This window comes from Calypte anna, chromosome 6, assembly GCF_003957555.1.
Source record: "Calypte anna isolate BGI_N300 chromosome 6, bCalAnn1_v1.p, whole genome shotgun sequence".
Taxonomy (NCBI): Eukaryota; Metazoa; Chordata; class Aves; order Apodiformes; family Trochilidae; genus Calypte; species Calypte anna.
Window position 1 is genome coordinate 34,733,377 of NC_044252.1, and position 71,597 is coordinate 34,804,973.

General features: G+C 47.3%; 1 protein-coding gene across 1 annotated transcript; it reads right to left on the reverse strand.

The window, feature by feature from the left end:
- Positions 1 to 16,900: 16,900 nt before the first annotated feature.
- On the reverse strand, positions 16,901 to 57,625 carry TCERG1L (transcription elongation regulator 1 like). The gene is made up of 13 exons (XM_030453464.1): positions 57,377 to 57,625; positions 55,920 to 56,066; positions 54,986 to 55,166; positions 49,285 to 49,464; positions 34,234 to 34,359; positions 31,677 to 31,771; positions 30,676 to 30,764; positions 30,086 to 30,240; positions 26,453 to 26,522; positions 24,153 to 24,288; positions 21,104 to 21,193; positions 18,686 to 18,804; positions 16,901 to 17,057 (listed from the first exon to the last, which is right to left on the reverse strand). The coding sequence occupies exons 1-13, from the start codon at positions 57,623 to 57,625 to the stop codon at positions 16,901 to 16,903; spliced, it is 1,794 nt and encodes a 597-aa protein (XP_030309324.1).
- Between the last annotated feature and the right edge of the window lie 13,972 nt (positions 57,626 to 71,597).

Below are 71,597 nucleotides of genomic sequence, written 5' to 3' on the forward strand. Positions count from 1 at the left end.
CAGGGAAATAGAGAGGCAAGTGGAGGATGGAAAGGGGTTTGAACTGTGAGAAAGGAAACTCCAACCACCTGAGCCTGGCTAAAGGGGGGAGGCAGCACCTCATGCAGTCCCATTTTACAGAAGTCAGACTCCAAATTCCTCTTCCTCAGCAACCTAATGTCACCTAAATGCTGGAGTGACAAGTGTAATAAAAACAACACTACAAAATGCATGAAGAATTTTCTTTCCCAAATATCAGATTTTAAAAGCAAAATAAACATTAATTCTCTGCTGTCCTGCCAGTGACACTGATGTGATTCATGGCTATTCAGCTGCACAAGGCTATGTTCTTTCCTTTGAGAAAAAGAATATACATCTTCAGATGAGCTATCAAATGGCTTTATTATTAATTCTGTGTTATCCTTGAATTTAATGCCAATGGGTGGGAGGAAAAGAGGAATATCCCACAGAAGAGGAATAGTTCATCAGACAAACTCAGAAGCTCCCCAAGGTCAATCTGAATGAGTTTCTTTCCCATCCCTCCTGCAAACGTGCTGCTCCTCCCCCAGTGCCCTGGGGATCTGGAAAGCACTGGAACATGGGGCTGGCAGCTGCTCCCTTTTTGCTTCCCTCCATCCTCTGCAGAAATCTAGGGCTTCCTAATACTGAGTTTTTCAATTTCAACAGTCATGGAAAAGTTGTTTTTGTTTGGTGTGAGTTCAAAATTAAAGAGTCTATGAGGCTGATCCAAGCACGGAATTTTAACAGAAAGCAGTAAAAGATTTTATATCCTATTTGCACAGACCTCAGCCTCAGGAGGTTCCCCTGCTCTGATCCCTTGGTTGTGCCCTGTTAGGAAGCATCAGGCCAAACCAAATGGATCAATAGCACTGACAATATGGGAGGCCTTGGGAAAATTTACCTTTTTTTTTTTAAGTCCCTGTTCTTATGAAAAAGGCCCTGACCAGAGGGGGAAGTTGTGTTTACAGGAACAACAGGGCCAAGGGCAGCTCTGTCCCCTTGCCCTGCACCCAAGGGACCTCAGGTGGGGACCCCCAGCTTCCAGCCTGGGAGGTGTCACCCACTGAGAGAGCCAGGGCAGGATCAGTTCCTGTGAGGATGGGGATTTGGTTTTCCATGTTGTCACCTGTGTGTTAGCAGCTGGATGGAGGCTGCCAACCCCTCCACCAAGCCCAGGAGCTGTCGCATCAGGTTAAGGCTCACTGAATGCTGCTGACAGCCTGGGAATGAATATTCATGGCCATCATTCTGCAGCCTGCACCCCATAGAGGCATTAGCTAAAAATAAATAAAGAAAACTACAAAAAAGAATCTAACCTGATCCCTCAAGCCTGAGTCACAAATTGCTGTCGAAATGAAGTGTTGGAAATAGCCAAGGTGCTAGGCAGGGTGTCAGGCAGGGTGTGTGGGTGTCAGGCAGGGTGTTTGGGTGTCAGGGAGGGTGTTTGGGTGTCAGGCAGGGTGTGTGGGTGTCAGGGAGGGTGTTTGGGTGTCAGGGAGGGTGTTTGGGTGTCAGGGAGGGTGTGTGGGTGTCAGGCAGGGTGTTTGGGTGTCAGGCAGGGTGTTTGGGTGTCAGGCAGGGTGTTTGGGTGTCAGGCAGGGTGTTTGGGTGTCAGGCAGGGTGTGTGGGTGTCAGGGAGGGTGTTTGGGTGTCAGGGAGGGTGTGTGGGTGTCAGGCAGGGTGTTTGGGTGTCAGGGAGGGTGTGTGGGTGTCAGGCAGGGTGTTTGGGTGTCAGGCAGGGTGTGTGGGTGTCAGGCAGGGTGTGTGGGTGTCAGGCAGGGTGTTATCCTGGGTGTCCTTGGGACACTTTGCTGCTGGCCCAGGGCTGTGAGGAGGCAGAGCTGGTGCAGCATTTTCCACCTTCCTAGGGGTACAGAGGAAAGAGCAGAGGTGCTGGGGGCCACTCTGACCCCAGCCAGCTCCTAAGAAACTTCTGAGAATTTCCTCAGAAAGTTGAGGCTTTCTACTTGACATGACTCAGGATCCAGCAGAAGTCAAGGTCAAAGCAGGAATGGTCAGGACTTTCTGCTCTTTAAATTGGCTTCTGCTGCTGCCTTGCTCCGGGGGAGAGGCTGAGCAGCCAGGGGAAAGTCTGCTTGAGGGCACAAATGACCCAAACCCAGGAAAAGTCAAAGCCCCGAGTATGTAAGAAGTGCAGGACAATTGGCAGGATGACAGCGGAGGCATCAGCATCCTACCAAAGACATTCCTGTGAATTCTGGAAGATTTCCTGCACTGATCCTGCAGGGATTCAGCCTGGGAAGGCTGTGTCAGGACAGACTGGGCTGCTCAGTACCTCCCATTGCTCATTGCAAGGGGATTCCTGGGCAGGGTGAAACCAGAGGGGAAATCTAAGGGTGTGAAGGAGACCTCAGTGTCCCACCGGGTGTAAAATCACTGTCCCAACAGTGCCTGTACTTGGAAAATTCACTGAGTGTTCCTCACTGCCACAGAAGAACTGAGGAAACAAAGGAAGTTGTCTGTGTCAGTAATGAAAAATCAAAAAGATGGGATGGTTGAATTCAAGAGGAAATAAATAACAGGGTACCTGTAGACATGGAATTGGAAAGAGAAGAGTAAGAGACACGAAATCTGACACTGTATCTGTCTCACTGTATGTAGAGCATTAGCTATTTCTAACACAAAATTAGTTTTACTTTTGACTTGTTTTGATTTGCTCAAAAAAAGCCCACCTCTCATAGAATAAAAGATGTCAATTCAGTGACAGCATTGAGACATGCATGGAGAAGAACCTGCCAGAAGTAATCAAGCCATTCCTTTGAAAGTCATTTGCTTTTGGGAAAAAAACCCCAACAAGTGAAATAGAAATTAGTGGTCATGCTACAAATTGCTAACACATGAATTAGAATTACATAAAACACCTCTAATTTAAGTTATGTTTATTCCATTTTGCTTATGATATAATTATTCTATATCTTCCAGCCCCAGAAAGAAATGATTTAATTTCTCCAGCCTGCACTCCAGATAAAGCAATGAGTTAGGAAGCTATGGAATATGTATGTTAATCAGCTCGGCTGCTGCCCAGGCCATTACCAGCTCCATTCTCTTGTTTCCTGGTGTCATACTTGATTACACACTTTTAGAACAGATTACTGCAATAATGGGGGGCAGGCAGGCAGATCCCCTGCTGCCAGTGCCCTTGGATCAATCTCCTGCCTGCAGGGGGAATATATTTTGCTAATAAATTGCCAGGCAGCTTTATGTTGTCTGTAACTTTTGGAAATCATTTAATACCAGTGACCCCGAAGAGAGGAAGGTGGAGCTTTGAGAACAACCTAGAGAAATGCCATTGAGAGGGCAGATGGAATCCAGGATGGGTTTTACTTGAGACAGCAACCTGAGGAGTTTAATGATTTTTTTCTTAATTCAGTACCCTTTGAAAGGAAAACTCAGCCTGGCCTCAGTGCCAGAATCTCCAGGGATGTGCTGGTGGCTCCAGCCTTGCCCTGGGACTCTCTGCTAGGGTTGCAGCTTGCTGATGATTCTTTTGTGGTTTAAAACCATCCCAAGCAAAGCCTCCTGATGAGCAGGGCTGCACAGAGTACCAGGACAGTGGTGCTGAGAGGGCTGCTCCTTCTGGCCTCTTCAGCAACAGGAAAAAAAATAATTTAAAAACCCAAACAAACAAACAAACAAACCACAAAAAACTCCCCACCAAACAAACTAACAAAAACCCCAAACAAAGCCACCAGATGCTGCAAGCCATCCCATGAACTCCACCTGTGTGCACAGAGCACATGTGCAGTGAGGAGCTTCACTTCAATTAGTGCCCTTCTCTCAGTAATTACTGCACTTGTTCTGAATTAGGAGCTGTGCATCAGCTGACAAGGTGACTGATTGGAAGGATTTATTCCCACTCCAGCTTCTGCTGTCTGGCTCTGTGTGCAGCAGCCTGTCCTGGGGGTGTTCAGCCCTGGGGTGCCCCTGGGTGGGACACTCCAAAAATGCTCTCTGTGTGCCCAGGTCATGGCCAGGTGTGTTTTACAGACACAGGGATAATTATTAACATCTAATTAATTTAGATAGTCATCTAACTTTGGCTCAGGTTGCCCAGAGATGCCCCAAGCCTGGACACATTCCAGGCCAGGTTGGACAGGGGCTGAAGGTGTCCCTGGGCAGTGCAGGGGGTGGGCTGGGTGGCCTTGAAAGGTCCCTTCAGCACAACCCATCCTCTGATCCCATGAACTTCCAAACCCATCTCCCCCTTGCAGATCATTCTGCCAGATGTCCCAGAGCTGCCTCATCCTCTGCCAGCTGCTGGGGTTGCTGGAGGTGTCTGTCAGTGCTTCCACTGCAGATTCCACCATCATTATCTAATTCCCTTTTCAAGTGCAATTTTTGGAAACGAACTTCTGGGTGACCCCTATTTGCCTCACTGCTTTTGCTCTGCTTCTCTCTGCTCTGGCCCAGGTTTACCAAGGAGCAGAGCAAAGTGCTGTGTGTTTGGTCCCTCCTGAGCAGCACTCTGAGTGTCACATCAGCAGGGCTGATCTCCAGTAAAGCAGCTTCACCCCTCTCAGATGTTTCTTGCTGCATTAAGGACACGTTACACCACACAAGTGGTGTGCACAGCCACGCTTGTGCACGCCAGGGAGCTTTTGGAAAATCTCTTTTTCCAGCTTTTCCCAGTTCCTACGTTGTGCCCAGCCATGCCTGGTCTGCCTCTTTGCATTCCCCTTCCTCCCCAGGGGACTTGGCAGCGATGTGGGTTCAGGTCAGGGTAACAAGATGCTGTCACACACCAGTTTCCACGGCAGGAGGAATAAAATCCCAACACAGAACCTTTTCACTGAAGCTTTTTTCCAGGTGAAATGTGAGCAGATTCGGTGGGGAGGAGCCAATCCCTTCAGGGTGCATTGAGCTGCATCCCCAGGGAGAGGATCGAGCTGTGTGTATTGCAGAGCTCACCAACTGCATTAAATCACCTTTCCTGGGCTGCACATCTCCGGAGTGGCTCCCTGAGCCAAACAGGAGCCTCAGCAGGAATTTCAGGCACTTTCCCCCTCCTCATGGGGATCTGGGTGACCCCAGCCCAGGAGACTCACCCGATGGGGCAGAGCACAGGGTGAGGTGCCTGAAACCCCTTCTGCCCCCAAGCCCTGGAGCAGCACAGCCCCATCCTGCCAGCACAGCCCCATCCTGCCTGGCAGCCTCAGCCCCATCCCTCCTGTGAGCAATCCACCCATCTGCTGAGCCAGCAGCAGGAAAAGCCTTGCAGACATCCCAAACATCCCTCTCCTGCTCCCAGCCAGGCTGCTGCTGCCCAGCTGCTCACAGGGGCTCTGGCTCCATGTACCTTTTACACTGTGTTGTAATTTCTCATTTCCCCCAGGAGCTGGGAGGTGACCCAGGGCTCTTCTCTTCAATGTTCACTTTCATTCAACCAAAACTCAACATCACAATCCAGCAGCTGAACCCGTGCCCCTGAGCAGGGTCCCACTGCTGCCCAGCACTCAGCATCTCCTCTCTCCAGGAGCTGAACTGGGGTTTTCTCACCATTAAACACCCTGGAAAGCTGCTGGGGCTCCATGGGTGGCAAGGAGAGACAGAGCAGAGTAAGGACCTAGTGAGCATCTGCACTCAGGTGATGCTCTGGAGGACTTTGCTGGCCAGCAAGTGGGAAGGGCAAACAAATTGCTCCCAAATCCAGTATTCTGGTACCACAAAAAAAGCCTGGTCCTGCTCTCTTGTCTCACTGAACCCCATTAAAGGATTAACAAGGAAGAGGTGATTTTCAGGAAAAAGGCACCCAGGGTTTCTCTTAAGCCTATAAGCCTAACCAGATCAGCAACACCAGTGGTAATAAAATATCTTCCTGGGAGCCTCACAACCAAGATTAAAGCCATTAAGCAGCCACAAGATTAAGGAAATTACTTCCACAAAGCATAATCTGTTGTCCTTTCCGGACTTGGCTTAGCCACACAGTCAGTCTGGGAAACTTATTTTCTCCTACCAAGAAAAAAAAATGTTGACAGCGATGGTTTTTTGCACAAATGAGAATTTTCAGTGATAACAAAATCCAGTTCTCTCTGCCCTGGCCCCTGCAGGACAGTGACCACCAGCTGGATGTGACCCCACCAAGCCTGGGGTCCCTGCCTTCTGCTGCAGCGTGGGGGAGCCTGGACACCCCCTCCTGCTCCATTGCACTGCCCTGAGCACCTGGGGATCACAGACCTGCACTTCATAACCAGCTACAGAGAAATAACACGTTTCTGGAATGAAAAAAACTCCATTTGGATTTGACTGAAAGAGCAACACATCTACACAGAGATACCCAAACCAGATGGGGCCCTCTCCAAGGCAGTGTGCTTTACCCAGCTCTGCTCAAAGATTAAATATTTATTCCCTGAAGTTTATCAGATCAATGGCCATGCACAAATTTGTGGAATTAATATGGAAGTAATCGTACAATTTCAATATATACAGCTTTATACCTATAGAGATATACCAGAAATATTCTATTCCTGAACAGCAAACTCACTGCTTGCAAATGTAAAATGCCATTAAAAAAGCACATTTTGGTTAAGCTGCTGGCCTGGCTGTGCTGCTGTGGCACCTGCATCCCCACTGCCATGGGGGAGCTGTCAGAAGCTGCATTTCCCAGCAGCATCCCAGGTGTCTTCCCAGGGCAATTCCCTCAGGGTGGGAAGTTTTGCCCCCCAGCCCCAGTTTGCAGCTGTCTGAGGAGGACATTGGAGGTACAAAGCAAATTACATTTAGCTTTTGAACTCCTGTTGGAGCTGTTTTGTTTGGACAAGATGATTTTAAAGGTCCTTTCAGCCCTAAGTGATTCTGTGACTTTTTTTCCTGCTGCTGCTGGAAGGGTGAGCACCACACAGCTCCCTCCACCCTGCTGGCCCAGAGAAGTGACCCCTGATTTACTGCAGCCAAGGAGCAGGCTCTGCCACGATCAGTTAACCAGGGAGAGGATGTGGGAGAAGATTCCCCATGGGCCAGCAAGGGTTTTCCATCACTTTGGTGGTTGAAATTTGCATTGCTCTCCTTCCCAGCCCATTTTTATTGGTCTTGTGTCCCTTTGGGAAGCGAAGGCTCCATCACCATCTGCATGGCTCCTACCAGACTTGTTCTTTCCAGCTGAGCTGCCCTGCATGGCTCCTCCATAACCTTCTGTTGGAAATCCTGCTGAGGAAGCTTGTGGGATGCTCATGAAAGCACAGATGAGATTCCTGGCTGGAGCAGCAGAGAGGGCAACAGGCACTGCAGTCCTTTTCTAAAGACACCAAGCTCTTTCACTGCTAAAAATATTTTGAATGCAAATGCAATCCACTGCCTGTGTTTCTGGAAATTATTTTTAGTAGGAAAACCAACCCAGACATCCTGGAATAAGGAGCCATATCTGGGATAGCAGCAATGGAGAGTGACCTGCAGGCTTGGACATCCCCTTTGCACCACTATCACCATGCTGCAGAGCTCCTAAAGCAAGCCCAGATAAATTACAAACCATTATTCCTTTTATAAGGAAGGATGCCCCACATCCAGGCTGCAGCTACCAACCCAGCCAAGGGATGTCTGCAGGATCTGCAGAAGATTTACCATCAGTGGAGAGCACTTTGGAAGGAGCTGGCTTTGCTAAACAGCTTGGCAGTTTGGGAACAGAGTATCCTTTTTTATATCCCCCAAGCATAAATTACCAGCTATAACACACAATTGCTGCCAGAGAGGGGAAAACAAAAGTCAAATGAGTTAAACTGTAAACACAAACACTTTTGGAAAAAGATAAGTGTGAAGTAAGTGAACCAAAACTGCCTTAAACACAGGGGAGAGTGGATAATCGAGTTCAGGAATTAAAGTGGAGACAAAGCTGAGAAGGACATCTCCTGAGCAGCATACCAAAAGATCAGGAAAGTCAAGTCAAGGATAATCCAGCCCCAGCAGGATTTGTGCAAAGTGCTGTTCTCTGACTACAAACTCCCTGCCCAGCCCTGTTTCTGCCTCTCTCTGTTGGTTTTGCCTGGCTGATCCCTGCAGTCTCACTCTCCTGCACAGAGACTTCTTCAGGATGAGCTGAAAGAAGGGGAATTTGGGTTGGGCTGTGGTGGACCCACCAGATGGTTTTGCAGGGCAAGATCCTGCCCTGAGCACATGCAGGGAACCAGCAGCTTCCAGCCAACAGCTCATCCAACTCCAAGGAAAAACTCAGCTTTGGTCATGGGATTTAATCACACATTTACTGGAGGGGCTCTGGCTTTGCCAGAGGTGGGGGAAGAGGTGACCTCAGGGGAAGAGGTGACCAAAGGACAGGACCAAGACGATGTAAGAGCTGCCTGTCCTTCAGCCTTCCCATCCTCTCCAGCCCTCCCTCTCCCTCCCAGTGTCCATTTCACTGATTTTCTGTGGCTGGATGGAAAAGAAAAGCACCCTCTGTTTCACCAAAACCTGGGAGCATTCCTCTGAATTGCTGGGAAGATGCAGGGATGCAGTGTTAGAGTACACTCTATATTTTCTTATTAAAAGCATCTCAGAAGAAGAGGGAAGACCCAGAGCTATAGCATGGCTCATCTTAGAACTGCCCTTAGCAGCCCCAGAGACAGCCATGAAGATTGCTTTAGAAATTATTCTTGCTGTGGAGCATCAACTAAAGGTGGCTCAATTTATTATTATTTTTTAAAACTACAGGGTGATGCCACTAATCCATATATCCAATATATATATGTATCATATATTCCTTTGCTGTAAAGGAGGTGTCAGACCTCAGCTCTAAACCCAACACATGGGCTGGGTAATTATTGTCACTCACAGCAGTGGCTCAGCCCATTTAATATAGTAGATATATTTAGCATAGCAGACACAATAAATGTTTGTTTATAGAAATAGAAATAAAATCCATGTGGAAAACCATCTGTTTCTGTCATCACTGTCAGAAGGCACTGAGTTAACCACCAGCCACCAAACCATCAGCTTTGCCATGGCTTTGCATCTGTGCCATTAAAATCATTGAGGACATCAGCCCCAACAGCCTCTCCAGTTGGTTTTGCTTAGCTTGGCTCTTTTCTATTTAACTGGGAATCAGATTGGAGCTGGCCAGACAAAAAACCCAACATTTCTGGTTCCCATGGACCAAAATCAGCTTTTTGCTGGGCTTTCTGCAGGAGATTCCCCCCGCAGCCCTTGGTGATGTTCTCAGGAGAGCAGGGATCTCTGTGCCCCTCTGTCTGCCCATCCACTCAGGGAATGGTCCCCCAGATGTCCCAGGAGAGGAATATATTGATTTTCTGCCTTAGGGTACAGGTCCCAGCTGTGCCAGCCACCCTTACAGCTTGCTGGTGGCCATTGCACATCCCTCCTTCTGTCCACACAGCAGCTCCAGCATCTGCAGCCACCTCCAGCACAAGGGGGAAGGAAGATCCTTAATTTGTGGTTTAGTTACTCTACTACGGGGGCTTTGCTTAAACTTTAAAAAAAACAACAACAAAAAAAGAGAAATTGACAGAAAACACTTCATTCATGCAGTTCAGGGGAACTGTGAGCAGAATACTCATGCTCTTAATTTCAGTATTTGAATTAGTAGCTTGCATTTTGTTTTAAGTTAAAGCATCAAAACAGATTATTTTTTTACATGCCTAAAGCAAATACTTTCATGTGAAAGCTGCACACTGCTCTGCTTTTTCCAAGGCTACCTGGGGCAAGGGAGATTTTGGTGCAACAGCTTCAAAAAGTTGTCATGCAAGAAAACTCTTTGTTCACTGCAGCTGCAGAGACTTCAGCCACAGACAGAGGTGGTGAAGATTTGAAAGATTTCCTCATTTTTACTCAGCCCATGGGGGTGTCAGTGGGCAGGGACAGCAGGAAAGAACCCCTGGGGATTGCCAGAGCTGAGAACAAGGTCTGCTTGGGACCACAGAATCCCTTTGGCTGGAGGAGACCTTTGAGAGCATCGAGTCCAAGTGTCACCCCAGCACTGCCTGGGCCACCACCCCCCCATGTCCCTCAGCACCACATCTCCAGGGCTTTGAAATCTCTCCAGGGATGGGGACCCCACCCGTGCCCTGGCAGCCTTTTCCAGGATGAAATTGTTCCCAATATCCAATCTAAACCTCCCCTTGCACAGCAGCAGAGAGGGAGGGATTGGTCTTTAAGAATGAGGCTGTTTCAGTGCTGAGAATGATTTCATCTTTTCTGCAAGGCAGCTGAACACTCAGGAAACCTGTGGCTTCTCCAAGAGAAGAAAGAGGGGAATTTATAACTTGCAGGAGTTAAAGAGCAGGAGGGTGTCCCACAGGACATGCTCCCACCCCAGGATGCTGCAGATGACAAGTGGGATCAGTACAGACCAAACCACCTCAGCAGTGGAGTTTTTCAGGGTTGTTTGATGGGTTTGGTTGGGGTTTTTTCCCACCTCTGCCACTTCTCAGCAGGGGATGAAGGGATGGACAGGTTTCAAAGCTGCAGTAATACACTCAAAAAAGAAGAATAAGATCCAGGAGAAGCAGGCAGCAAACATAACCCTCAAACCTACCCTTCAGCTTCATCCTGCCCTGGGGAGGGAGAGGAGGGAGAGGAGGGAGAGGAGGGAGAGGAGGGAGAGGAGGGAGAGGAGGGAGAGGAGGGAGAGGAGGGAGAGGAGGGAGAGGAGGGAGAGGAGGGAGAGGAGGGAGAGGAGGGAGAGGAGGGAGAGGAGGGAGAGGAGGGAGAGGAGGGAGAGGAGGGAGAGGAGGGAGAGGAGGGACTCTTCCCAGGAGGGCTCTGACCAAGCTGGGAGGGTTCTGACAGCTCCAGGAGTCCCAGGCAAGGGAGGAACAGAGATGCTTTCCTCCTGGATCCTGCTCATCACCACCACACCTTGGGCCCCTTCCTGGGGCTGAGCAGGACCAGGATTTCAGCCAAAGAGATGTTCCCCTCCAGCAGGATTCAGCGAGGAAAGGGAAGAGCAGAGAAAGCTCTCCCATGGTCTGTACATAACAGGATTTAATTAAGGTCTGAATTTCACCTTCGGCCTCCTACAAAAACTTATGAATGGATTAAACACCTTTAATCTCCTTTAGGCTTAGGAGGATGAAATGGCAACAGAGTGGAAAGCAGCAGCCTCACAGGTCGTGTCCCCACAGCCAGGTCCTGAGCAGGGGTCCCAGGCTCCCCCTCAGCTGCTCCTTCAGCCCCCAGGTCCCCTGTGCTGCAGGGAGGGGACTTCCCCCTCTTGGTGACATTGCAGCTGCTCTGATCATTCCTGGCAAAATATTTGCAGTTTTTCTTTAAAAACATAAACATTTTGTTGCCGTTTGTAAGATCTGTGCAGGTTAGACACTCCAGGCTCTTGCTGGTAATGTTTGAATTATTAAATTTAGGTCTTATTCTTTTAGGAGGAAAAACCCAAAAAACAAAACAACACATCTTAGGGAAAATTATTTCTTATACAAACAAAACAGAGGCCTTGAAAGCCTCAGCCTACCCTGCCTGCAATCACAGCCCTTTCAGATGGAGACACTCGTTATTAAAAATGCTCTTTAAAGTCAAATTTATTTTTGTTTTTCATGCAGTGCTTGTTGCAGGCAGGAACGCTGCCTTCCTGAGATGCCAGGGAAAGGCTTTCCTCTGCAGCCTAGGAAAAGGAGGAATACATATTAACAAGACATTTTGCTTCCCCAGGTGGAGCCTGGAGGTGATGAAGAATGAAGCCTCCAAGCCGTGCCCCTTGAAGCCCTTTTATTTTGTTGTGTTTGAGGAGGAGACACTGCAGCAGCCCGAGGAGGGGGGAGTGGAGGTTCTCCTGTCAGGAAGAAGGGTGTTGGAATCTAAACCTCCCCCCAGCTGCCTGCTGCCATGAAAGCACCAGCAGAAGGGATGTAACAGGGGAGCTGCTCTGGCTGAACACAGAATATAAAATTCCTGACAGAAGATGGGGATAAGAACAGGGCTGATAAACACTGGGAACTGCACAAAAGCTCTACTAATATAGGAGGAAAACCCCATTTGGTTGGGGAATTCTGAAGGGGGTTGTTTCCCAGCTGATGATAGCTGAAGACAAACAGATTCCAATGGGTAAATGTGAAAAAAAATTAATGTAGAGAGATGGAGTCTGGTCCTTACAGCACAGCAGCTCCTGTGGAAGCAGCTGGAGTAGAGACTCTTCAACTCAGCCACAAGATGTTTGAAATTTGTGTCTCAAGCCAGAATGAGAACTCCCAAGGACAGATATTTCTTCTCTCTAGAGAAATAACAAGCTCAGAGCCAGCCTATGAAACACAGGCTGAATCAGCAAAGCAAGCCCATACCTTTTTTTATCAGAAGCCAACTCAGAAAAGATCAACTAGAGAAGACACTGTGATATATCTTGACAAATTATTCAGTCTTATAAACAGAAAGAGAAGAAAAGGGGGATGTGCTGTGATCTTCAGTGGAGAACAGCTGTCTAACTGCAGTCTAAAAAAAATAAATAAAATAAATCAAAAATCCTTCATTTTGTTCCCCAAAGACAAACCCTGCTGAATACCCGAGCATGGAAATACAATAGATCAGAAATGAGTTGTAAGCAACCCCACAGGCTTTTGATAGGAACAGAATCCAGAGAGCCTTAAGGAGCAGAAGCAGCAGGAGGCTCAGAAGGATGGAGAACAAAGCCAGGGGAGCAGCTCCCAGCTCCAGAGCTGGACTGGGGCAGAGCACTGAGGGGTTTAAATTTTTATTTTTATTTTTATTTTTTTTAGCAATTTGCAGGCATGAGCCTGGGCTGCAGAAGATGAGGAGGATTGAGTCCATGTTGGGAAGGGTGCAGAGGTGGAGGGGCTGGTGCAGGAGTGGTGGGAAGAACCAGAAGAACCAGGGAGATCCGGGGCAGAACAAGGGAGATGGGCAGGAGGTGGAAGTCCAGGCTCCATGGCAGGGTTTACATGGCCTCCCCCAGCCCTGGTTAAAAGGCAGAAAGTGATAACCTGGCAGGTGGGATGAATAGCCCTGGGAAAGCTTTAACAATAAAAACTGAGATCAGGCACCTGGGGATTAATTGGTGCTGAAACTAAGGTGACCATCAAGCAGAAACATGAAAAGCTTCATTTTACCTCCTGTCTGTACCTGCATATGATTGTGCTGTGATCACTGCAAAAACCTCCACGGATAAGAAGTGGTGCAAGGAAAAGCCTGGAGAGAACTGCAAAGCTGGGAGTTTGACCAGCACAGCCTGGGGGAGGGATGGGGCACTGGAGCACCTCCTGCCAGCACACAAAGGGCCCCTAAAGGAGGGGAAGAACCATTGTTGGGTGTTTTCTATGGCTGTGTTTGGACTGGAAATCAGAAAAAAATAAATACTGTCAGCACAAAAGGGAGTAGAGCCTGGGAAGGAACCAGGCTCTCTGCAGGAGGTGAGATGTAGAAGAAAGAAGTGAAGCCACAGTCCCTGATGTCTTTGCCATTTTCCAGATCTGAGCAGCTACAAACCAAGAGGCAAAGTCTGACTCTGATGTTGGCAGGAACATCACAAAGCTCTGTACCTGCACGTTCATTTCAGGTTATCAGGAAAATTTAACCCCCCAGCTCTCAATGTCCTGTGTCCACAGCCCAGCCAGCATCCCATGGCCTCTTGCCCACACTCCAGACCTGGGTTCCCATCCAGCAGCCCCTTGCATTTACACAGCCACATGTTTTACCTTGTCCCCTGAAAACCAGGCCAACACCCACCAGAACCACCAAAACCCCAGACACCTGCAGGGCTCAGCACTCACATCTCCCCCCATGCCCACTATAGAATGCTTAAGGACAAAAAAAAAGTCCAGTTTATTGCAATTTTGATAAACTCTGAGGCACTCAGGCAGGAGCAGACTGATACCCAGTTTATGATCTCAGGGAAACTCCACAAACTCTACAGCAGCCTCGGACCCTCTGCAGAAACTCACTCCCACTTGGTTTGTGTTTCCTGCCCTGTTTCCTTCCCAGCACAGAGATTATTAAACGTAACAACTTCAGGACAAGCAAATGGAAGAAAACCTTGAAAACCTGTCTGGTTCCACAACCACCCTGCCACAAGCAAACTTGCCAGAAGTGTTCATTATGAAAAGCATGTGGAGAGACAAGAGTCTGGGGTGTCACAGCCACTGCTGCAGAAATACAATATATAGATATTTCATTGACGGCTGGGAGGATAAATCAAGTTAAATTGCTCACAGAAGCAAACCCAAAGCATCTTGCTGTGAATCTAGAAAAGTAAATTCACGGTCTCTTGGGAACATTGCCATCATTTGTTTTCATTTCTCTGACTTCTCTTCATTTATGCTAGAGATTAGCTCTCCCAACAATGATCACAGCAATATAGAAACGTGTTCCCCGAGGAATGGGATGAAAGCAATATTTACCAAAGTAAAGCCAAGTGAAGAAAATCAAAATAGGAAGACTCAAAAAACCCACAAAAAAACAAACAAACCACAAACTACTTTGAGAAGGGAAACAAAGTTACTTGAACCACTGTTGCACCACTAAGCTCCTACCCCACAAGAAGCTAAGACTTGCTAGGAGGTCAAAAAGCAGAGAACAACCCCAAGCAAACCCTACAGAACTTGCCAGCAACAGTCTTTTGGATATTTTCTTGTTGCACAAATTGCTGAGAATTTATTCATAAAGCACTTCTCATTTTTTGTAAAGAAAAAAAAAAAAAAAAAACCTGTAAAGTTTATCACATTTGTTTTTTCCTCCTATTTGTCTCACTTTTAGCCAAATCCAATCCTGCCAAGGATATAAAAAAACCAAATTACTCCTGAAAGAGCATAAATCAAGCCAAGTGATTATTAGTATTTTATTGGCATGTGAAGCCAACGTGCAGCAAGCTCCAGCCTTTGGCAGCCCCTTTCCCTCCAGCCTGGCTCTAAATCCCAGCTTCAGGACTTCCAACCCAGAGCCCCCGGGCACCCACCTGGGCAGCAGAGGAGGGAGAAACCAGGGAGCATCCCAGGAGAACAAGGGAGAGTCCAGCTGGAGGCAGGGAAGGCTCCACGGAGGAAGGGCAGGAAAGGCACAGGGAATTCCAGGGAAATGGAGCCCAAGCACAGCCCCGGGAGCTCCCAGAGCAGCTCTGAACTCTGATTCTGCAGGTTGAGGGCATCAAACCAGCCAAGCAGGGGGATCACAGGCACCTGAGACCTCAGCTGGGAACAATCCCTCCTGCCAGGCTGGGGATGCCTTAGGGCTGCTGGGGACTCCTTCTAATCCTCTAAATGTTCCCAGTTTAATCTGCACAACTCTTTGAACAGAGAGCAGGATCTGGTTCAGTGCAGAACAGCAGTAAAAAGGGTGCAGAGGCAAAAGCTTTCTGCTTTGATAACAGATTTTCTGGTCCTAAGAAATCCAATTTTCAGCAGTGCTGGAGGTTGTTGCTGGGGGGGTTTCACCTCAGCCCTGCTGCCCACATCCCAGACTCATTTCCAGCCCTGTCCCTTGCTGCTGATTCCATTGCCTTTCCTTGGTACTCTAAAACCTTCCAAAGATTTTCTTCATCCTATAAGGATAAAGCAGACCACACTTATTCAAAGTCTTGTTGAAGATTCTGCTTTGGCATATTTGTTTGTTTGTTTAGTTTTTGTTTCTGAAGCACACTTTAAGTGCTCTTCTTTGGATTATTCTGTATTACTTTTTCGTTTTCCCCAAGCATCAGAAAACGCCTTTCATCTCCTTGATTATAAAAAATATCCAGCACACAAATGAAGACAAATCACCATTAAGGTGGGGAAAAAACAACATGACTCCTACCAAATAGAAATCTATAAATCTAATGAGTAATACCTTAAAAATTAGGTCAGCTGAGAAGATGATGATGATCCCAGACAGAGGGGAGTGTGTCTTTCCTGCAGCATGAAGGAAGGAGCATCCTGATGTTCAGCAGAGCTGTGCTGCTTCTCTCCAGCTCTGGTATCCTCCTGCCTTTGAAGCCACAGCAGTGATTTTGCCCTTGGTATGCTCAGAACTCCAGTTGGTGTTAGTGGAATTTGCACACAAATCAGGAGCTCTCTCTGCTTTTGTACCTCTCAAGTAAAACCCACAGGACCTGCACTATTTTAACCCAGTGTTTCAAAAAGTTGAGAAATGTAAAAAAAAAAAAAAAACCCCAACCCTGGGAATTTGGCTTAAAATATTTATTAATTAAAAAAATTAAATATTTATTTATACAAATATGATGAGAAAAATCTCATGCAGACTTTTCACGTACAGGAACGTAACTGGAATCACACTGTGATGGTTTTAGAGGAGAACTTCTCTCAGGAACTGGGAGGGAGGAGTGGAGCTGTGGCCCCAAAGCACCATCCACGGCGAGGAGAAAGCCACTTCTGAAACGCTGAGTTTTCCTATGGAACAAATGCCAAGATTTCCACACTCTTCACTGGATTAACGATTAATACCTTATTACTACTACTCAGAGAACTGGACAGAGATGTATGAGCAGGGGTTATGGGTTCCTGCCACCAGACTCCAAACACTTCATGTTAATGCATAAAGTTGCCCAAAGATTGTTTTAGATAATTCCCCTAAATGATGAAAATATCTTGAGATTGTTATGGATGGCATCTGCTTCTGCTTAATTACAAATCTGCACTGGATTCATAATTTGTGTATATTACAAGTGATTTGCATAATTAAAACAATTAAGGGATTGACATATCATGGAAATTAGAAATGCATCAAACTCTGGATGTTGTACAAAAGAGAGCTTCAATATGAAACATTAATTCTTTGAGAACAAAATATCCTTCAGATTCCTGCAGAACAACCTCCACAAATTCAACACATGGTCAATAAACTCCATTTAGATAAAGTTTTTCCCAGGATTTCCACTTCCTCCTCAAGCTGTGGGAAGTTTAAAACCCCACAGGCTTCAGCCTTCGCTTCAGCTCCTGACCGCAGTCACGGCACAGACCTGGGGACTTATTGCCAGTTCCAGGAGGTCTTATCTCATCTTCCGTAGCCTTATCCTGTTTTCCTTGTCCCTCTTTTTAAGAACAAGTATGAACTGATTGAAGAAATGCTCTTGGTCCTTCTTCTTCTGCACCAGGCGGAACCGCTGGTCCCGTCCGTATTTCTCTGCGAATTCCTTGAACGTGGTTCTGCAGAAAGGAGAGAGGTGACAAAGCTGTGCCAGGACACACCTGGGCTCTCTCTTCCCCCTGGATTGCACTTGGCTGCTCCCAGAGGCACTAAAAACGGGTGTGGGGGGGAATGAATGTCCGACAGGAGGATGAGGGCAGCCCAGGAGAGCCAAACCCTCCCTGTTCTGAGTGAGAACTCAGGGTGGAGGCTGCCAGGACAGCTGTGAACGAGTCACTGACATAGTTCCTGATGGGCTTTTACTCTGTGCCCTCTGGGACTGATGGACAAAGCTTCAATAATGAGCCTAGAATTGAGCAGAAACCCAGAACTGTGGCTAATTGCAAATTAATGCCTTTTGACTGTCACACTAATAACTGTACTTACTAATGTACTGCTAAAACTGCTATTAGTTGTACTGCCAACAGTGCTACTAACAGTGCTACTATCCATACTACTAACAGTACTACTAACCACACAACTAACAGTGCTAATAACTGTACTAGTAACCATGCTACTAACCACACAACTAACAGTGCTACTAACCATACTAACAGTACTACTAACCACACAACTACCCCTGTACTACTACCCCTTGAGCACACAGCCCCTGATGGGTGACCACCCTGGTTTCATCTTTCCTAAAAGGAGCCACAAATGAATTACAGCTGCAGGTGATGGGCACAGGGCTGCTGCCCCCCAGGGTCTCTCCTGGGACCTCAGCCTGGGGTCCAGCCCTTCCCAGCACCAGGGTGGTGCCTGCTGGGGGAGGTGATGCTGATTCTCTGCCCTCACATCACTCAACGTGAGTTTTCCCTCACAGGCTTGAACACAGCCCTGCTGGGACCTGCATCAAGCTGCTACTTTATCCATGAATATTCAATCTATATGAATATTTATTTAAAAAAAAAAAAAAAAAACCTCTTTGTAATTACCACTTCCCTGGAGGCTGATGTGCTGTTTGTTCCTCTGTGTCTAGACAGGTATGTATTACCTGCACAGTTTAGTGGAGAAAACTGTAATTTCTTAGTTCCAACAACTTAACCAGTCTTAAAATGTGTACATCTCTTTGTTTTCATATAAAATATAAATGAGCAAGTGCCAACCTAAGCACTGCATTCACCACTATGCAGCTTTGAATCCATTGCTTAAAAATCAATGTGGAAAAATAAATTATAGCATTACATGCTTTATTTTAATTTAGTGATGTGGCAGCAATACTAACTTTGTTAAATTATATTTCTTTTCTACCAAAGCCCAAACCTAGACACATTCTTTTCACTAGTTACACCTCTGTGCCTGATATAAATGAGATTTACCATCCAGGTACTGATTTTACACACCTGGTATATACGAGTGTCTGTGTCCTATGGTCTGACTTCACAGTTGTCCTTATAAATCAGATGTGCTATGCAAAATATTACACTTGATGACAGAGAGAGAGAGAGATGGGAACAAGGATAAAGATGGCATGTCCCCTTTCCCAGTAATACAACAAAATATTGCAAAAGCTTTGGGAAGAAGCCCGGGGGCAGCACTGGTGCACAAGCTGCTGCAAGGAGCTCAGTGTTACAGCATCCCTGGGCTGATAAGCAGAGGCTGAATGGCAAATCTTATCAGAACCAATCTCCAGGAGGTAAAGCCATACCTGGGCGATAACTTGGATTCTTCAAGGAGCTTTTTGAATTCTTCTTTGGCTAACAACAACTTATTTTTCTTTTCTTTGTATTCTTCTCTGATCCTGGTCTTGACAAACTGTTCAAATATCTTTCCAAGAAAGGGAAACAAGATACTGCATTTATTAACAAAGCCTTTATGGTATTTATGCTTGATCAAAGGGCTGTCAATCTTCCAGCCCACAGGTCTTATCTGCCCTCAGTGCTGGCTGCCTGGCACCCAGCTCAGCAGCTTCCCCTGGCACTGATGGATGTTCTCACACAATAAGGAGCTGGAAGAAGGGGTAAGTTGGACAGATAGCATCTTCATTCAAACATCAAGTGCAACATAAATCCAGATTTCCTGACTTCAGTGTCTCCCTCCTATTTCTGTGGCTTAAGTTATGAGTTTCACTTTGTCACAAAATTCTGCCAGCTGCTTTAATCACATTTCCAGTACCAAAAATCTGGCCCTGCTTGTTTCATGCTCCAAAAAGTGTGGCACACGAAGTCACTGAACAAAAGGAGCTGCTCCTCCAAATGCTATTACCTCCTCACATTCCCCACCCTTTCCACCACAAATTACACACATTAAATATGATTACTAGAGCTGCTTTCTCATCAGCCAGGAGGATGTGCAGGTGCAACTCTCATGAAAGTAACCAGATCACAACTGGTATTTAGGGTGGTATGGGGAAGTAGCACTGGAAAAATGCTACCAAAAAATGGCCATGAGAGAAGCAGCATCAAAAATCTGGTAAATCTGAATATATTATTCTGTTTTCAACTGCATAAAGTGGGTGTCAGAGGAGATGGAACAAAGGGAACAAGCAAAGTAGGTGACACTGTTATTGCTCTCCTTCCTGGTACCAGTGAAGTGACTATGGAGGTAATAAATCAAAATTAGCAGATACCTCATTATTTTCATACAGTTGCTCCTTTACCCTTCACTGGTCCTTGCTTAAACATAGCAGCCCCTTCCAGCCTTCAATAACTCCTTGGGAAATAGCAGTGAGTGAGGGGGCAAACCTCACCTCCAGAGCAGGTCCTGGGGTTCCTGGGCAGGGTGAGGACACCCAGCAGCAGCAGAGCTGCACTTCCAGAACCTGTTTCACCAAATCAGGCACCTGGTATAAGTTTAGCTTCCTTCTTCAACAGCTTCTTGGGAGGAAAATGGGGTCTGACTGACTGGCACTGCTCCCTGACCAACAGCCCCAAGTTTTACCTCCAAGTGTAGCATCTAAATTCCATTACACCCTTGGCATCTGCTCCCAGGCTTACTGGGTCTTAACTCTGATGTGCAGAGAAAACCTTTAGGAGCAAGTCTTCCCCTCCAGCTCTTACTCTGAGTTCCCACCATCTGCAGAGCCAACCTCTCCATGACTACAGGACAGCCAGTGACTTGTTCCTCATCACCCTTTCACTGAGCATTAAATAAACCCCACAGATGAAGTTCACCACAGCAGTGCTGCAAACACATTATGTGTGTTCCTGATGTAGTCATGATAAAATGAAAGAATACATCATTTTGATTGACTCATCAAGGTCTGGGTTTCATCCTTACTGATTCCCTGAAATAAACACAAAACTCCCTGCTTAGTCCCTTGACTAGAAGTATTTCCCATTCCAGCAGTTTCTCTTACATTTCCCTTCCCATATTTCATTATTATTGTATTTCGCTTTTTTTCTTAGGAGAGAGAATATTGGAAAGGGAGTAAATGAAGATGTATGTGCTCTGTCCCTCAGTAAATACCTCCAGGAAGCTCTCTGGAGAGCCACAAGATAATATGGGCCCCAGTGCAATGGAATAGGAATAAGGACATTTTTCATCATGTTTATTTAAAAAAATGGACAATTTCATATTCAAAATCTTTCCTTCTCCAGCATGGCAGAAGACTGGCAAGGAGGAGAAGTAACTACAGAATCATCCTGAGGTCCTTTTAGATCCTTAGTGCTAATTAATGCCCCCCAAAAATGAGGCAGCAAAAATCCCCCTTCCCCTTGCAACTTGCCAGGACAAGGGACCCCTTTCCAACAGCCACCCTGCCCCAGCCATGTGTGCCCAATACAGCAGCAAATGCCACCAAACTCCTAAAATATATTTTAAGTCATAAAAATGAAGCAGTCCCCACAATATTTAAATAATTGAGAGTGAAAACGTTTACCCTGTGGCCATTTCCCTCCCTGCCCCAGCTCCCCAGGCTGGGCAGGAGCTGTTCCTACAACCCCAGACTCTTCACGGCTCCTTTTTTAAAGGAGGCAGCACCTTCTCCCCAGCAGAACCTACACCAGGAGCCTCCCTGACAAACTTTAAAAAGGAATTTTAATTTTATGCCATTCTCTTTACCCCATCAAGGTAATGGCTCTGCTGTCAGGGGGAGCTGGGGGCTGCCAGCTGGGGTTCCCCTCACCTGCTTGCGTTCCTCGGAGTTCAGCAGAAGGTAGCGTGGATCAAACACTATTTTGTGCAGCTCTTTCTCCCACGTAGAAAATGCTGAAACCTGCGAAGTACACAAACACAGTTGCATTAAGGAATTTTAATAAGGATGTGAAGGAAGAAAATGTTCCAAGGTGAAGCGAAGGAGTAGTTCAGAAAGCTAATGAGCCCTCTGAAGGATGCCTCGGAGTGGCTGGAAGCTGAATTTCAATCTCTTTCTGGCAATGTTCTCTGGTCTCCCCCACACCGTTAGGATTGCATTGCTCTAGGACATTTCAGCAAGGGTCTGGGAGGTGCTCGTTCAGTGGTTTGGATGGGAAGAATGTGTAGCAGAGAGAAAAGTGTCAGTTTATTACCCCCTTTGCACAACAGAAGCATCCATTTCCATTCAAGTAATTATCTCAGCTTTAACTCCCCTTCCCTCCAGAACTTAAATTATACCACAAACAAGGGTGTCAGTGGGTGTGCACGCTGAACAACTGACAGTGAACACCTCCAAAAAGATCAGGTGTTTGGGTGTTAGCAGGAAAGGTGCAGTTTTCCCCCAGGAGCACAGCTGCCACATCTCCATCCCCAGGCTCCCCTTTTCCCCACTGTCCCCAGCTCTCCAGAGAGCCCAGCCCAGCCCCAAAGCCACTCCATGGGAGAATGTCCTGTTCTTCAGCCTGCCCTGGAACCTCTGCACAGCCGGGGGGCTGTAGGGACCACCACAAACCTCAGCAGGTCCCTTTGCCCAGGACAGTCCAGGAGCACAGGGCTGAACTCCCCAGCCTGATCCTGCTCCAGCATCATCGTTAATTACTTTGTCACAGAAAACTCCAGAGTGACATAAAACATTCTAATCACACCATCTAATTACAAAGAAGAGTAAATTCACTAAAAAAAAAAAAAAAAAAAAAGTATGTGAAGTATAATTAAAAAAGAGTAATTAAAAATCAAAGGGGAAAGCTCTGCTGATGCAAAGTGGGTTGGGACTGGATGATCTTCAATGTCCCTTCCAATCCAAACCAGTCCGGGCTGATTCTGTGACTGGGTTTCCTTTTAGAGTGGTTTGCACTGGAAGCTCAGGGATGTCTCTGTGTGTCTATTTCTAAAATGTTACAATAAATATTCTTATACTGATATAATTTGGGCAGGAAGGTTCAGATCTATGCTGAAAAACTCCATCTAGTTCAAGCTCTTTCTAATGCCACCAAGTAACTGCTTGGGAAATAACAACATTATGACACGATGGCAGGAGATGTTAATTAAGTCATCAGTTTAAAGTCCCCCTAATGGCCTCCCTGCTCTTCAAGCAATGCCAACCAGAGGCTCGTCTGGACATTTAAACAATGCTCAGGGAGAAAGCAAAGCACCCTATTATCTCTACATTTTTAACCAACAGCACAACCAAACAGTAAATTTCCTGAATTCCTTATTTTTATGAGCAGGTCTGACTCCTGCACTGAGAACACTTGAGGAATCCTATTATAGAACATCCCCAATACTTTCAGATTTTGACTTATTGCCCCCTGGCTTAGACTACGCCAGCAAAAGTCTTCAACTAGGATTCATTTATGGCACTTCTGCATTTGTTAAGCATAAATAACAAAAAGTATTAATAAAGGAGGTCTGGCACAGAGATAATTTACTGTTGAGCTCTGAAGCTCTAATTATCTACCTTTAAAGCTTGCTGATTACTTGTGATAAATTTTCTAGGCTTTACTGCCTAACAACAGACACCTTGTTGTTTTTTTTTCTTCACAGAAATTACAGGAACTTCTGCAGAATACATATTTGCAGAGCCTGGGAAGGAGGTATGAAACCTGCATAGACTGCTCCAGTGTAGCCCCAGTTATACTGGCAGGATTAGGACCTGGAGCTGGCGTGCTTATTGACCACCAGTCCTCTGGAAGAGGGGACAGTGGGAGGAGAGCTTTTGGGGAGGTGATTTTCTGTGGATAAATAATGGTATCCCAAATTCCTCATATTGATGGTAGCCTCTGCATGATCAACCCAGCTCAGGTTTCAAAACAAAACCAAAAATGAGTGTGCAGAACCAGTCACTGGATGCTCTCATGTGATCTGTAGCTCGTTTGTCACCGTTGGCCTGGAGGCTCACAGTGCTGATGGGTTTTATCTGGTAATTGAATTTATGCTCCATTTGTAGACCCATTCCCTTGCTGAGCTCATGGCAAGATGGCCACAACAGCTCTGAGCCCTCCCCTAACCAGTACCAGCTCTGCACCAGCAGCTCTGTGCTGGCCTGGGGATGGGGTGCTCTGGATGCTCTCTCAGCCTGATTATGGTCACCTCTTCTTGTCCCCATCCAGCCCAAAGCTCCTGCCCCACAGTCTCTGGGGCTCTTCTCAAGGGAGGCCAAGGACATCTGGGAAGGTCCAGGTTTTCTAAACCCTCCTGAGACACCCAAACATCCTCTCCCAGCAGGGTGGTTGGATTGGGATGGTCAGTGGTCAGTGAACTGGCTGCCACTGCTGGGAGCACTGGGGTTTGCCTGCTGAGACCTCTGCCATGCCAAAAGCAAAGCAAGATCCTGCCAGGGCTCTCTGTGAGCCTGGCCCTGGAGGACACAACTTCCACCCTTTGCTCAGTGTTCCATGAAGAGCCCTGGGCTCTGGGCAGCACCAGAGCTGGTTGCTGTCCCCAGGCTCTGGGCAGCAGTGCTGGAGGAGCCACCACCTCTGGTTATATCTGGGGCTGTCCATGGGGACTTTCTTTGGATCTGCACCTGCAAAGGGCTCTCAGTTCTTCCAGTCCACCCTGGAGTGGGTGATGTCCCAGGGAATGTCACAGTAAGGTACCACACAACCACCAGTTACTGGGCAGAGCCCCCCTCCCAAAAATTCTCCATTTGCCTGAGGAGTGGTGGCTGTGAAGCCATCCCTGAGGTGTCCCTGGTGTCCCCGCAGTGCCAGGGCTGTGTCCCTGGTGTCCCCGCAGTGCCAGGGCTGTGTCCCTGGTGTCCCTGCAGTGCCAGGGCTGTGTCCCTGGTGTCCCCGCAGTGCCAGGGCTGTGTCCCTCACCCCTCTCTCCAGCAGCATGTCTCGGAAGCGTGTGATGCGTTCCTCCAGGGGAGCTGAGCCCTGCCCTGCTGCTGCCTCCTCAGCTTTCTCCTCCTCTTCAGCCTTCCCCTGCTCAGCAGCTTGGCCATCTTCTGTTCTTTAACAAGGCAAGAGAGAAAACAGTTGAATAATTGTCAGCTCAGGAGGGGATTTTTAGCCCTCTCCAGGCCAGCAGGACCTCTCCTGGTGCTGCTGTGACCCGGAGCCTCAGCTCTGACCCAGCCCCAGGGCTCCAGCTCAGGGATGTCCAGCACTGGCACTTCAGAGGAGTTTTTCAACTCACACTTGGAATCAGACTCTGCTCTGGATCCCTGCTGCTGTCACTTAGTGCTTTGTACAAACTAAAACTTTTAGGGAAGATCAGGAGCATCCAGAGGCTCCAGTGAGGATGAGGAGTAAGGTGATTGCTTTCCAGCCTCCTATGGCACAACTGCACTTCCTACCCATACAATTCCCATCACAAGGGAACAACGCTTGGTTTGAGATGTCCACAGGAAAACACTTTCTGATCTCCAAGCAAACAAATCAGAGAGTGCAACGTGAGCCTCAGGGTATTGCCTTCCTTCTACAGATAATTACATTTCACCTGCATTTATCCCCAAACAGTGCTGCATCCCTGGTGGTTTCAGGGGTACCTCACAGCATGACAGAAGCTTCTACACTGTCACAGCAACTTTCATTCTGTGACCTGGTCTGCAAAAAGCCCGACCCAAATTCTAGCACACACAGAGAGCTTCTGCAGGCAGCTCTGTGGTGGTCTCAGTCTGCCCAGCTTGAACTGGATTTACCTGTTTGCTTTGGGAAAAAAAAACTATATGAAAAAAATTTTAAAAAAGAGTTTCTGCAAGGAAATAAAAATAATAAAAGGTAAGTTAAGCAAGTATATAAAAAAGATGGTCCTTATTCAGGTCTCATGACTTTGGGTCACATAACTAACAGTGTCCTTTTGAGTGTAAAGAAAGTCAGAGACAGAAAAACCCAAAATCATAATTCATCTTTCAAGTGAGCAAGGCACAGAAGCCCAGCAAAGAGGAGAAAATATTCCTTATTCCCACTGCCCAACCTTCCAGCACAGCTCAGTGAGCCTGAGACTGCTCTGACACTGCAGTCTTGCAATGAGTGCATTTTTCTGGAGTTCTGGGGAAAAGCTTCTGGAGTGCTGGAATTCCATTTCTGTGCATTAGTGGAGATTTTCCCATTTTCTCATCCAGTCAGAGAGAGGAATCCCTTCCCTAGCACAGGGCACAATACTGCCCATCACTGTCACACCCACTGATGTCACTGAGGGTGTTCTTACATACTTTTACTAAATAAATATACGAAATATAAATGATTATGCCATTCATAAATAGTAAATGCTGTGTAAACAGTAGAAGTACATAGTGTATATAAAACATCATATTTAATACTAAGCATTAAATGTTCAAGTAGTCTGAGCACTGAACTCAAAATATCTGATTCTTCCTTCATAATAACACAAATCTACATAAAAATCTTCACAAGATCCTAAGAACTACCCAATGTAGGAGCACAGGGATGGCAATACAAAAGAGAACAGAATCATCATCAATACATTCCCTTGGAAAATACATGAGTTTGTTGTGCTCACTCATCATGAAGCCCTCAAGAATATAGCACATTATTCAGAGATTTTACACATTTATTTTATTAATGCCCCAAACCAGCATCTTGCTGCCAGCCAGCCCACAGGAGCAACTGATGCTGTGTGCAGTTACTGGCTGAAGAGAATAAAATGTCCTTAAGGTAATTATAAACTCACAAGTGTTTACTTCATCTCCTCCTCTTTTGGCAGAGGGGGGAGGGAGCTGCTTGTTGGGCACTTGGCTTTGTGCCAGTTCCTGCATGAGAATTTGAAGTGCATCTGGCAATAAAGGTCAAATAACAGCACAATAACAGAAATACCTCCAGCTATTCCTGAGCCTGGAAACCCTGACACCACTGAACACATCCCTGCCTGGCATCAATGGACTGAAAGCTTTTATCCAGTGCCTTGGGCATAACCCCTGCCCCAGCCAGCCTGGTTTAGCTGTTCCAGAGGAGGTGGGAATCACTCAGACAAGCCCAGAGACAGATAATTCAGAGGCTGGTGGAGGCTGGGGGGGATTGGCTGCCCTGGGGATGCTGCTCAGGATGTTTTGCTGCAGTTACCCCCAGCGCAGAAAATAACTGCATTTCTCTGTGCACTTATTCATCCCAGGCTTCCCAACACCACGGACAGATAAGTAAACTTTAGAACTTACTTGTTTCTCTTAGTCTTGATGCTAAGATCATCATTTTCATCCCCTGGACAGGAGCTAACACATTTATCTGCTAAAAAGGAATACACAGTTATTAGACTTGAACTAGATCAATGGGGATTCAAATTCCTCAGATTAACTTTTCATTTCTTGCCTCTGGCCCCTGCTCAGGTGTTTACTATTTCTCATTCTCCAAGGGGTGTTTTAAAAATAACATATTTCATCAGGTCCTCAGAAACGCCTTCATCCAAATGAAAGAGACTGCAATAAACCCCATCACTTTCATTCTGAAAAGCTCCTCATGACTCACGATGTGAACAAAATTGTCCACTGCTCATTTGTGACATGATTTAAATCTTGTTACTGCTTCACCTGACACTCCTTCCTCCCTTCCCTTAAGAACACAGCTACAAGGACATTTCTGCAAAATTATTGCAGTCCTGGCACCAGAACCTCCCTCCTCAGCCCATTTCTCTTTAGGACAGAAGCAGATCCAATGCTGATTTCCAGAGTGGAAATGGGGAAGGAGGTGAAACACAAGGTCTGGTCCTGTGCCCACTGAATCCCCTCGCAGGACCAGACCCGGGGCAGGATTACAAAGAGTCTGAGAAGGGGAGGCAGCTGAGCACAGCATCTCCTGACAGGCTCCATCCTTTGGCAGTCATCTTCCCATGAAATCATGAAGCAGATCACTGCCCTGATCTGATGGGCTATCAAGCTCAGTGCTGATTAATTAAATCATGCAGCTAATCCCAGCCATGTTGTGAGTTCTGGCTCATTTTCCAGAACAAAGAGGAAACACCAGCAGTTACCTGGTGAGTTAAAGCCTTGTCAATCCCTTGGCCAGATGCAAAAACCTGATTTGCAACTTTGTCCTGGTACCCATGTGTCACACAGAAGCCTGGGAGCTTCCCCATGATTGCTGGGGAATTCATACTTTGGTCTGAATGCTAAAGGGTCCAAAATATTTGTGGGGACAGGGGAAATTAAATTCTGGGTCTGAATTGGGATCATACCAAGTAGGAATCAACATGGCATTTTCTGTCAGTTTTCTTTTAGTTGGCTGAAAACCAAACATCCTCAGACAAACAAACCAGTTAGCAGGTAGGGGAATAGGAGTAAAGATTGTTTTTCTCAGTTGGAATAAGATAGAAATACTTCAAGGAATCTTTGAGGGAAAATAGGGCTACTTTGGTCAGTCTGTCTGTACAGAGACAGTAGAGTGATGGCAACAGGGATAAAAAGAGAGCTCTGCCCAGAAGATTTTGCACACAGGAGCAGCTCTGGAGCCAGGCTGAGAGAGTTGGGGGTGTTCAGAGAGGAGAAGGCTGCAATGGGGAGACCTTAGAGCACCTTCCAGTGCCTGAAGGGGCTCCAGAAAAGCTGGGGAGGGACTTGGGACAAGGGCCTGGAGGGATGGGATGAGGGGAAGGGTTTCAACTGGCAGAGATGAGATTTAGGTGAGACATTGGGAAGAAATTCTTTGGTGTGAGGGTGCTGAGCCCCTGTGCCAGGTTTCCCAGAGAAGCTGTGGCTGCCCCATCCCTGGCAGTGTCTCAGCCCAAGTGGATGAGGCTTGGAGCAACCTGGGCTGTGGGAGGTGTCTTTAAGGTCCCTTGCAGCCCAAAGCAGGCTGGGGTTCTAAAATGAATGTGTGCAAGTCCTGGGAACTCCATCTCTGTGCCTGTGCCTGGCTGGGGTCAGGGTCCTGATCCTGGGTGACATCCCCGTGGGTGGGACCAGGCTGGTGCTGGTCCAGCTGCAGCTCCTCCATCCTAGGGGCTGGCCTGCTGGGAACCCATTACTGCAGAGCCACAACATCTCCATAAATCTCCCTAAGAACTGATACTTTGTGGAGGCAGAGTAATTGATAAATTGACAAATGAGTAATTTTTCATTTCTGCCTGAATTACAAATGCACTTGATCTTTCAGCTGAGCAATGCTCAGATAACCTACAGCTCCATGGGAGTAACTACACTTGCCAACTTTTTTTGTGCCTTTGATTTAAAAATTCCAATTAAAACTCAGCAGCAGCAACTAAGCTAAACAAATTTGGCAGCCATTGTTGCAAACACACAGCTCATTTGTGTTATTTATTTACTGGAGATTACAAGCCAAGAGAAATGGTAACAAATAACTTCTTTCACCTCAGCAGCTAATATATACTAATTATAACCTGACTATTTCCAACACTGAGCAACTGCAAGTCCCAATTAAATCAAAGAAGATGAAGACTATTAGCAACAATGAAAACCATGGTCATAAAGACTGGTGCATGAATCAAATCTTGGTGGTACTTAAAGACAATAAATAAAAAGGGTGGAACACACAGCAAAAACCCCATAGATTTTTGAAGGGGCACATATCAACCATGACTTCAGGCTCTTCTCATTAACTAACTATAGACCATGAACAAGGACCCTTGGTTGGCCATCATTCCCCCTTGTCAGTAACTAATTGATCTTTCACTATATCCTGCAACAAACTTATGCCACGTTTTTCTCTTCAAGACTGAACTTCATCATACACACTTTGGAATGATCAGATATACAGCCCAAGTAAATCCAGCCAGACACAAAAATTGTATCTGTACAAGCATCTGGTATAAATTCCAGCCCGTGTAATGACAGTATGTGATGACAAGGGCTGCAGTCTCTGCAGCTCTGCTTCAGTGACCTCCTGCGAACACAGCAACCCTGATTACAGCTCACCCTGCTCCACACCCTGTGTCCAGCCCCTCTTTTGGGGTGCTGGGCTGGGGGCTGTGCCCAGGGATCCCTGTGGCCCCATGGCTGGAGCGTGAAGGGCAGGGCACCCCCCGAGACCTGGGAGCTGTTTAGTTATCAGGTAAAACACTTTAAAGGAATGACAAAAATCTCTCTTATTTCCCCCCTCTCCATATTTTTCTATGGAAAGGACACGTGTGGGCTGAGCAAGGGTCTCCAGTGACAGTGCTGTAAAGCAGAACATCCATGAACTGGATGTTCCAAGCAGCATTTCAGACAAGTGCCAGGCACCCAGGTGCCCTGCAGCACCCGCAGGTCTTACCAACACCATTCCATAGGAAAGGAAAGGGAAAGCATCAGGAAACAAACTGCAGATGATGGGCAAGGCCAGAGCTGTCCTTTCAACTCTCTTTTGCACCCGTGTATCTGACACTTCTGTTTAGAAGCTGCCTGACAGGGTCAGGTTGAGATGAAAGCACCCAGGTTTCCACCAAACCTTTTACCACTCTTTAGAGATTTACTACTGGGATTCACCCCACCTCTTACCATTGGTTGGGGAGTGATTAACTACAGAGAATCTGCTTTTGCCTAACAGCTGAATAATGTGCTGCCAACACATTCCTAATGTACATCTTGGAAAGAAAGGCAATAAAACATAAAGACAGCATCTGCTGAGGTCTGGTTTGTACACCCAAGATTCACCCAGTACAAGAAGCCACCTGTGTCTGCATTGCTAATGAGAAGACTCCATCCCCAGCTCAGTGGAAGTCAGGATTTCACAATAAACCCCAACTTCAACACCAAATCTCCAAAGGAACCCCCTTCTAATTACTTTCACTCAACGTGTTTAGTGACCAGGGTCATTCCTCGAGTTTAAGCAGAGGCAAATAATCCCAGGGCTTTAGTTACTTGCTGCAGCCTCCAGCTTGCGCTTGTGAGGAGGATCCTCGATGATGCGATTGATGTCACCGCGGTGCTTCAGGTCCCCTGGCTTCTCCCAGACTGACAGCTGCATTGTAGGGTTGAAGAAGAAGACCCGGTCATCTCCAGTCCAGACTACACACCTATTCCAAGTGATAAACTATGCTTAGATAATGCCAGGTACACCCAGAAACAAGAAATTCACCCGCAGGGTGAGTCTCCTTCTCAGGCTGACAACCCCAGGCCCTGCCAGCCCATGCCTTGGGTACAGAACCTCTCTCCATATCAATGAAACGGCATAGAAATGGTCCAAACACCCCAAAAAAACACCCTGTAGCAGGTGAAGTATTCTATCACGAAAGGGAGAAACAACCAGGTCAACAGGAATGTTGTGGTGCTCACCACAGACAGCACATTCTGATGCTGAGGGCAGCAAGCAGGACCTGGCAGCAGGTGGGCATCACCCAGAGGACCAGGAGGGGATGAACCCACCAGGGCTGCACATCTCCCCCTCCCAGCAGCCCACCAGGGAGTGCTGGGCAAGGGCCAGGGCCCTGGGGACCATGGGCTCAGCTTACCATGGGGATCCTGGCACTGGGGTGGATGCCACCGGCTTGCTGCCGCTTGACGCGCTGTCACCCTCCTTCATCAGCTTAAAGGAATGATCCTTGAGAGAGAGAGAGGAGCCAGCAATTAAAGCTGGTGCAGAGCCTGTTGGTGCCACACAAATCACTCTCCTTAATGCCAAGTGGATTAACCCCAGGGCCACTGTTCCACCAGCAGCTTTATGGACAAGCAGCAACCCAGAGAACAGCCCAGAGCGGTGGGAATGGGGCTGGGGGGGAGGCACGGGGGGAAGGCAGGGATCTGGCTCCACGAGACACCAAAACATGAGAAGCACGTTCTTAATTAAAAAGTAATAAAGTGTATGTCCAGAGGTCTTCATCCTTGGCTTGGAGAGAGCCTGGAGACAGCGGTGTGAGCGGAATGTGCCAAAGGAAAATGAACTGCAGAGCAGCTCAGGTCCTGCTCCAGCAGCCCCAGCTACACATCCCTGCTCCAGGGGGGCCTCCAGCATCCCCCCCAGCTGCTTCCTCAGCCCCAGATGTCCCCTCCTTGGGTGAAGGGTGCCCCCTTTTAGCTTTAGCCCTTTGCATCAAGTCTGCACAGGCTGTGCAGGAAGCTGATACTCCCATTCCTTGCAGAGAGGCTGGGAGTGTTATTAATTTTCCTTTACATCATAATTCAAGCTTTTTTAGAAAAAGCTGATGAAGTTACACACTTAGTGCTGCCCATCTCTAAGAAGCACGTGACGTTTCTTCTCCTTTTACATTCATTTCAATTGCAATTATCTGCTAAGGAGGGCTACAGAAGTGCCCAGCATCCTCAGTCAGTAACACCAAGAGGGTTGGGGGACAGAAAAAAACCAATCCCTCCTTGCCCCTGGGGCTGATGGTGTGAGAAGCAGCAGGACATCCATGAGGAAACCCTGCTCTGAGCAGGGCCAGCCCCAGCTCCACAGGTCCCAGCCACCACCACAAGGTTTAAAGAGGTTTCTAGAAGAAAAACCATCCCAGACCTTATTGCCATGGCTCTCCACAGGGACACCCTTCCTCTCTGTGTGTAAAATCAGGGTGGGTGGGCAGGAGGGTCTGCTCCGTTCTTTGCCATTGTCTGCAAGGGGAAGAGATTTATTTTTAGTGTGCAATGAATACAACAAACCCAAACTGGCAAAACAACCCCCAAAGCACTCCCTGGGCTGCTGCAGGGACAATAAGGAAAGCCCAAAAGGCAGCAGCTGGGACAAACAAACCTAACAACAAGAACAAAAGTAATTTTCACAGTAAGATGTATTCATAAAGACAGCTTTCTATTCTTTGAACTGTTTGGGGATGGGGTTTTTTGTTTGGTTTTAGTTTTTTGGGTTTTATTTGGTTGGTTGGTTTTTGTTTCCTCATCAATGTTGCCGAGCAGCATGGTATTTCTTGGCATTTCCAGCTCTTGACTCTTCTGCTCATGCTCTGAAATAGTCCCTGAAGCAGCAATGAGCCCATGAGCTGCTGATGGAACCAAGTGCTGCCCAGATTCAGTCCCTCCCCCAGGAACAGGAGAGGAGAGGAGCAACACACTGACATGGAGCAGTGACTTGGGGAACAGTGATTAACTGACCTGGGATTTGTTCTTCCCTTTAATAGGGAAATGACACTAAACACAGTCTCAGCTCTGCCTCTTTCTCTTTCTAACTATTTATATAGTCCCTGGGGAAAAAAGCTTTTATTATTGTTAGAATTTTGATTCTTTTATAGTCTCCATTATCATGTTGGTTTAAGAAGTAGCCAAGATCTTTCATTTGTGTATATTCATAAGCACACATGCTTGGGGAACAAGAAAACACATTTACCTAGCTATGCAAGCATTAACACAAATAAATAAATGCCAGCTGGCAGACTTAAACAAACTGTTGCACATGCAAAATTCAGGAGGGGATTTTCCCACAGGCAACGCTGAAGAAGGGAGTCAGGAGACAGCCCCAGCAGCTCTGGTTTGATGCAGAGGAAGGTACAAATCATGGTGTAAACCCCTGCTGCCCTTGCCCAGGTTGTTTCTAAGTGAAGACTGGTCTGAAATAGGGCATGGAGATAGCAGTGGGGCCCCAGCAGGAGGCCCTGGGGCAGCTGCTCTCCCTGACCCTCACACACCTTTGCCTGGAGACACTCTGTGCTCCCAGTGCCTGGGATACCTCTCCTTTCCTTCCTCCTAGGAAAAGCTCCCTCACAGCATCCCACGAGGAAAGCTGAAGCTCCAGGGAAGGACCTGGGTGCTTCTGCTCTGCCCATGCTGGAGGACAGCCAGGAAGATGTGTGTCTGCCTTCCCCTGGCAGCTCAGGTTTGCTCTTCTCCCATTAATCAACCTTTTAACCCCACTCTTTAACTTAAGTGGACAAAATAAACTGCAGTCTGCCAGTTATTAAGCCACCACAGCAGACTTCCAGCATAATCACACAGGGGATTTCCTGCCCTTAAACTCAGCTGCCTCATTACCACCTTGCTGTAGTGCTGCTGCAGGTCGGGCTGGAGATGGGAGGAGGAAGAGCTTTGATGAAGGAGGCTGCTCTGGCAGGTAGGGAGACATGAATAATTCACAGTGTGAAAAGTACAGGTGAGGCAGCAGAGCTGTTCAGGGTGTATCACAGAGGATGCAGGGGGACCATCATCCACACCTGATTAAAAAAGCAGAACTGGAGAGGGAGAGGGAAGGAAGAGGGATGAGGGACAAAAATTCACTCACTCTGGAAGTTCCTATGAAAAAGAGAGAATAAAAAATTGCTTTGCAGAGGTATCTGGAGCTGAAATCTCCATTAAACTCCAAGAAAATTTAAACCTTGGACTCTAAATGTTTCAGAGAACTGGATTTACTCCAAGCACACCCACCTACAGACTCAGCTTTCAGTATCCCACCACTACCTCTTCAGGTCAGTTCTGTCTCTCCTCACAACCTGGTTGCTTTTTGTTTTTAAGATTAGCCTAAAACCTACAATTTCAGTTTTCAACAAGCTGCCCAGCTCCTGACTTCACAACAGCATTGTATGAGGAATTTGACATTATCAGAGAAGACGTTCATAATTTCCTATCAAAATCAGATTGCTTTTTGATTGTGATTTGCAGCACATATTTGGGAATCTAAATAAAGCCACGAGATGTCCTCCAGCTTTTGGGAATGGCACTATATCCCCTCTCACAACAACACACACACATTCCCACGACAGCCTAAAGCATCCTTGGAGGCTTCAGCCAAAAGGGCTCCGTGGAGCAGCTACCCAAAAGATCACCACATTACCCTGGTAATGATCCTCACCACCACTGGCCTGGGAAAGGGAAAGCCCAAGGACATATCAGACACTTGCCTTTTTTTTTGTAGCATCAAATGCAAAGCTGCTGCCAGCTGCAGGCTGAGCAGACAGGACCTGAAGCCCTGGGGATGCACTAAAGCAAACACCATAGCGTTGGAGCTGAGTTTTTGAGGGCTCCCCCCCACTTGTAGGCAGTGTGGGGAGCAGGGCATGGCAGGGAGCACACAAAGACACAGCATGTGCTGGGGGAGCAGGATGGGCACACAGAAACACAGACACACACACCTGGGAGTGCTGCATCCATCAGGTTGGTGGCCATGAGCGTCACCGCCGGCGCAGCCACAGCCCTCACCCTGGTCACTTGTGTAGGCAGCAAAGGACCCACATGAGCATCCAGTCTGGAGGCAGAACCTGCATGCAAACCAGAAGGACACTTTTTGGGTTGTTTGTTTCCCTGGTAAACAGAAATGCCCTGGAAAAGCTCCCTTTGCTTCCAGCCGTGTTTCACAGAACATTCTCTAACCTCCTGCTAAGCATTTCCTCTCATTTGCACAATAAAACAATCCTGGGGTGAGGTTCTGGTCCAGGCTGCCCACAGCATCCATTGACCCTCAGCAAATAAACCTCAGTGTCATTTTTAAATTAACAAAACCCTGACCCTCACACCAAGGATCTGCAGGGTCATATTAGTGCTTTCAGAAGAGCTTACAGCAAAACCCGTTTTCTCATTTAAGTCTGAAAAACACACCTCCCGTTTCTACACATGCCCTATCAGAACAGGTGAGAGCCCCCAGGGATCTACAGCAGCCCAGAACAAAGCAAAATGGGCAGCAGGAGATGCTCCCAGATCCTTAACATCAAAGGAGAGGGGAGACCAAGCAGCCCCGTGCTGCTCTGGCCATCTCTTCCCTGGGACAGCAGCACAGAGACCGGGAGGCACGGGGAGGATTAACTGCAGGCAGAGCAGGAAAAACACCAGAAAAGGAAACCCTTCATTGTTTCTTGTTTCTCTTTTTCTTTTTGCCATTAAGCTAGAGGAGAACTTCCTGCAAGACACAACCAGTAGCACAGTAATTACCCTACAAGGTACTGTTACAGATTTCGTCTATATTTTCTTTGAAGAAATAACAACAAATAAAGCCCTTACACAGAGCAGCAGGTCAGGGTGATGGGTGCTCTGCTGCCTACAGCATGGAATTGCCTCTAGAGGCACTTGTAACCTGGCCAGCTCTAAGTAAGACACTGAACCATTTTCCTGCTCTAGACAATGTTTGGTCCTCAGGCAACAACTCTTTCTTTTCTTCTCCTTCTGTCAAAGCCCCTGGCAAAAGTATTAACTTTGATGAGCTCACTCACTTCATAAAGAAAGGCTGAGGAACCATCAATCCCAGCCCTGCCATCTGAGGTGCCTCTAATTACAGGGAGCAATGCAGAGCAAGCTCACACCAACCCCTCCAGCTGCACAGGGATGCCCAGCAGGACACAGGAGTGAACAGACTGAAATTCAGGTCTCCACATCCTTGGAGACCATTTCTCAGGCTAGGATTTCCATCTGAAACTTAGATGTATGTTTGTACACAATTATTTCCATGAGTAATACTTCATAGAGCAAGAGTTGTTTGGTTTTCTTTGGCTTTTCAAGTTAATGTCAATAAAAAGGGAACTTCCATCCTCTCCTTTCCCTGAGCCATCAGACAGACTTAGTGGGATGTCCTCTCCTGCTCTCCCCTGCTGCTGCTGAGCCCTGGCACACCAGTGCCCTGCTGCCTGCATCAGCTCTTTGGAATTTATCCACAATGACCACTGTGCAAGGCAACAACACCACCAAGTACTGGAGATGAGCCCAGCTGGGCATCTCTTGGCTTCTCCTCTTCCACCTTTAAATCTGCCAAGCAGGGAAGGTTCACAGCCCAGCTCTTGGGCTGCTAAAGACCTCCTGGGGGGACAGGGAGAGACCCCCAAGACTGGAATGATTTTCATAAGGTGCTTAATTATCTCCCTGTCATTAGTCTCACACCACTGGAGCCAAGCTCTGCTCCTCTGGTTACCACAGCCTGTGCTGCACGGGGAGATGTGACTTCCCATTATATAATTTCAGCTGCTTCTTTATGTTGATTTATTGCCACATGCAGGAAACATTAAATTATCAGTGCATCTTCTGATGGCATGGAAGCAATTAACTCCCAGCTTCCACCCATACTGGAGTCGAGCAGATCCAGATATACACACACATATATATTATTTCATACATGCAGACCGAGTGCAACTGTTTAGTTTAATTATATCTGATGCTCACCAAATAATCCTGAATGATTTAAGGCAATCATAACCTTTAAGGAATAAATATTTATGCTTTCTAGTTCTTTGCACTCATCAAAAGCAGTCTTGGCAAGAGATGGGTTTGGAATACAAATAAACTCTGAGGATCGAGTTGAATGTCATTCAGGATGAGGTTTTGGGGTGAGCTGAACACGACCTGAACTGGACGAGCACCTAAACACAAACACAACACACACACTCGGTGCACTTCATGGTTAGGTTTAAGCACATTTTACTATAAAGCAATATTGAGGAGGGGGAGGATAAAAAAGATCATCTCTGAAGTTTCTGATGATGGCTGGAGCCAAGCAGCTCTGCCCAGCAAGTCCTGCCCTGGGAGAGCATCTGTCCAGCAAAGGTTATTTCAGTGCTGGTGTGTTTTACTGGCACTTGCAAACCCAACCCACCTCTGTGCAACTCACACAGGGACATTACAAGGACAAAGGAGGACAACAGCAGGCTCAGAACCCTGTAGATCCTCTGCTAGTGTTACACTGCCCTGATCTGCATCCCTGCTGATGGGACCCAGAGCTGGGGCACCTGGGGCTCTGCTGGGGGCTCCATGTCCTCACCCTCCCTTGCTGCTCCCCCCAGCTCCATTTCCCAGCTCCTGCAGCCATCACCAGGCACAGCTCCTGCACAGACCATACAACCTGTATTTTAATAATCCTTAATAATTTTAATCTGTATTTTAATGAAACACTAGTGTGTTTGTTATTTTGCAAAAGGTGAGTTATTTTTCAGCTGGACACTGCTGTCCAAATGGCACCCACAACCTAGATGGTCTCTGGAGGTCCCTTCCAACCCTGAGCATTCTGTGGTTCTAGGATTCCATTCTAGCACCTTGGTTTTCCCCAGCAGCAGCAGCATTGTCACCCCTGTGCTTCGTGGCAGGTTTTATTCCTGCTTCTTTGCATGGATGTTCACTGGGTGCAGAGAGGATCACCTTTGGTTTCTAAAGACAGAGAAACATGTCAGTGGCATAGAGCCCGAGAATGTAATTTTCAAAAGTCTGCCCATGACCAAAGAGTAGAAAACCTATTATCAGTGTAATTGTGTTGACTTCCCAGTCACTGATGCAACACTGAAAAGCCCCCTCTCAGTCAGCAGCCCAGCAGGTACTCCCCAGACCTGCTTATTTCTGAGTCCAATGCGAGCTGCAATGATTCTTTTTTTACATCCAAATTGAAATATAATGAGAATGCATTAACAAAGGGTATTAAATATTCAGTGCTCTGGCTCTGCTCAGGAAAGGTTTTACCCAAACAGTTCCAGAGGGACTCACAGAGCAAGGCAGGCTGTGCCCCACTCGTGTCATTTAGAGGAATTCCACTTCTGCATGGGGAACAAAAAAAATAAATAAAACAACCAAATCCCAGCAAGCTGACACCAGAAATACCTGAAGTAAAAGACAACCTGTAAGTATGAAATAAACCACTGATGTTTAATCCAAGCCCTCCAAAGAGCTTTCCTCCCAGCAGCAGGTTTAGCACTGCTCACAAACTTGCCAACAATTCCTTATTTCTTACTGACAATGACCCCAAATGCCTCCAGACTCCTGGAGCAGCTGCACAAAGCTGCACAAATGATAGCACCAAGCACCTATAAACTTCCTTCTCTCAAAACTTTACTCAAAGTTTTCCTAGAGTTTCCTATTCCAGCAGAAACAACTCTTCACATTATGGCAGCTTTGGGCAGGATTACCCTGGCTGCTTTGCAGCTCTTTGCCCAGGTTTCCTGTGGTTTTATTTGTGTTTGAGTTTTCCTATTTTTAGATTTATATATTTAAAAGAAAAGTTAATGGTGATTGAAGATCTGTTCTGGAACACAGCACAGATCACAAATTCAGTGACCTGGGATGGAAAATGGAAGAATGACAATGAGATAAAAGGGTGAAGGGTAATACAAAGGAAGAGCTCTCAGCAGCTCTGTACCTCCTGGCACAGCACTAGATGGTTGATGAATCTGAACACAGAAATTCTTTTTTTTCTTTTTTTTTTTTCAGTTAAGAATGGATAGTCTAGAAGCACAAAGCTTAGTCACCTCCTTGCTGTTTCATCACATTAACACATTGCCCTGTAAGGAGGTCAGAAAATGAGCGTGGAACTTTCCCTCTTTGGTTAAACAAAAGCATGACACACATCTACCAAGAGATCCACAGCCAGCTGTGTGCATGCAGAGCTCTGCAGCAGAAAAGAACATGGAACCCTGTCACCAGAAGGGACTTTCTGAAGGGGACATCCCTTCTCCCTCCTCTGGGCTGGAATTCAGTTAAATGGTACCAAGAACACTCCCAGCCATCCCCTGCTCCCTGGCACCTCACCCCTTGCTGCTCCCCTCCCTGCTCCTCAGCAAATCTCTGGAAATCTCTGCAGTGGGAATTATCAATTATTTGGAGCCTTGGTGTGGTCTTTTCTGTTTGTTTCCTGTATTTGGAAATAATTGGGAATATTTTGGTGGTTTTGGCATCGATCAATAATGGACATTACCTATGGGAATGTGCTGCTCTCCTCAGACCAAAGTCATTACTTCTTAAAATTCTGCTTGAAGACACAAACCAGCAACAGAAAGCAAATTAAACAGGGAACCTTCCGAGGTGCCAAAAAGGATTTAAAAAAAATATCCTTCTTGAGCCAAACCAATCCACAGGAATGCAAACCTACTGGAGTGGTACGCCTCTGATTTTCTGCCAGCTACACAAACAATAGTTGTTCTGGGCTAGAAGTATTTTTTATCATTAAATTTTAAAGGAACCAGAACAATTCACCAGATCCAAGCCAGCTGGGAGGTATGGGCAACAGCTACAGCCTTCCACAAAAATGCATTTCAAAAATATGCAAAGCGTGTGCTTAAAATTATGCATGCTGTTATAGTTCATTAAAGAGAAATTAAGGATCTTAAGAAAACAAATTTGTTTGGCACCTATTTTTTGCCTTTCCCTCATCAGCTCCCATCTCAGATTCAGAGCAGGGATTGGTTCCAACTGCAGCAAGGAATTAAACCCAAGCACAGCTCACCTGGCACCCAAACTGAAACACCCGAGGGGATGGTTGGGGAGCAGTGTCCTCTCCCAAGGACAGGAATCCGGGCTCTAAAAGCCTTCACAGGGACTGTCACACAGGCTCAGGAACTCCTCTGGCCCCCAAGCCAGCTCATATTTACAGGCAGCTTTGGGAACCTGGATCTTTCGTTGCCACCAGGTCCATCACTTCAAGGCCAGCAGTGGCAGCAATGTTGCTCTGCTGCGGGTTTGGGGTTTTTTTTCCCAACTAAAGGGAGACCTGAAACCCAAAGACATCTGGAGGGGAAGGGGAGGACTGCCTGTGCAGCAGGGCTCCCAGCATCCCAAATGGACAGAACCAAAACCAAGAGGGTCTGGGTGCAGAGCTTCACCTTGTGCCCACAAATCCAGGGGACCGAGGGCACTGCTCAGCACTTCTGCTGCTGCAGCTGTTGGAAGGAAAATCCTGAGGGTGTTTTATTATTTTCTAGCTGGAGTTTCCTTGCCCATGAAGCACTGGCTTCATGTCAGTGTTTTCTTCAAGAAAGATGTAAACAAATTTTAACAGAAAAACAGCACAGTGAGGTGACTAACAGAAAATGGTAAAACTGTTAACACACACTTGTGAACTTATGGATTTTTATGTTTCTTTGTGCAGTGATCTCTCGTTCTCCTAAAGATAAAAATCAAAACTAAATTATCATGTCAGATAATTGTCAGGTTTTTGTCACCATCAGTTTCAGATAATTAAGTGAGATACATTTTGGAGCAGAGCCAAACCCTGATAGGATGGCAATTACCTCTATAGAGCCCAGTCAAGATCACACAGTGCTCTCCTCCTACATCTTCATTACCTCCTCGCTTTTAACTTAGGTCTTAAACTATATACAGAGCTTTTGGAAAAACAGAACCATTGCTTTCACATCCCTGCCTAGCAAGGGTGGGCTTGGTGTCCTTCCCAAGCCAGAAGCTGCCTGGCACTTGAGGGTGACACACTCAAGACACCCGCATGGAGCAGCCCCCGAAGGGACCAAAAGCCTGGTGTACAGGGGAGATTGGTGCCATTTATTCCTCCTGCACCTCCTCTTTTTCAGATGTTTGCTAGTTCTGTGGAACACAGTGACATTCAGAAGACCAGGAGAAGTTCAAGACTCTCAGCTTGGGTTCCCACCTCCAAGCTCCTGGCGTTGCATTTCTTCCCGTGCTCCAACAGTGGCTTCTCCGCTGCCAGCTTTGCACAAACTCTTACTCCACAAACAGCCTCTGGAACCATGCTCTGGGCAGCTGGCTTGTCCCTGAGGATGGATCTTGGCTGTGGTGTGTGCAATGGAAACAAGCCCTGGCATGGGAGCTGGAGATGTGCCATGCTGGGGGACCTGTCCTGCAGAGCCAGCACACACCCTGCCCACCTCTGCTCACCAACCCCTCCATCCCGTGGCCTCCACGAGGGAAGGAGGGAAATTACTTTCTCCGTATCCCTGAACAGACCAGAAACGTGGCCAGGCTGCCACAGCTGCCTGCAGCTCCTCAAGATGTCATTTCCAGCCACCAGGATTTGAACAGGACAATTGATTTTTAAGGAGGAGAAGAAAATCCGATTTCATCTCATTTCACGCAGGCAGATATTTACAAGAAACAAATCACAGAGACAAGATGGCTACAAATATTAGATTACAACCTGCACGAGGCTGGCATGCTTTAAATTACTTCACTACAGCTCAAGCTAACAGCAGAAAATGTTTTCCTTCCGAAGGCTCCGTGCTGATACCGAGTACAGACTGCAACACACAGCAAAATAATGATCTGAAGGAAGCAGAGCAGAATCAGCCTCTTCCCTTCTGTGCTGAGACACATTTAGCTAATTGTTGGTATTCCCCATCACCCCGAGCCTCACAGACCAGACAGGAGCAGCATTCAGAGAACCAGACACTCATCCAACACATCCCATAATGTGCTGCCAGGGCTCACCTTTAAAACAAGAGGGAAAAAAAATCCTTAAAGCACAAACCCTTCAAAAACATTACTGACAGAGCCTCCAGGAAAGGCAACCCCAAGCACAGAGGTGCTTAACCAGAGATGAAGTTTGTCCCTTTCAGTACAGCTCCAGGGGCAAGTCCTGGGCTGCTCCTCAGCAGACACCGAGTGCTCTCAGCACCCCCACAAACTGTACTGAGCTGTGCTGAGAGCATCAAAACCATCTCCAGCTGAAATGACTCCTGCTCTGGGTTTTTTGGGGGTTTTTTTCAATTTCCAACAGGATAACAAAGATAGAAGTCAAGTCAAACACCACGTAAAACCCCACAGCTGGAAAAGCAAAAGATGGAAATCCATGATGCCATGGGTTTTGTCACTCCTGAAGTGGCTTCCTGAACATCTGCAGCAGCAGCTGGGAGCAGGGCATGGATCTGGTAGGAAGTGCTGGGACCCCAAAACCTGCTGCTGCCTATGATCCATCCCTGCAGGAAAGCCTCTCCTGTTGGGCTGGAGGCAGGACAGCACCCTGTCCTCAGACCAGGCACCAGCACCCACCTGTAAAAATGCCAGACTAAATTTGCTTCAGTTTGCCTCCATGTCTTGGAGATCCAGAGCCAAACCAGCGTGTTCCCCATTAGTTACTGATCTTTAGCTTATGTAGTAGTGTAAGTAGCAAGGATTTAAATTCTTCTGGATTCTCAGCTGGCAGATTACTTCCTCCCAGTCCCCTTCTCTCAAGGGCATGGTTGTGCCATTACTCTTTCACTCCTCAGTAGAACACAAATGAGATGTAACTGATGGCTCAGGGAGGCGTTTGAGCTGCTGTGTTTTCCTAGCAGTGGTTCCTCTGTGTTCCCAGGGACTCAGCTCCAGAACTCCACGGAGATGCCTTCAGGCACTGCTGGCTCCTGTTGCACCACAGACCCTGATGCAGCCCCCTCAAATGGGAAGGAAAGCTGACAGCAGATTTTTGGCAAGTTTTGCAGTGCAGAAGCACCCAAGCTGGGTGACCTCCTGAAGCCATGAATGTGACAGCCTCAGAGGGCAAAGAGCTCCTTTTCAGTCATTGGTGGGATTCACCAGACCATACACATTGGGAAGATCAGGTACCCAGAGCCAGGAGTGATTTATGCAGCTCTGGGCATTTCACAGGTACCCAAGTGCCCAGGGCTGAGCATGGGTGTTCCTCAGGCAGAAGGAGCACCAAGATCTACCCACAGACATGGGGGGAAGGCTGAGTGTGCCCCTTCTGCACCCATCCTGCACCATCCTGCACCATCCTGAACCCCTCCTGCCCCCATTCTGCACCATCCTGAACCCCTCCTGCACCCATCCTGCACCCATCCTGCCCCCATCCTGCACCATGCTGCATCCCTCCTGCACCCATGGGAGCTGCGGAGCTGAGCAGCTCCTGCCCCACCAGGGATGGGGACAAGGATGTTCAGCTCACACTCTCCATCTCCTGCAAGGCTTCTCACTGCTCCTTGGCACAGTCCCACTTGCAAAATTTTCTGATTTATTTCCAGCCTGATGAAAACGAAGCACAGCATAAAATTTCAATCTTTTCCTTTAACAGGATGTAATTCTGAGAGAATACACTAAATTATGCAGTATCAAAGTGTCGGAACCTCCACTTCCTGTCATATCAGAGTAATTATTTCTGCATGAAGGAATCCTTTGTATTTCAGAGTAAAATCTTCGCATACTTATTTCTAGGAGGATTTGAGTTATAAATTAGGTGTGGAATTTTAAAACTAGTAAAGTGGAAACCAGAAATGTGATTCTCCCTTGTATTTTCAATCCTTGCATGATTCTTATGATGACATCTGAGCCCAGATTAAAAAAATGGCAGGTTCTTAAAATCACAGCAGGGAAGCTGACACAGCACAGGACTGTCAGGAGAGTTGTTGGTGTTTTTTTTGTTTTCCTTGGAACTGGGAGGTTCTGATCTGTTTTTTCTCTGCTCTTCAAAACAAACCCAAAGCAGAGGAACTCAGGGTTTTGGGTCCTTCCCCCACAGCACCATCCCGGGCTGCCTGACCCCCCCCACTGCAGGGACATCACCCCCTGCTCCATGTGCCAAAACCAGAACCACAGCTCCAGTGGAGCCACTGACTCCTGACCCTAGGGGGTTAAAAACATTGTGAAAATTGCCATAACTTTGTTTCACACCATCCAAAAGGTTGAACAGGCATAGCTGTTCCACTGGAATAATAATAATAATAATAATAATAATCTACACTAATAATTATAATAATAGCAACTATAACAACAACTAATAATAGTAGTGCTAGTACTACTACTACCAATAGAAGCCCCCCCACTCCCATGCTAGTCCCTTCAGATTCAGACTGAACACTGCAAACACCTTGAGTCAAATCCACACTATAGCTTCACCTTTCAATATTTAAAAAACCCACCAAAAAACCAAACAACCCCCCTCCCCCCAAAATAAACTGAGTATTATGAAAACTAAAAAAAGGCAGAAGCATTCATTCCTTTCTCTGCTCACTGCCAACACACTGAAAATCTTGTGCAGTGCAGGAGAAATGCTGGCAAGGTAACCTCAGTCCTGCTGCATCTTTCACACTTTGGGCTTTGGCAAAACCTGTGCTCAGCACCACTCCCCAACACCCACAGTATTTCCTGTGGGTACCAATGAGCAGTTCAGGAATGATGGCTCAGGGCCATAATACCTTGAATTATTTTGCACTGCAGCAACGTTAGATCTTAACTGTATTAAGCCTTGGCAATGCCTGTGAAGTTCCTAATGCTTTAATTGCATAAATAAATTTAAGGCAACAACAACAGCAGTCATTAAAGCAACGTGCTCCTTCAGCTCTCATTTAAAGCTCATGGTGCCACCCAGTAATTCCCATCCCCACATCTCTTCCTGGAGGGGAGCTCTCCAGTGACTTCTTCAGACCATTACATTCCCTTCACAAGTCTTCCTCTCAGTCAATCTGATTTTTTTTTTCTTCAAAGGCTTCTGCTCCACTCACATTATCTGAACTTTAAGTTGAGATTCTGCTTTAAGCTACAGAAATCTCAATTAAATTTGAGCCTGCAACAGAAAAAAGCCATGCAGCAGGAGAATCCCTTGTTGAAAAGCCTCTCGGGGGGAAATGGGATCCCTTGAAGCTCATGGGGAGAAGCTGAGCTGAGACAACATGAACAATTTGAGGCAGGGTCTGGAACACACACCCTGACCCACGGCACTGCCCCCCCTGGGAGGATGCTTCAGGAACACTGGTGGCAAGAGAGCCAGAGCAGCCACATCCCCCCAGGGAAGGGTTCAAACCTCCTGGGACAGACACAGAAATGCTCAGAGGGTTGGGCAGATGCTGCACAGGGGATGGAAGTGAAGGAGTGAGCAGTGTGCTGGCAGCTCTGTGTTGGTAACTCCTGTGTTAGCAGCTGCCCAGGTCTCTGCCACCCACTCCTCCCCTGGACAGGGAAAATCCACCCTGGGGGGGTTAACAGTGGAAATGCTGTTACTCACACCTGAAATCTGATTAAAACTCTCTCCAGCATTTTTCGAAGGGGAAAAAAAAACTACACCTTGTTTTCAGTTAAATATATAGTAAATTGTCTGACTTTCATGACATTTATCAAGCAGATAGCTGAGCATGAATGAAACTGTGTGGGTTGCTTGTCTTTTCTAACTACCCCAAGAAATATTTGATTAAAGCTTTTTTAAGCTGTTGTCAGTATCCTGGCATTATACTCAAGACATGGAACCAGTTTCTTCTGGTTCCCACTAGAGAAAACTGCTGTTTGTCCAGGAACACAGCAGAAAAGCAGCAGAACCAACTTGTAGCTGGTACCAGCATGCCTGTAGGATTCTTGCAGAAGACAAAATGATGTTTCACAGCAGTAAAATAAAATAAATCCCTCTGCAAGTGTCTTTTTATCCCATCAGAATATCTTGCCATCTACTTCTAGTTAGATCAATGATACTCCAGGAAAAGGAGGACTAGAGGTGTATTTTCGTATGGACACCCAAGCTGGGCTCATTTGAACACCACCTGAACCCCTGTCTGTCTGTGTATCACCCCCAGCTCTGCACACCCACACAGCACCATCAACAGATGCACCACGAGTGACCTGAGTTTCCAGTGGGGGTGGTGTCAAAAATCTGCACTATCAGAAGGTTCCACCTGTTCTGCATCTCCTCCTCCCTCCATCTGCTTTGCCTTGGGCAGCCCCTCTCCCTCCAGCCGACTCCGGGCCACCCAGCTCCTCCCCAGGGACAGAAAGGAGAGAGCTGGATTTTCCCACAGCAAACATCTCAGGAACCATCATCCTGTTTCCTAGAGAGCCTTGATTGGGCAGCTGAGCACTTGCAGCTTCCAGCAGAGATTTACTGCCCAACAGCAGAAGAAAATTGATACTCATTTAACTGTGATCTCTGGCATTATTTATCTCAGAGACCCACGGCTCGTCCCCGCCTCCCTCCTGCATGCCAGCACAGATAGCAAACCCAAAAGTAATTTTATGCTGAATATTAGCTCAAGTAGGAAGTTATCACTTTAATAACTATAAACATTCATTTGCTTGCCTCGTTACACAACATTAAAGCTGGGCACATCATTTACAACACGCTTGTTAGAGCTGCTCAGCATTCAAAGTCAAGCCTCCTCCACTGCCAGACTCAGAGGACACCCAGGAAGGGAAAGAAAAGCTTCCCGAGCAGACAAACACCACCCTGCTGCTTGGAATATTTCAATGTGCCCATTAGCTTTTCCATCAACACTACTTCTTGTTCACCTGCAGGCTAGGAATTCCAGCTAGAGTTTCCTAAACAGCAGATGCCCCAGGGAAAGGACTACTGGGTGGATTGTCCCACTGATGGGAGCAGTGCCTGGGACACAGAGAGATGTCACCTCCATCCACCTCCCTTGGGACAGCAGTAAGGAACAGGGGAGATGTTTTGCCAAGCTTAGGGGTGTCCCAGGAACCCGGAGTTCCTGCTGCCTGTCCCTCTGCAGAGCTGGCACATCACCTCCCTGTGCTGGGAGGGGAAACTGGTGCTCCCTAAACACACCTTAAAAGAAAGGGGGTAATTGCTGCTGTGGAAGTGTTTGCCACAGAAGAACTTGCTCACCAAGCAAGCAGGCAGAGCCAGGAAAGAGCTGTGGAGAGAGGCTGGCACTAAGAGCTGCTTTTAGCACCTAATGGTGCTGGGCCGTTAAGGTACTGATAGGAAAAATACTCAGTCACTTCCCAGCTGGTCTGTGGCAGGCTAAAACATTAAGTTTAAACCATTAAATAATTCTGAGAGCAAGGGAGCAGGTGGCAAATGGTTTATATGGCAGATGGTGCCTTTTTTAATATTTGTACTCGCTGCTAATTTACAGAGTCCATAACCACAGACTCATTTCTTACCCTTTTCACTCCAATAATTAAGAAATTGTATGTGAGAGTAAGAAAGCAAATACCCCCATTCTGAATCAGGAGCCATAAAAGTGGCGTTGGAGACTGCCAGATATCCCATACCCCAGTTACTTCACACAGCTCTTTATGTTCCCAAAGCTTATTGCATTGTCTGTTTTGGTTTTTTTCTTTTTTTTTTTTTATTTGTTGGGTTTGGTTTTTTAAACTCTTCAAGAGTCCTCTTGAAAGATGGGATCTGATAGTGTTGGAAAATTCAGTTTTCCCTGTACCAGCAGGGCAAATAAGCACAAGGATGCAGCCCAGACCCCTGAGTAGCTGCATCACCACATGCTCCCACTTAGTCTTTATGTTTAATCTGGCACAAAACCCAAGTTAACAGCAAGGCAGACATTAAATATTTAAGGGACCATTTTGCCTGGTACATGTATGAGCAGAACCACCAGTGGATGAAAAAAGAAAGAAAGAAATAACCCACAGCAGAGCTCCAATAGCAGTGCTGAAACCCTCTCCATTTCAGCTCATCCATGTGAAAATGTTGTCCCTGTGCTCAGCAGAGAGTACAAGAGGATTTTCCTCTTGCATTCCTTGGTGACAAGCAGCCACAGCCCACAGGTGACCAGAGACCACAACAGCTTCTTCAGCTTTAAATACAGGGCCTTCTGTATTTCTTCTGCTGCCATAAACACCTTGCATCACTGAACATTTCCAAGGCCAGAATGGTGCCAAACTAACACCCAACAACAGAAATGACAGAAGTTTCTCCCATCAGAGCCCAGGGAGCAGTAAACGCACACCACCCACATCCCATCTTCATCTGCTGGTGCCCAGGGCCAGGGATCCAGTGGGACCCTTGCAGCATCCCCCTGTCCCCCAGAGGGAAAGGCTGCAAGAGCTTCTGGACTCCCCACCTGTCCTGGACCCTACTGTAGCTCTGCTTCTGACTTTCTCTCACCAAGTATCAAATAAATGATATTAAAATGAACTTGTAAAAATTTCCAGTGCCCTCTGCATACTTGCAGTTCTCATTAGCTCATGGCACCTGGCATTTGTCTTCATGGAAGCTCCAATAAATTGCCCCTGAAGCAGAAGAACAGCAGAGCTGGGACCCTGTCCCACCAGGCCCACGAACCAGGCAGATCGAAGTTGGAAATAATCTGTTGTTTCCTAAGTTCATTCCTATTGTGTGAACATGTATAAGCTTTAGACAAGAGGAACATGGAAAGTTCATTAACTGACGTGTTACTTTAGAAACCACACGTGGATCAGGAAAAACACAGCTGCCCCAGAGGCCACAGATGATGCTTTCTCCAAGAGGTGTTTCTCTTGAACACAAAGTGGTTGTTAATAAACACCAATGCCTGGCTGTGTTTCAGCAGGTACAGCCTGTCAGGGTCACCAAGCAGGCTCCACCTGGGATCACCTGCACTCTGGATAATGTTTCCTTGATGCTTTCCCAGCCATTAACTCACATGCCAATGGAGACATTTCTTTTCCACAGCAGAGCCCTGCCTCTGGCCAGCTGGCTGCTTTTTCCTGCACTTCAAGTCAAACCCACAGATGTCAACCCAGGCACAGAGCCACCCCTGCCCCAGGGGACACGGATGCTCCCTCCCAGCCCAGCACCAGCCAGGCTGCTGCTTGTGGAACTGGTGGATAATCAAAACCCAGAGAGTGGTGAATCCAGAGCAATGCTCAGCTGAATCTCAGGCTTGTTGTTCATGGAGTGGGCATTTTCAAGCTTTTTTCCTAGAAGATTCCTCTATATTCTTAGGAGAAACCCCCTGGTGCCATCCTTCCTGGCAAAGCCTGAAATGCTTGGGGTTTATTGCCAGGGGTCAGCTGGCTCTGACCCAGCCCAGGGCTGGCAGGCTGCTGCCAGGGGGTCCTGATGCCTGCTCCACAGGAACAATAATTACTGAGCTCCTCTCTCATGAACAGATCTCAGCTGAACACCAAAGATCATAACTGCAAACATTCTGCAAAATTCAATCTCTCTGCGTCTTGCTGCGTTACACTTCAAGGACCAAAAAAGATGGAATTCCAGTTTTTTGCTTAATTGGTACATGAGGTTTCTAAAGTGCTGCCTCAAGCATGCAAAGAGCAGCTTCAAAATTGATCCTGAAGGCCCCACACCAGCCCAACTTCCCCAGCAAGTCAGGGCTGCCAGCATCCTCCCCAGGTGCCACAAGCAGTGGTTACACAAACCACACCTGAGCCTCTCACACAAACACCCTCCCAGGGTACTGAGAATTATAAACACCCAAACAAACAAATGTTATTACATGTCAAGCAGATACTTTTCATGCCACCGCTGCAACCTGAGGCTCTACCACAAAGCCTCAGTGCCCTAGGGCCACATTTCCTCACAGAAGTCCCTTGGGTCACCAAGGATGCAGCTCAGCCCATCCCTGTCTGCACCTCCCAGTGCCACAGGCTGCAGACACACCCAGGGCTTTGAACTCACTTTTAACACACAATTTCAGACAATCCTTCTGAGTGGCACCCAAGAAAATAACCTGAATTCTGGGTGGCAGCAACGCCACCTCCATCCCCTGAATATTTCATTTAGCACCTCAGACACCAGCACCCCTCAGCACCCCCTCTGCTGCCAGGCAGACCTGAGACCCCCCCAGCAGGGACCTTACCTGGGAAGGGCGAAGGCAAGACTGGAATTCTGATGGGGGAGAAGGTGAGGACGTGGCAGGGCTGAACACCGGGGGCTGCAGGTCCCTGGGGAGGGTCGGGCTCCACAGACACCATGGCCATGGTGGCCAAAGCCAGGGTCTGGTTGCCACCGACGGCTTTAAGGCTGTTCTGGCAACCTCCTGTGGAAGGGTGAGATACAACAGATGTTACTTTTAATTGGAAACCAGTGGATTTAGGCAGGAGGATGTTCTCTGTGTGCTGAATTGCAACAGAAGTCTGCAGCCTCTCCCAGCCAGTCTCCACTGTTTGCATGTGCCCCCCCAAGAGACACAAGATTTTGAATATATAATATATTCCCTAAGGGCTCTCAAAGCCCCTTTGATAATTCTTATTCCAGTCCCAGTCTGTGATCAGAACATTTTTAGCTATTAACAACCCATATATGTGAACACACCATTGTAACCTGGGGGGACAAGAAAGCAGTGAGTCCTGTATTAACTGTGCAAAGTTATTAGACCTAAATGAAAAAACCTCAGTAAAAAAGTTAGGTATTTGAATGCATTGGCTGGCATTTTCTTCAGCTCCCACAGATTCATAATGCAACAAGACCACCCTTATTCTGACTTTCCCTAAATTCCATGTTGCCTGGTTTAAAGTCTGAATGGTTTTGTTCCTTGTTCTATTGACCACCCAGTGTCACCATCACCTGCTTCTCCTGTCACAGGCATTAAAATATTACAGCTGTTCTCCCATCCCGTGCATGAAAAATATCTGAGCTTTACGGGTTTTGTGTGCTGGTATCCTTCATCTTAAAAGCACACCATGCAGGAAACTCCCAGTGGTTCCACATGGGAGCTCAGAGGTTGTCCACCAAATCTCTGCAACCTTTACTTTCCAGTCTAATGAGCCTGGGGGAAGGAAGACCTTTAGAGCTCAGCCTTGGCTAAATACGTTAAATAAACAAGAAAACGAGTAGCAAAAATCTTAAGGAGGAAACCTAATTAGACAAACACCAGCTGCTGCTCACTCTGCACTCAGCTATGTATTCAAAATTCAAGCAATCATTAGCTTATTATGTCATTTAGCAAATGCTTTCAGTTCATGCGGAAATCCTTCAGGCAAGAAGAGCCAACTGTAACTCTGGAGAAAAAAAAAAATAAATTAAAAAGTGACTATTTGATCAGACTCCTGGCTTCAGGCACCCCCTGGGTTTGCAGCAATTGATTTTCTGTGTCCACCTGGGCCCTGGGGCAGTGTGACCACAGGGTGCTGGGGGGATGCAGACCCCTGCTCTGGGTAGGACCACCCAACCCAGCAAGGTGGGGAAGATGCCCTTCCCCTGGGCAGCTCCAGACACCCATCCAGGCTCTTCCATCCCACGCTGCCTTCTGGCACCTACCAAGTGCTGACCAAGGGCTGGTTCACTCTCAGCTGGCATTGGGGGAGAGGGGGCCAGGGGTTTTGGTAAGAATCTTGCTTTGGTTGCAGCCAGTTAGGGCTCCTGAGGCTGTCTATTCCTCTAACGCTTGGAAGCTTTGCTCCCGACTCTTTATAAAGATTTATTTGTAATAAAAAAAATGTACTTCCCCTCCCTGGCAGTGTCTCAGGCCAGGCTGGATGGGGCTCGGGGCAAACTGAGCTGGTGGGAGGTGTCCCTGCCCATGGGACACTGGTCTGGGGTTCTGTGAAAATCAGCTCTCTGCATGAGCAAAATGGAAGTCAAGCCTTTTCAGTGAGCATCACAAAAAACCTTTTATTTTTTTATTTCCACTGTATTTTTCAATGCCAAGAAGCATTCACTTGAAGCACCTGCACGTGCAGTGACTAAGAGGCACACAAGCACAGAAACATTAAAAGTTTTGATTGTTCAGCTGTGGATAAATGAAAACCAGATTATTCTGCCACCGTCACGGTGAAAATTAAAAAGGAATAATTGGTGTCCAACTAATCCAACTGTTTATTGCAAGCTGATTGTTGATTCACCTGAGGACTAACACAGACCATCAGGTTAAAGCCTTGCCCTCCCAGAGCCTGCACTGACTTCTAATTCCAGCTATCGAGCAGCTAGGAAAAACCCACAAAACATCTTCTCTAACTCTTATGAAAACTAATCTTGTCGAGAAAAATTACTTTTCTACTGGTTTCCTACAGGGTATGGGAGCAGAAAGGTTGTTTACTTCTCATTTGGTTCTTTTATTTTGGAGGAGAAGATGAAATTTCCCCAAAGAGCCCAGGAAAGCAGGAAAATAAAGTCAGCCTGAGCTGCTCGGGTAGCTGCAGCCTTCCACCAGCACAGATGAGTAACACTCCTGAAGCAGGGCTGCCTTATTAAACTTTCATCAATCCCCTTATTAAAGTTTCATCAGTCAGTTGAAAGAGAAGTTTTGGTGATTTCCCCGCCCTTTGATGAAGTTCTCTCTCCCTCTCTCCTGCTAAATAATTCCACGAAGAAAGGACTACCCCTATAATTGTTAATACTTGATTTAAAAGCTGTTTTCTGGTGCCAGGGAGTCAACAGGACTGGTGCTCTCCAGCAGAGCCAGCTGCCATTCCACTTGGGCTCTTTCCATCGGGTAAATGTACCTCTGAAAAACCAGCATGCAATCTAACACTAAAAATAAGTTTCCTTTTCAGAATAAATCAAAGCCTGTGTTTTTCAGCAGCTGTTCCAGTGGGCTCTGGGGTGCCCTCCTGCTGAAAGCCCTGGCTCCAGCCAGCATTCCAAAGCAGGACAAACCCCTTCTCAGGGCATCCTTCAGACGATGGCCTCCTGCTTTGAAGGTGGAGACACAGCTGCTTCTTGGGGACTCCTCTCCGGGCATCTTACACCACCCAGACTGGTGTGGACAGTGAGTTCTGACCCCCCCAGCTGGGTGAGCCCACCCTGTGCCTGCCCCATGCTTTGGGGGCTGCCACAGAGCTCAGGGGGTGTCCCTCCAGAATTCAAGGGATCTCTGGAATTTCACTTCTGTACCTGCCCCCAGGCAATGCCCCCCACATCCAGTGCCCCCCAATGCAATGACCCCCCCTCATTCAGCTGCCCATGTCCCCCAGGCTATGCCCCCTCTCATGAAATTGCCCCCCCCTGCCCCCTGCAATGCCCACCCCCTGCCATTGCCCCCTGTGCCATACACACCCCCAGGCAATGCTCCCCCCCTGCCCAATTGCCCCCTCCCTCCTACAAGTGCCCCCATCCCATGTCAAGTTTGTCTTGATTTGGGTAGATAACCCAAAAAGCACAAACTCAATAAGCAAAGCCAAACCTTCATAAAGCTGTGACTAGCCCCAAGTGTTCCCAGAGCCTCCGTGGAGTGTTTGTCCCTGCAGTGCCTCAATGCTCCACGGATCAAGAGAGGTTGCAGGGCATTTCAGGAAGATTTGGGCTCCTGCAGGGCTATTCCTGTTCTACAAAAGGGGAGCCCTACCATGTGCACTTTAAATAAAACTTAAAAAATCAATTTGCAAGGCCCCCTTATGTGTACACCCGTGCTTCCAATATAAAGCTTGTGTTTAGGAAATACAGAAGGGAGACCTCTCCCATAGAGACCCTGGGTCATCTGTTTCATAAACCTTAAAACCCACCAGAGAATGAACCCCAATTTATCAGGAAGCAACCACGTTTCTTCATGGGTTTGTAATGCCTGCAAATAAACTGAAATTACCTAGAAAACTGTGTCTGTATATGGATATAGATTCTGATAACACTTGCTCTAAAAAATATTGGTGTGAAGGCAAGTGGGATTAAAGGAAAAAGCATACTAATAGGAAGGATCAAAAATTTTGATCTGTACACAGGATCAGTAGAGCTGAAGTAATGTGGTGAAAGAATAAACGGGTGCTTTTCATTCTGGTATTTCTGATTTCACCACCAATGGATGAAAGAGCAGAAAGATTGCTTTTGAGCAAAGAGACACTGTGGAAGAACAGAGGCAGCAACAAATCTTTGCCTTAGCAGAAAATATCTGCTATTGGGGGAAAAAATAGCAAAGAAAAAAGAAAAAAATGTACCCTATCTGGTGTAAGAAGACTGGTTTCCTTCAAGGACAGCAACACTGGGAAGTGTTCATCCCAGGCTGGGGATGCTTCCCTGGCTCCCCTCATCCCCCCAGCCACTGCTGGAGCTGCAGCCATGGGCTGTGCTGGGGGGGCTCTCATGGAGCAGTTCTGGAGAATTTAGAATCATATTGGTTGGAAAACACTTCAAAGATCACCAAATCCAACCATTACCAACATACCTTCAAACACTCACACTAGCACCAATAACAGTAAAACGATGGCACACCAGTACCAGAGGGCACATCAGTACCTAACAGGTGCCACCAGGGGGGTCCTGCTGGTGCTCCCCCACCCCATGGTCAGGGATGTGCAGACCACACATCTGCCTTGGGACCAAACTCCATCCTCAGGAGACAAAAATGTTAATCCTTTCTCTGCTAAATTTTCTCAGTGCATCCTTTCCCAGTGAAAGGCAGTGCCCAGCAGACAGAAGACATGCTGTGGTTCCTGCCTTCCTGGGAAAGCAAAACATCCCCAGTGGCTGTGGATTCACCAAATGGTGAAGCACAGGCACATAAATCCTTGGAGTCCATGTTAGAAGCATAGCTGCTGCCTTTTCTTACAGAAAACAACACATCCCAGGAGCTGGAGCTCTCGGCTGTAAAACCTGTGCATTACCACCCTGCAGCACCTCGTGCCTTTATCTATTTAGCACTGCTGATAGATTGAGAAAACAATTCTATCATTACTGGTGACATTATATCATTACTGCTAACTATGGCAGGGCAGCCTGCCACACAGCAGCCAGGCAGAGCAGATCCAGCCCCAGAGCCTGCAGAATCCTTATCAACTTACCAGGTTAAAGCACTTAACGAAGCAATTTGCCCTCTGTATTTTTATTACTCTTCATATTAACTCTAAGGATTATACAGGAAATACTTCAGTAGTACAACCACAACACTGCCAACCATAACACATCCCAGAAGCAGCTCCTGAGGATGCTACTGACTGGCACTGATGGCATCAATTGCAAATCTGATTTACAGAGGGATGGGGAGATTTGAAAAGATGGTCAGGGGTCTCCGTGCTCCTCCCTGCACCTGCATTTTACTAAGCCCCTTCTGTGAGGCAAATGCTGTTTCAAATTGCTCCAAAACCTGAGATTCAGCTGTACAGCAATGGATTTTCAGTTCTTCTCCAAGAGCAAAGCTTGGCTTTCCTGTTAGCAGCTGTGACATACCTGAGTTATGCAGATTAATTGAATTTATTTGACAATTTTTTGTGCATAACTGAGCCTTAACAAGATGACTGACTGATCAGCTGCTCTTCTCTGGTTCTTCACACCAAATTCTTAAAATTAGCAGCCAACAGGAAGGAGAATTATACATGAACTGTGTTAGCAGTTTCTTGTTTGAAAATAAACCAAGCATTCTGCAGGAGGCTGTCCCCTTCAGCCAGGCAGTCCAAAGCCAGCTATGGAATAATCTGTTACAGTTTTCTGTAACTACACATGTTCTTTTCTTCCAGAGTAATTTAGAGGATGAAATGCACTTTGCCATCAAGGTTCAGATGCATCAAGAGATTTTCAGCTGAGTGGAATGAAACCCTTACTTTATAAAACAGCTTATGCAGCTCTGAGAGATTAATTTAAAAAAAAAAAAAAGCCACACAACAAAAATATGAAATAATTTATGTGCTACTGACCTGGTATCAGCTGGGGTGCCAAAACCAGAGTGGGAAGAGGCCTGGAGGCAGCAGCTGGCCTGGCTATAGCTGTGGAGACTTGATTGGTCAGTAACAGAGGTTTCTCATTTCCCTGAAAGAGCCTCGATTCCTCAGGATGTATCCATGCTGAATCCAGAGCAAATGCATTATTCAAGTATATCTGTCCAACATAAACAAGGAATGTTAGAGCTTGGAATGTAAAAACTCAGGAATAAAAGAGAATAAAGCATCTTTAACTTGATGTCACAATCCATGTAGTATCTCTATTCAGGAACAAACTTGCAAGAACAGATGGATTTCTGCCTCACAAATATTGCAGGCTGAGTTGAGCTGAGCAGCTGTGTGAAAATGAACTGGCTTTTAACACAACTGCAGTATCACCACCAGAAAACCTGCAGGCAGTGGTGTTCTGGAACAAGTCCCTCTGCAACTGGGAGGCTTCAGCCAGCTGCTCCAGAGACAGAGGGCTGAGGGGGGACTGGGGGGGTCACAGAGCCTCGTTTTAACCATTCAGCTCTGGAAATGTACAGATGTACATGTAGGTAACTGTGGGGAGGATGAGGACACCCTGGTGGTATCCTTGCATCCCTTTTGGGGAAAGCCAGTGGAAGTGCCAAGAGCAAGGGGAAAATGGAAAAACTCTGAGAATCATGTCCTAGAGTAAAACCAGCCCCTTCCACTCCATGTAACAAGGACAGGTATTAAAGAGATTCTGTCCTTTTTACAACCCCAGCAAAGTGCAGATGCATCACTGCTGAGGCAGCCTCAATTAACCATCCCTTACCCCTTCCTGCTCCCCGGGGCTTTGCCTGGCAAACCACTGACCTTTCACAGAACCCACAGCAGCTTTCAGCTCACAGCCTTTATATACTTCAGCCTTACAAATACTTCATCAAACCAGGAGCAGACTTACTTTGCAGCTGGGCAGCCTCTTATCGATCCAGCTCTTCCCGGCGTGAGGGGGAACTGTGGATCCGTACACGGGCGGGAACACAGGAACAAATTCCACACTTGAAGAAGGTGAAAATCCTATAACTGGAGAATGACCTCCAAATACCCACTTAGAAGAAAATAAAACAAGCAAACAAAAAAAGTTAAAAGACAGATTTTACTCTCGATTTCCTGATTACATAAAAGATGACTACAGAAAATTTCAAGCATGTCTCTTCAGCCCAACAAATATTTGTGTTTCTCCAGGCATTACATGGTGAGTGACATGTCACTGGCATTATAAATGGCTTTAAAAGCCATAAATCGGGAGCCTAGCAGTAAAACGAGTCCTTGGCTAATGGTTGCTAGTCCCTGGGGAAGCTCAGTTTTTCTCCACTCAATCAGAATCTCACACACGAATCACAAACATCACTAGAAAGTGGATTAGAAATCTATCTCCAGGCAAACAAGAACCAAAGGAAATATCAGGAGCGTACTTTCCCCTTAATTTAAATTCCTTTGGCAAACGGGTGGCCACAAAAAAACCCATCTCCGCAGTTTATTTAAGTGCTCTGACACCGGGGAACAATCGATGCTCCCGTTCCATCAAAGCCAGCGCTACCCATTCTCTGCCTCCCCCTCTCTGCTCCCAGACCACAAGAGACGCTCGTGCTCGAAAAGGCTGGAAATCCTCACGCGAAACCCAGCGGATTCTCCAGTGCTCAAATCTCTGCTTCATTTTTACCTCCGTTTTGTGGAAAAAAAAAAAAAAAAAAAAAAAAAAAAAAGAAAAAAAAAAACCCCAAACATCAAGATGAGGGGTGCGCTACCGCCGCTGGAGCAGGACACACGCTCCAGCCCCAACGCTTGGCTCTTACCAGCAGCAATAAATAACTGAAATATCTACCAGGGAAAGAAGCACCGGCCAGGCAGATTGGTTCATCTGACATGACTCAAAACTTTAGTCTTTATCCTTATTAAAAAAAACCCCAAACACAACACAACCTCTCCGACGCTCTCGATTACCGCTGCCGGAGCATCCCCCCCGTTCCAGTCTCCCTTTGCAGAAAACGCATCCCGACCCTCGCTGGGGAGCACCGGGGGAGCCTCTCTCAGCCTTCTCTCCCCGGGGAAGGCACCTACGCAGCCCCGCACCGCTCCCACCCCTCCTGCAGCCCCGCACCGCAGCGGGGCCGAGCACCGGAGATGCGGGCAGAGACCCCCGGGGCAGGGACCCTGGAGCAGAGCCCCCGGATAGACCCCCGCAGGTGAGACCCTGAGGTAGAGCCCCCGGGCGTTAGTCCCATCGCCTCCCTCCCTCTCGGGCATCCCGGTGCTCAATCCCTGGGGCCGGGCTGAGGGCTCCGGAACGCGGCGATGGGGAAGTTGCCTCCTGCCCACAACCCCGCCAGCCCCTGCATGGTTCCGAGCCGCCCGTACCTGCCCGTGGAGCAGCTCGGCGGCGGGCAGCAGCGGCAGGAGCGGTTCGGGTGGCAGGCGCCAGCCCGGTCCGGTCCGCAGCACCGGGGCGGGGGGCGGCAGCAGCAGCGGGGGCGGCGGCGGAGGAGCCCCGGAGGCACCGACCCTGAGGATCCCAGGCAGCACCCAAGCCCAGGGGGGTTCGGCGGCGGGGGGGCTCGGCCAGAGCAGGGGCGGCGGCGGCGGCTTGGCTGCGGGAGCCGGCAGCATCCTACATGGCACAGGGAGCGGGCAGCCCCTGCCGCCCCCCGCCCCGCTCCGCCGCCGACTGAAACTCCGATGGGCGGTGGGAAGGAGCCGGGAAGCTCCGCCTGTGCCAGGTGGGGGGAGCGAGGGGAGGGATGGAGAGAGGGGGCGTGGGGCGGGGGCCGCGATGGGGCCGCCCCCGAGGCGGGGGGAGGCTGCTGGTACCCCCCTGAGCACCCTCGGGTCACCCCCGCTTCGCCGGAGCAGCGCGGGCTTTGCTGTGGTGCCCAAGGCGGGGAAAAGGAAAGGAAAAGATTCTTAGCATCAGATGCCCAGCATGGCTCTCACCGGCACCTGGCGGGTCCGGTGTGCGGGGAGCTGCCCGATCGACCCCCGGGGAACTGAGGCTCCGACCCGCCTGGGGGATGGCGGAGGGACGGTCCGGCGATGTGTGCAATACGTCTTCCAGCCTCCCCACCTGCCTTCTGGCCACGTGTGGCACAGAACAGGGAGAGCTGCTCCGGGGGAATCAGCCCATAACCCATGGACATTTCACACATGGGGCCCTTCTCCTCTCTTCAATAAAAGATCCTCTCTTCAACAGAAATAAAATGAAACGTGAATTTCATAAAATCCCAGCCTGGTTTGTGTTGGAAGGCACCATAAAGCTCATCCATGGCCAGGGACATCTCCCCCAGGTTGCTCCAAGCCCCATCCTGCCTTATATTGAACACTGCAGGGATGGGGCAGCCACAGCTGCTGAGCTGGACCAGTCCTTCCACGTCCCGACAGCACCACAGCCCCCAGCCTCTCCTGCAAAAAATTAAAGGAATGAATAACAGGAAAATGGGCTGAGCCTGAGTTCACAGAACATACGAGTGCTTCAGATTTATGGTTTAAAATCATTGCTCGCATTTCCCTGCCAAACCTCCAGCTCTCCAGCACAGCAGCACGGAACAAGCTGCACAGTGAGGAAAGGCAAATATCTCTGTCCTGGGCCCAGGTCTGTAAATCAGCACAGCCCCAAGGCCCTCAGACCAGGAGACTTATTCCATCAGGACAACACAGCTGCATGCAGGCAAACCTGGGACTTCTGAGACTGCACACAAACGAGGCAAAAGTATCAAATTGTTTCTCAGCCTCTCTAATTCTATTTGATGTGCAGAGGAATTGGCTTTCCCCTGGCAGTGAAAAGCCTTAGCAAAGGTAATTCCCAAGAAGTTTTTACATCAAATTATGATGAGCTGTGGATAAACACAAGAAATACGTTGCTTACTGTCATCCTTGGAGAGATATTGGGAAATACAGATTTGAGTGGTCTACAAAGTGACAGAAATCAGATAAAGAGAAGATCACTTCTAAATGTTTTAGTGCTTAGCTATTTATGAAACTCAAAAAGCACTTCCTGGTAATTGTAAGTGAAAAAGAAATTCAAAGACAACAAAGAGGAGAAAAAAAAATAATCCTTATGAAATGCAGTGATAGAAGTCTATTTTAAATTCAGTAGTTCATTGATAAAATACTGAGAACAGCAGCAGCATTCTACTAGTGGCTTAAGATTTATTTTGGGAAGGGAGAGGTTGAAAAAGAATTTGAAGAAGTCAATCAACATTTTTAGCATCTGGACAATGCTCTCAGTCTACATAAAATACAAAGGCTTTGAACAGACAAGGGCTGCCTCACCTCCCTGACCCTGATGGGATGGATGCCCACTGCTGGGTTCTGCTCTTCCCAGCCAGCCAAAGGGGCACCAACCATGCCCTTGAACTTGAAAGCATTTTGGGGAAGAAACCTTCTCAGGACATTGTTAACCACTTTTCTTCATGCTGAGGTTGTCTTGTGAGCCATTACTGTCAGGTTATGACCAAACCACCCTAGGGTTTTGCAGCCTAGGGGATGTCTCTGTTGTAGCACAGGAGCCACCCCTAGGGATAACTTCAGTTTGGTGCCAGGTGAGCACAAGAGCATCCTGCCCCACAGTCCAGAATGTGCTGTGTAGAGCCTCCTCTAACCCCACAGGTCTGTAGCCGTGAGTATTTGAATGTGCTGACGTTGCCACCCACCAGAATCTCAGCAGAATTACAGGCTTCAGCAAACCCTAATAAATAAATAAATTCCTCTCTGCTTCCCAGTGCTGCCTGAGCCTGCAGTGCCAGGGCAGGAGGTTTGCAGCTCTCTGCACACAGGTTAAGCTGCTCCATCACTCCCTGCTGAGCAGGGAGAAGCTCCTCTGCCATCTGTGGGCATCTTGTGCTGTGGGAGGAAGCAGGCAGGAGCAGGAGCAGAATTTTCTCTGGAGGTATTAACCCCCTGCAGCAACCTGGCAGTCAGGAACCCTCCTGAGCAGAGCTGTCAGCCCAAACCACTGACCAGGGCAGGTGATTATTCCACTGAGTTTTCTCATAGCAGAATGGACTAATAGTTTGTCCCTTGGGTTAATCCTCATCTGCTGCATTAACCATTTGCTGGCAGCAGTGGTAAACAGCAGATATTTCAGAAAAGTACCAAAAAAACCCCACTATGCACCCAGCTGTGCAGCCCCTCAAAGGGAAATGAGCACGAGTCCAGTTAGCCACCAGCTGGGAGACTGTAACACAGCCTTCCCCTTGCTGGGAAAGGTGGGTACCAAGCCAGGCAGGAGTCCCCCTGGGGCTGGAGAGAGGCTCAAACCCCAGAGCCTCAGGCAGGCAGGGTCAGGCCATGCTGAGCAGGAGGGGTGGGTGGTGGAACAGCTCACACAGCTCCTCAGAACCTCCACTGAGCAGAGTGCCCAAGGCAAACACATCAAATGGAAAAATCCTTGAGCAAAATGACCTTTTGTTTCTATTCCTGTCATGTGAAATGTCCAATCTCTGGTGGCAGGGGTTTTTTTTGGGTTTTTTCTAAATTCAGTTGATTTTCAGGAGCCCCATTTCAAGCCCATTAGGGGAAATCAGTGAAATGGGAGCTCAGCAAACAGCAGCTGCTGTGCAATAAAAATCACTGCAGGAAATCATGCCTGAGTCAGAACTTCAGCCTTCCTGGGAGCCCTGTTTGTCTCTGCGGATGATGAGAGTGGCCTGGAGGCACCTGTGTCCTCAGGAGTGATGCTGATGGGGATTTCTGCTGCCATGGACACTTTTCCATTTCCCAGTGAGCCATTCATTCCTTTTTTTCACTGTCTTCCAACTTGTCAGCCTTCAGGTTTCTTGGTGGTCCAACCAGGGGGTGATGGCCAAGATTAACCTGGTGGTGCTTTAGGAACTGTCAGAGAAGGATCTGATTGCACAAAGATGACTAATTGGCAAGTTAGGCTGTAAAATTATAATTTGTTTTCCATTATATTTGAATCAATTTGTTTTCTGATTTCTCAAAGAATATTCTTAAGGGTTTATTTTTAATACAGTGATGGTGTTATTGATACTAGAATTCCCAGCTCTGTTTATTTATGGAGAACAAATGAGATTGCTGCCCTCCAGCTGCACAGCCAACTGAAAGCAAAAGCATGGAGGAGATAGGCAACATCTCCTGCCAGGACTGCTGGGACCCCTCTGCTGAAATCCCAAATTTATTGTACTTGTGTTGGCTCCAGAAGTCAAACAGATTTTGTTTAAAAGCAGAGCAACCAATGCCCAGTGCAGAGTGAAGCTCTGAGGGGGGTTGCATACAGGAAGATAAATTCAGGCAGCTAAGAAAAGAAACAGAAAGGAGTTAAAACCAAAAGAAATGTTAAAATGGCACATTCTGTATGTTCACACAAGGGATTAAGTTGCTGGAAAGGTTTCTCTTTCGAGCTGCAGAGCCCAGAGCACAGCTAGGTGAGGCAGGGCTTGATTTTCACTGGGCAGGTGGGAAACATCTGCTCTGGTCTAATGCAGCCCCTTTGGAAGGCATTCCCAGCTCCCCAGGGACAGGAGGACAAAACACCCTCGGGTAAGGATGCCTCCCCATGGCCACACTCTGTACCACAGCACTGGGAGGTTTCTCACATCACAAGAGAGGGATCCTTTCCTGATCACATTCTTCAGCCAGCACTGGAAGTCTGGGGATCTGGGCCTCTGCATCACCACATCTCATCTGCATTTTGAGGACCTGAAGTAGCTAGGAAGAAATTTTGAGCATTCCAGTGAAGTCAGATCAGTGAACTGATTTATTCACAAATTAACCATTTTGTGAATTCCAGCAAATTGTGTACGTGCTAAGCTCAAGCCATCTAGCTAGGCAAAAAGCTGTGGATTCCAAAACAACAAACAACAGATGGTGCCACCTCACATCTCCCTACGAGCCTAAAGAGAGACATGACAGCCAGGCAGAGTGACTCCTGGTGGGAAGGCTGACAGTGGGATTGCAGCACCCAGACTGACATTCCAGCAGCAGGCAGGGAACCAGGGAGAGGTGAGGGGCAGGGATCACAGCTGCAGATTCATTGGAACAGCCCCAAGGTCCAGATATAGACCCAAGGTCCTTCCTGAAACCTGCTTTGTTCAGCCCCAGTGCTGAACCCCAGAAATCCCAGGAGGAATTGTGACAGCTCTGGAATGTGGGGAACACCCAGGACACCAGGAAGTGTGTCCAGCTTGGCAGGGGCTGGGAACAGTCACCCATCACCTTGGCTCTTGCAGAAAACCTCCAGAAGTGCCCATGGGACACCATTTTTCTGCCTTGGAGCATCCATTTCCAACATGCCCAGTGACTGCTGGTCCTTCAGGGATGCTCAGATCCCTCACCAGACAAGAAGGAGATTTCTGGGGGAGGACGTGGTGCCCACAGCAACCTCCTGGGTGTGCTGGGAAGGGGCTGCACCCACCCACCCACCCCCATATCACTGCCCTACACCATGTGCTCCAAATCCCTTGGTGAGGAGACAGCCCTGTTCCATGCCAAGGACAGAGTTTTCCCCAGGCTCCCAGTTACCCTCAGCCCACACACTGTGCCCAGTGCTGGGAGGCAGCTGCCTGGGCTCAGTTCTGGTGTTTCAAACACACCATGGGGAGGGAAGGTGAGCCATGGGCATTGCTGTTCCCCTCAGAAGGTGGAAAACCTCTGCTTGGTACAAAACACTCTGAGGGACAAACACGTCTTTAGCTTCCTGATCAGGGGGTTTTACCTCCCCCTGTTAGCACAAATCTGTCAAGCTCACTGCTTAGAACTCAGCTCTATCAGCTGAGCTATTTCATTTCTAGGAGCTTTATGCTCTTTGTAGTAACTTTCATGCCCTTTCACTGCCTAATTATTACCATTCCCAAATTACTGCTCTTAAATACCCTCCCTGTTATTACAGACTCAGAGGTGGAGGCAGCACACCAGATCTCATACTTTATCTCCAAAACCATTTTGGGAACCAAACGTGGAAACATCAGTGTCAAGCTACCAAAAATAATTACCACATTACCAAGAACTAATGATTCCATCTGGAAGCCCTCAGCTCTAATTTCTCCAGCATTTAACCCCCCAGTATCACCCTCAGTCCCTCAGCTGTTCTGCTCCCAGGAGCAGAGCTCAGTGTTTGCAGGACAGAGCTCTCCAGGCTCTCCTGACTGCAGCCACTTTTGCTCTGTGACTCCATTCCCATTTCAGGCATGATTTTACTATTCAGCTGGCTGATAGCTGAGGTCTCTTACCCCACCCCCAGACCCTGTTCCACGCAGGGCTGGATGCTGCCCCTCACCTCTCCCACTCCATGAGCTTCCCCAGCTCACCAAGGTGCAGCCCAACCCGAGCCCCCAGGGACCAAGCTGAGCACTGGGACAGACTGGGTGGCACTGGGACAGACTGGCACTGGCACTGGGACAGACTGGCACTGGCAGCAGAGCAGCAGCAGCCTTAGGACTCACCTGCAGCTTCTGCAGTTTCAGGAGAGAACTATTGATCTCTCTGTTTCACACTGACAGAGCTGGGGCTCTCAGCATTTAAAATCAGTGCAGGAAGCATGATAAAAGGCTATTTTCTTGTTTTCTAAGAAGAGAATTCTTGCTCAGAAGGAGCTTATTCCCATCACTCAAGATGAGGCTGTAGAAGATCACACCAAGTCCCAACCATTAAGTCAACTCTACCAAGTGCAGTGCTAACCCGTGTCCCTCAGCCCCACCCAGGGATGGGGATTCAGACACCTCCCTGGGCAGCCTGTTCCGGTGCTTAATAACCCTTCCCAGGGCTATGTCCAGCCTAAGGTTCCCCCAAACTCCAGCATCACTCTCTTTCTCTGGGCCTCTGCAAGGCAACCTCCTCCTTCCCAGCCTCAGGGGTTTGTCCAGGCTGCTGCTGTGTCATTTTAGCTTTGGTTTTCAGGTCTGTTTTTCCTCTTCTGAGATGCCTGGGCTGATTCTACTGATGTCAAACTCTCAAAATACATTTCTGAGCTGGTTTGTTGCTGTTATTTTTCAGCTAGCCTTTGGAGCTCATCTTTTCTCTTTTTTTTTTTTTTTTTTTCCTGACACTTTGGCAATAAACCCCCTCCAAAAAAAACCAAGAAATAAAACAAAACAAAAAACCTCCAAGCTGCTTTCAAACTGCTATTTTCTCTGCCCACATCAGGCAGGACCCTGTCCTCTCCTCTCTGGAGATCTCTGTGCATTCCTGCCTTTGGGTTGAGCATCCCCAGCATCATAACTTACTTACATGTTGTCAGCTGAAGAGGACACCCCCCAGTGCCATGGGGGAATCCCAGAGGACAGAAGCCAGGCTCATTTTCTCTCTTGCCTTCTTCCCTTCGTTACAGGCAGAGCATCCCCTGGTCCTCACTTCTTGCCATGCTGGGGGGCTCCCCAAAGGAGGGCTCCCTGGGGCTGTTGTGAGGTGACATTCCCCACCAACACTGCTTCACCATGTCACAGCCCCATCCTGTGTTCTGTCTGCTGCTTGGAGAAATCATTGTGGTGAATAGAAGTAGTAGTAGTAGTAATAATAATAATAATAATAATAATAATAATAATAATAATCTGCCTCCTGCCAGAACTTCTGCTCCCCAACCAGCCCGTGGAGCAGCTCATCTCCTAATGAGTTTTCCTACAGGCGGTGAGCTGACATCAAGAACCTTCCTCACTTGGCTTCTTCTGCAGGAAGATTCACTGCAGATGCCAAAGTCAGCTGTCGGGTGCAGGAAGGAGAAAAACTGTTCCCCAGATGTAGCCTTGTGAGATGAACAAAACATGAGAGTGCTCCCCAGAAACATCCTCCTGCCCAGCTCCAGCTCCAGCTCCTGGGTTGGAAGCTCACAACATCACCTTTTAACACAGCTTCTGCTCGTGGTGCCTGACACTCAGTAACCACCTGCTTGCTTTCACCCACTCTCCCCTCATTTTTCCTTATCTGTCTTCATACATTCAGGAAAAAAAGGACCCATCACAGAGCTCTAAAAATGACACCAGAGGGTCCCATCCCAAGAACATCCATCACCACCAGTGTTGCACCAGCGATGCTTACAAGGGGATGTTGTGTTTTCCTTTACTAACAAAATTAGACAAAATATTTGCCTGTTTCATCTTCCACAAAATCATTTACATTTCCCCCTCTGGCTGACACAACCCCAGAGGTTGCTCTAACATCCTGTACTTTTTGCCCTGTCACAGAAGTCTGGGACCTTGCTCCTGCAGGCTCACATCTGTTGTGCCAGGTATGCTCTGGATGTTAAATAAATGCACATTCAAAATGTGTTGGCCCAAAGTATTTCTGGCCACTCATTATCACTGCAAACTGCTGCTTTCAGATGGGTTCATTCTGTTCAAGTAAGACTGATCACTGGTTTCATCCATTGACAAGGACCCTTTCCTAATTATATTTTTGTAAGATTATCTCTTAGAAAACATTTGAGTAGGTTTTACACAAATAAATATTAAAAAGTCATTGAGACCAACTCTCAAATTATCACTTACTTCCCCTGTAGGAGAAGGAAGGGTTATTTTTAACACACAAATAGGTGAGATCTTAAATTTCCATAAGATGCAAAGAGGGAAGGATTTCTAAGCAGCTTTAAAAACTCAGTGCAGGTTTTTGAAAGGAACACACATCTAGTCAGCACGAAAAGGAATCACAGCTACTGCTCAGTAAAGACTCATGATCAACCTTGTAAAGCAGTTTAGTTCTCCTGACACCTTGAGGACTGCAAATTTAAGACAAAAACCTGGCATTAAATATGAGAGCAGAAGCAGCAGCCCATGTCTGGCTCATGGTGCCCGTCCATCCCAGGGCCCAGCTCTCTGCTCACAGCCCCTGGGATCCTCTTCTTCTGAGAAGATTCCTCTGCTCTGATGGATTTCAGACCAGTCTGAGCCACTGCTGGGTGGGCTCTTCTACGGGAAAACACCCCCAGAAAACCAAAACAAAAAAACAACAACAAAAAAAACAACAAACCAAAAAATAACCCCAAACCAAAATCCAACCAACCCCAATTTGTTTTTAGGATATTTCTGCTGAGTTGACAAAAATTGAAGGAAAAAGAAGTACTTCCTCATCACAGTCTTTTCTGACTTTGGTCAGGGTTTGTGCAGTTTTGGGGTTTTCTTTGGGTTTGGTGTTGTTTTGTCAGGGTTTTTTAAGTCCTGAAAAACCTCAGCCCTGCCTGAGGTTGTTTTTTTTTCAGAGAAAACTCTGTATACAAACTATAGATATATTATCTGGGCCTGTTAGACCATGCTGGGGTAGGGGTGGACATGGTAGAAGGAGCTGAAGTGGATGCCCAGTTACTTCCTAAAGAAGAAAAAACCAAAACCAAACCACAAAACAACCCCCCCCATACCAAATAACAATATGAAGAGGATCATGCAGAAATGGGAAAGAAAACATCCAACACCAAACAGCAAGAGAAAAATCCCCACGCATCCAGTGGCAGGGAGCTGTGGCATTCCACACAGCTCTGTTTAAAAATATTAATGTATTATCAAACCCTCCAGTTTGTTCCATTTCTGTAGCAAGAACTGCCAGAAGCACAGAACATTTCATGCTTTCATCTTCCAGAAATAATTTGACAGCACTTGAAGATTTGATCACTCTGATTACATTATTATTATTTGTTGAATACCAATACTAGCAGGCTTGGCAAAAAAAAAATAAAAATCATTCTCTTTTCAGTCCTTGCTTTGCAGCAGCAAGATGTGCTGTGCCAGACCATGGTGGGGGACACGTGGCACTCCTTGTGACTTCCCAAAGCAGATGCTGGCAAGTTGATGGGATGGAGGCAAGGAGGAGGATTTCCCAGGAGCTCCCCAGTGCTCTGCCACCAGCATGGGGCTGGGGCCCATCCATGGAGCACCCCACAGCAGCCCCCAAAACTTACTCTCATTCCTAAGAAGTCACCCCGAGAGCCACAGCTCTGCCAGGTGTGTGCATGTGCATGAGGTGGGAGCATCCCTCCCTCCCCAGGGAAAAGCTCCAGATTAATTTGGCATTTTAATGTCTGTCCCTTTGGGGCAGTCCCACACTCCAGCCAAGGGTTTGCTCCAGCAATGAGTCAGAGGAGCAAGGCCCAGGATCAGTCTCATTATTTCCCTTCCTTGTAGCATTAATTTTCCTCCTTAATCCAAACACAGCTTTCTGCAGTTATTAAAGTAGTTTTAATCCAATAAAACATAAGCAGCATGGATCAAAGAATATCCCAGAGGCACAATACGCAGAGAACTGCTCGTGTAAAGTTCAGCAACATAAAACACAAAGCCTATTTACTGCATACACAGGCAACCCAAAGGTAGGAGAGAGCTGCAAGAAGTGTCTGCTGCTTTATTCCCTGAGCCCTAACGCTGCCTATCCAATTAAAGTGTGTTTGACTAATCACCAGTTAACATATTTCAATTAATTTAATTAACATGTAATAATGTTACATCGTGCAAAGATAATACTGTAAGTTGTTTTCAGGTTAAATTCTAAATTACTGTAGAACATGCCCGTTCCCAAACGGAATAAAAATGCAAATGACTTTTCTCCCTCTGCTCCCTGGCACCCCCTGGGACAGGCACAGACATCAGTTCTGGAACACAAAATCCATTGACTGATGGGGGTTCCATGGTACCCACGGGTACCACTTAGCCCAAGACCATTTATGTGCTTCTTGGGTTACAAAGAGCAGATGTCAGTGACCAGACCCAGACTCAAGAACTCTCCCAGCACCCAGTTCTGGTGCTGGTCAGATGGGCCCTCCCTGGCTCATACCACCAGGACACTCAGCCCCAGTTCAAGCCTTGGGGTTGTTCACTGGTTCAGACCCAAAGAGGGTTTCTCTGGAGCCCATCAGCCATCCCCAGCCTCCCCAGATCCTGAAGGAAACTGGGAGCCCCTTCCCACATCCCAGCAAGGTGTCCCCCAGCAGCAGGGCAGGGGCACTGCCCACGCCAGCCCCTGGCTTGTTCCTCTCCAGCCTCTTTGAAATTCTGCTTTGGTCTACTAGAAAGCATGGAGAAAAAATAAAAAAATAAATAAAATAAAAAGAAATAAAGATCACTTCTGAAGCAGCAATCTTGATAAAAGGGTAAGTAATAGCCCGTGGTGCTTTGAAAGATGTTTGCTTGTCGACATCGTTTTCTGCCTGAGGATAAGAAATTGGCTACAGCACAAGTCAGGAAAACCAAGTCACAAAATGCAGGGGTGGGAGAGGAGGGCAGAGGGACAGAGCCAAGGGGGGGGCAGCAGGAGGAGGTTGGGATAATGTTCTCTGTAACTCCCCCAGAGTTTTCCCTGTGTGCATTACTCTGTACGGTGGTGCTGAGCCCAGAGGCTGGTTCTGAGCCAGGCTGTCCCCAGGGAGCTGCACTCCCTGCCCCCAAAATGCCTCTGACCCCACTGCACAGACATCAGCACCCATGGGGTTTGCTGGGACAGCCTCAGTCACCCTGAAAACACCTCCAGGTACCTCTGAAAATGGTGACACACAACCTCCTATCATCTCTGCAAATCAACCTTGACCAGATCCCATGCTTTCTAAATTTATAAAAGTTAATTTTAAAGAGAAATTCCAACTGTGCCAAATGCAATCTGCTTCCCTTTGAGTCTCCCTTCTGGCCTGTGTATGGTAACGTTTCTGCTAAAGGTGCCTAATCAGAGGTTACATTCCACCAGCTAGAAGGAAAATCCCAAAAAGCACATGTCAGAACTTCTCTCAGGATTCCACTTAATGAAAGGACAAATGAAATACCAGCATCATTTCCAGCCCTTAGAAGGTTCCTTTCTGAAGGGTGCTTTTAAGTGCTAATTAATCAAATCAGTGATATTTTTCTGGGGTCAGTGATTCATTACTGCTGTACTAGCTGAAACCAAAGAAGTCTGAAAAATGAAATTAAATAGATCATATTTCTTCCATAGATGGTCAAGCTGCATTTGCAGGAAGGACAGACATTCTTTTGAGTCAGATACATTCTGAATCACATTTTTTTAGTCTCTCTCTCTCTTTTGGTAGCAGTGCAACAGCAGGGAGATGAGATTACCTGAGAATTTTCCATCAGCATTCCACCAGCCCTTGCCCAGTGCAGATGAGCATCATTCTTCCCTCTCACCACCAGCCCAACCAGAACCTGACCAGGCTGAAGGCCACCACATTCCCAGCAAGGTTAATGCATGGATTTATCCATCTTCTTTGTGAAGGACCAAAATCTGGGTTTGACTGCAAGGATGTGGGAGGCGTTTCTGAATTCAAGGCTGGAGACAGAAGTCAGCTGTCTGCATGGACAGAAAGCAGGGAATGAATGTGACATCACACCAGATACCTCCCCCTGCCTTGGCACCCTCCTGTCAGGGGTTTTACAATGTGGGTCTGGAAAGCAATGTCAAGAAAAATAATATCAATAGGAAAAGCAAAGAAAAAACATCATGTTAAGAGAAAGCAGAGAGCAGGCTGATGAAAGAACATCTAGGGGAAGGGTAAGAAATGGAAAGAAGGATGAGTGAAATCAAGAGAAGAGAAAGATGGAGACTGGAAAAGAACTGAGCTCTGTAAGATGAAGAAAGATGGAAAAGAATGAAATTAAAAAAGACCAAAGACACTCAGTTAAAAGAAAAAGAAGCTTTAAACCATCTTATCCTGTGCTGATCAACTGCACGTGCCTATGCCAAACATCAACCAATTTAATTTATCATCATGTTCCTGAGGAAGCACACTCAGGCATTAACCTAATACAACTGAACGTTTGAAGAATTTGTCTTCATCAACAAAATGAAATATGTGGGCATTTCCCATCCTCACTTGGGGGAAAACATTTGTGTAATCTCAGTGCCAATCTCAATGCCACAGAAACACAATTTAGGGGTTGACATTATGAGTTATTACAGGCTGTTAAATTCCTTTGTGTTTTTTTTTTTAACCAACTTCTGCTTTCAGAATAAAGATTACTTGCTGAAACTTCTGCTCACAGTGGCACAGCCCTGGTCCAAAGAATGTCAGAGAAGACATCTGCTTTTTGTACAGCAGCAGATGCTGCTCACAGCCTCTGCTTCCCACAATCTTTGGGCCATTTCAGGTTTGCCAGAGACTGCCCAACACCACAGGGAAGCACCAGAAACCTGATGGAGATCCTAGGGAAGGATTATCACCACTTGGTGCTGCTTTCCATCTGTTTGCTCAAAGCCACAAGCAAAATACTCCTTGTGCTTTGGGCTTTTCTCCACTTCAAGTCAGAATTAAGTGCTGGATTTTTCTCCTGACCCTGCAAGGCCCCAAATCAATGTGTTTATTTGCACTATTTCTCCCCTCAGCCTCTTATTCCCTCAGAAAGTGATTGAACACCTCTGGCTCACCCTGCCCCATTTCCCACCCCACCCAGGTCCTGCTTTGCACCATCAGCTTCTGGAAGGTCTCAGCCTCAGACACGAGGACACTGGAGCAGGGAGCTTGGGGGTAGAAGAAATGTGTAAATGGTACAGGCATCTTCTGATGCAGACTGTAATTATTACGAGTTTGGGTCTTGTTTTGTTGGGGTTGTTTTGGGTTTTTGTTTGTTTGTGCTTGATTTTGGTTTTTTTGCTTAAGTGACAGCTGAGGAATGTAACACAGTTTGTGGGTGCATGAGATAGTTTATGTTCTTTAGCAACAAACCCTTAAAATCTGTTTAAGAAACCAGACTAGCCAAGTGGAATCAGGAAGGGTTTTTCAGAAGGGAAGACACAAAATGTTGCTTTTAGTAGAGGAAAATACATAGGCAGGACTAAAAGTCCCCTGAAACCCCCCCTGTGGCAGCAGATTTGGTCAGATTAAAATTAAAAACATATTGTATATATCCTCACTGCTGTTGTAATGGTGAGTCAAACCCATGGAATTGTTCCTTCTGGTTCTATTTCTCCCAGAGATTGTTTCAGTCAGGTTTACATCCAGGCACCTGGCTGGAAGCATTCCCCACAGCCTCCCCTCTGGATACTGTTCATATTTTCCTCCAAAGCTCCACAAGACTCTGCTACACTGATGGCTGGTAATTAAAAGACTCAGAAAACCTTCAGGACTACACCCACACACAGGAGAACCACATGGCAACCTGCTGCTGCTGAGCCCCTGATAATAGCCTAATTAATTTTCTATAAAAGAACAAAGTTGAATAACCATCTCTCCAAACCACCTCCAGATCTGCTCCTCCCCAAGCTCCCCAGCCACCTGCACACGGCTGCTTGCAGGGAGGGCAATGGCCAGAGCTCCACTGAAAGTTGGTTTGGGACAGAGTTTATTCAAGTTGCAACCTCCCATGAAGGGTCTGTCCCACCCACAGGACTTGTTCATCGTTTTACCTGCCAGGACAGACTGGTGGGGGTCTTCCCCAGCACCTGAAGCTGAAGAGGCAAGATGAAGGAAATAAGCCCCCATGTCCTGCAGAGAACAGAGCTTCTCATCACCTCAGTGCAAATGGAGCAGACACTGCCTGGGCTCCAACAGCCCAAATCTTTGCAGCCTGTGGGGGAGCCAGAGCATTCCCCTTCTCCCAGCCCTGAGCAGAGCTGGGCTGTAGTACCAGAGAAAGGAAAAGGTGAGTCCAAAGTAGCCCAAAGTGGGAAAAAGAAGCAAATTACAATGTTGTACTAATTTCTGAAGACCATTTTGTTTAATTTACAACTG

Bases quoted from the DNA above. Each gene is read 5' to 3' on its own strand.
- TCERG1L (XM_030453464.1), bottom strand. From the start codon at position 57,625: ATGCTGCCGGCTCCCGCAGCCAAGCCGCCGCCGCCGCCCCTGCTCTGG. The intron at 56,067-57,376 runs GTACGGGCGGCT...TTTTCTTCTAAG, and splicing joins CCGAGCTGCTCCACGGGCAG to TGGGTATTTGGAGGTCATTC. The intron at 49,465-54,985 runs GTCAGTAGCACA...ACCCTTCCACAG, and splicing joins GGCACCCCAGCTGATACCAG to GAGGTTGCCAGAACAGCCTT.